We start from the raw sequence: 72,089 nt of genomic DNA, 5'->3' as shown, positions 1-72,089 counted from the left end.
TTTAACTCCACGGTTTGGTGGGGGAAGTGAAACAAAATTTGAAAAATAGGCCCCATGGAAAGGCTGCCAACTTTTGCATTATATTTTCCCTGCTCCACGTCCTGTGTTTCTGTACAAGAGTAATGACAAGTACAGACTACACTTCTTTAAAACTCTTTTTTGTTCCCTGACTTTTAGCTTTAGAGACTGCTTTGCAAGTCTCCTCACAGCTGCACTAGGATTAACAACTTTGTCTTTCAGTTAGTGTAGGCTTCAGGGTTCCTCAGTGTGGCTGAGAAAAGTCAGTGACATTGATGCTACTTTTTACATTACTTAGTGTACCCTAAACCACGTGAAAGTTGGCCTGCTTAGGCCCCAAATTCTGTAGGCCTACTTGAAATCAGTCTCCATTATGTATCCCAACTATTCAGACTTCCAAGAGTTATGTGTATGTTAAATTCAAATTTATTTGTTTCTTCCTCTCTTAAAATTCATTGATAACTTCAGGGATTCCTTTTGGGGTGGTCTCTTGCCAAGCTACATCTACAAGACAGGTCTCTATGAGGCCTTTACAGCAACCTAGTTGACTCACACCTAGTTTTAGATAAAAAATAAGAGGATTTTACTGTTTTGTTTTTTTGTTTTGTTTTGTTTTGTTTTGTTTGTTTGTTTGTTTTTGTTTTTTTTTTTTTTTTTTTTTTTTTTGCTCTACGTTTAGCTTTGTATTTTGCTAAACAAGTTTTCAAAATCCTGGAAAACAATTTTATTACTTTTTCTGAGGCATCATTAGGACCACATTGAAGTCCAAGAGAGATGGAAAACACTCTTCACTCAACATTTCTTCACTCAACCAATAAAAATTTCTTAAAAGACCGCCTATCGTGTACCTGGCCTTGATCTTGCAACCAGAGGCTCAAAAAACAAGGCATCATCTCTGACCCAAGATTTGCTCAAAGTCTGTTGTCTAGCACAAGCTCTAGTGGCTAGCTCAATGTATCTTGACTAACAGAGTAATGACCGGAGTTCATTTGGATAAGTGCCCTATACTGCAAAGTGAGCACACAGGAGAATGAGGTAAGCTACATTTTGAAAGATGAGGAGTTACTTAGAGAGAGAAGTAGTGACAGGGAAGAGGACCTCCAAGCAAAGGGGACAGCAATTTCAAAGACAGTCATAGAGACATGAAAGAGTATTATTCACTTGGAGTGTTGCCAATGTTTGAATGTGACTGCAGTGAAAAGATTTTGTAAGGTGGAATGGTGGAAAATGAGGGTAAAGAGGCAGGCAGGGATTTTGGATGCCAAAATCAGTAGTTTGGAGTTATCCTTAAGGCTAGAAGAAGTCATCAGAAAACTTTAATTAGGGAAGTAATTTGTATTTTAGAAATATCATTCTGAAAACATTGTGGAGGAAAGATCAGAGAGGGGCAACAATGCAGTGCAGAAACTTATGTGAGAGATGCTGAACTGCTGATCTAAGATAGCTGGCAAAGGCACATAGAGAAGAACATAGAATTTAGAATCAACAGTTGGATGTGGTTCATTACTGAATGTGGGAATGCAAGGAGATGTTGAAAATATAGGAAAATAAGTGGTAGGTGATATATTTACAACTTAGTAAGTCTGCATAGAAACAGAAAAAAGCAAGTAGAGAGTTTCACCAAACCAAATCAATGGGGAGATGAGGGGGAAAAAGAGGAGAGGAAAGATGGGCAAAAAATAGAGAGGTCAAGGGATGGAGATCTCAATAAGATCAAAGAACAGGTTTAGAGGGAGTAGGAGAATGAGAGAGCAGGATGACTAGGAGGTTGTAATCCAAAATTCATGTTTTAACTTATGCTGTCAGAGATAGAGTAGTTTCAGGTAAAGAATAAACCCAAACTGTATGTGTAGATGAGTGTGGCTACTACAGGGTAGAGAAGTTCACTAGAAATGAAAAGGTCAAACTGCTGGGTGGTTGATGTGGATATTGAAGTCATCTGAAAGATGGTAGGATGGAGCAGAGAGAAAGACCATGAGTCAGAGCATAAGCCAGATCCCCAAGCCTATGCGAAGTCAGAATAGCTAGGAGGTCAATGGATGCTAGTAGGAAGGAGGCATAGAAGATGACATAGTGGAATGGCTTAAACCTCAAAAGGGCAGATATTTTTTTGGCCTAGAAGCAACAGAGGATTGGGGAAAACCCAACTCTTTTCTGGCCCTAAGGTATTTGGCATATGAGAGAACAGAGTCTCCACTAGAGAGGACTTCAGGGTAAGCTATGTCTTCAGTGAATAACAAGGTTGCAATTAAGGCCTGAAGATTAAGGGATCATTCAAAGAAGATGGTGTAGTGGAGCTGTTTCTAGGTTTTCTATTCTGTTCCACTGATGTATTTAACTATCTTGGGCTAGGACTTCACTGTCTTAATTGCTATAGCCTTAAACTGATATTTGGCAGAGCAAATATCCTCACCACTTTCTTTAGGAGTATCTTGATTACTCTTGGACTTTTGCTTCTCTGTATAAATTTGCAAATTATATTGAAAAATTCTACAAAATAGAATCTGTTAGAATTTTTATTGTAATTACATGGAATTATCAATAAAGTGAAGGAATGCTGACATATTTATAATATTGAGCCTTTCAATCTATGAATATAGTATCTGTATTGAGTTCAGTCTTGTTTGCTGTCTCCCAATATGATTCTGTCATATTCTCTGTGAAAGTCTTACACATTTTAATTAGAGTTTTTTGTTGGTACTTCATATTTTTAATACCACTGTAAATGTTAGTTTTTAATTTCATTTTCTAACTATTCGTTTGAGACAGTGTTGCTGTCCTTTTTCTAACTTCTTGGAAAGAATACTTAGCTCATTAATTTTAAGGCTTTCTTCCTTTTCCTTTGATTCTTACTTTAACTGCATCCCACAAATTTTGTTACTTGCTATTTTCATAGTTTTTCAGTTCAAATTATTTTCAAGTACCCACTATGATTTATTCTTTTTATCTATAATTTATTTTAAGTTGACTCTTTTCAAACATGTAGAGATTTTTTCTAGTTGGCTATTTGTTATTGATTTCTAGCTGAATTCCACTCTGGTTAGTGTAGATGCTCTGTATGGTTTCAATCCTTTGCAATTTTTTAAGATTTTCTTTCTGGACATAATGTGGTCATTTAAAAAAATATTGTACATGTGCTGGAAAAAAGCTGTGCTTTTCAGTTGTTTGGCAGATATAGACATAGATGTACAGATAGATATAGATAATCTAGGCAGAGATAGGTAGATGTCGAGGTAGAGGTAGCATATATATATATATATATATATATGCATATAAAATCTTTATCAGATCAAGTTTGTTAATCACTTTTTTTTCAAATCTTCCATATACTTAGCTGATTTTTGTTCTGTTTGTTCTATCAATTACTGAGAGAAATGTGTTAAAATATCCAACTGTGGTTGCTTATTTCTCCCTATAGTTTGTCAATTTTTGCTCTTGTATTTTTACACCATGTCATTAGGTGACCAAGTTTTAAGACTGTCAGGAGAAACACACACATTAATAATCATATCCAGTGATTTTAACCGACCACTTTCAGAAATTGAGAGTTCAAACAAACAGAAATAAGCAGTGATATCAAAGACATAGTAATAAATCTGAGCGATTAGACAATATAAAACTCTATGCCCAACAAAAAATATTTATATTATTTAGAGGTGCACTGCTGATTTACAGAAATAGAATATGAATTTAGGAAAAGAGAAAAAAGCCTCAATAAACTCCAAAGGATCAATATCATACAAAATAAGCTCTCTGATCATAATGCTAACGCAGAAGTTAATAACACAAAGACAGCATTTGAAAACCAAAATGTACACTTCATTATCCTCAGCAAACTAACGCAGGAACAGAAAACCAAACACTGCATGTTCTCACTTATAAGCGGGAGCTGAATAATGAGAACGCACAGACACATGAGAGGGAAAAACACACACTGGGGACTGCTGAGAGGGCAGGGAAAGGGAGAGCATCAGTAAGAACAGCGAATGGGTACTGGGCCTAATACTTGGGTGATGGGTTAATCTGTGCAGCAAACCACCATGGCATACATTTACCTATGTAAAAAACCTGCACATGTACCCCAGAAATAAAAATAAAAGCTGATAAACAATAAATAAATAAAAACCAAAATGTCTGGAAATGAAATAGCATATTACTAAGTTTTGGATAGAAGGAATTAATAAATATTTAGACATTAATAGAAACACTGCGTTAGTACACCAAAAAGTTTAAAATATGTTTACCCTAAGACCCAGCAATACTACAGCTAGGCACTTAGACTCGAGAATCCCATGCACACATGCCTTGGGAGACACCGCCCAGAAGGCTCAGAGCTGCATTGCTTGTCATTGTCCCAAACTGGACACAATACAAATTCCAAAACTAGTTGAGTGGTTATACAACATGTGGCATATCCATCAGTGGGATACCGCACAGGAAAGAACATGAACAAAGTTGGCTACGTGCAACAAATTGGATGAATCTTGCAAACATAACACTGAGTCAAAGAATCCAGACACAAGAATATATACTACATGAGGCATGCATATAAAACACACACACACATTAACTGGGGGGCTTGTGTTGGGAAAAACCATGAAGGACTTGTGGGAGACTGGTCATATTTGTTTTTGATGTAGATAGTGGTTACATTAATGCCCACCTCATAATTATTCTTTAGGCCATATAGTTACATTCTATGCATTTTTCTGCAGGTGTGTTTTCTTTCACAAAAAATGTCTTGAATATTGTACAGTACTGTGATATTCCCACAGTTGAACCCCTCTATAGTGCTGAGATTGAAGGCTAACATGTTCCTCCATGCATTAGAGCAGGCTCTGGGTGTGTATGTGTGTGTTGATGGCTATAGGAGTATTTAAATTTGTCTGAAAAAAAGATGGTCTAAGGATTTCTCTGGTTTGTGATTGACTCCATCTTTAAAAGAACCACAGCTACAGTGTTGGCAGGTCCACCTTCATTTGTGACAGAAGGCCCATTCCAGAACTTTTTCACTGGACAAATTAGTTGTGGTCAATATCAGTGGTTCTCAAAACTTGGTGTACATAGAAATTACTTTATGGAAAAATTATTTTCAACAAGCACATGTAGAGATTCTAATACAGAGGATTCAGGAACATAGGGAATCAACATTGCAGCATCCAATATTTCATTCCATATGGCTGCATGAATAAAAATGTCTGATCACTGCAGCCCCAAACTAGATTTGGTCATGTGGACAAAAATACCAAGACAGTGGAACATTCCATTGTTAGATGGGCTCAGCCAAACCCTATCAGTGACCCCAGCAGTAGTCTCTGTGTGCAGACTCTGCCCGGAGGACAAGAGGCTGGAGACCAACACAAGCAACTGGAGGTTTGATGACAGAAAACTGAGGAAATTCCCATTTGGATTTTGCAGTTCTCTGTTTTCTCCATGAAGTAGGAGAGTAAGGTAATCTGCTGTGGGAAAAGGTTCTTAAGGACCATGTACAAGATAAACTATAATTGTGGAGAAAGGATGAGATAGCTAGCTGGGAAACAAAGTAGGAATGCTAAGCAGTGTGGAGGGTCTGGATAAGATTTGTGATTATGAATTTACAGTGCCACAGAGACTGTAACAGTGTCTGGCAGCAATGAGAAAACAACTTAAATCGCCTGAGGCCCAGGCAAGGGTGGGAGACAAGGCATTGGCAGTTGTCCTGGGTAGTTCAGTTGATGCCTACGGTCTGTGGCCTGGGAGCTGTTGGTAGTTGGGGCTGGAAGGCTGGATGTTGAATTCTACCCTAGTTTCAAAGCACTTCATAGTCTCCTGTTCACTGACGCTGTGGTTTCTGATTCTCTGTCTTCCTGGCCTAGTCCCTCTCCAGAGCATCCACATCATCTGATTCCTATAGGATAGTCCTTTCCTAGTCAGCTCCCTGGCCCTTATTGGACAGTAACTCATCTACCCACTTTCTTTGTAGTTAGGATCTGTGGCTTTTCCCTTCCCTGCACTCATCCCAGCATGCCTAGTGCAGGGTTGAATACACAAGAGAGGTTTGCAAATGATTTTTTGCAATGATAAGAACCCAAATGCCCTGTTTTATTACTTCCCAAACGACCAAACAAGACCAAGTACATGCTTTTTTGTAAAAAAATGCCAAATAAGCCACAGAGCAGGTCATGAACGAGCCTTCTAATTGGATGCCAATGATGTAACGGCACTCATTGCAGACGCAGGTCTGGCTGTTATTCACACTGCTTGCATATATAATTTTTGTTTCACAATTGCAAGAATATTCTTCAGAAAATGCCACCTGTCTCGGGTGGTTTGTGTTTTCAGTCTTTGGCACTTTGGCATCTAACCCTCCTTAAACATCCTGGTAGTGTTGAAAAATGTACAGTAGTTTCTATTTCTTCTTCCTCCTTCTGAATTCCTAGCTATATTTGCAAAGCATGTGGGATCTGCTTTTCCCTGGAACCCACCGAAAAGGTCAGACATGGCCTCTTCCTTCATGAAACTTGTATTCCAGATGATACACAAAAAATCAAGTAAACAAAATGATCCCAGAAAGTGATGCATGCTCTGCAGAAAATCAAGACAGTAATGTCAAAGAGAGTGAAACTGGTCTACCATGGATTAGAAAAAGATGACTGGCATGATGTAGAAAGCTGAGCCACACACTTATCTAGAGAGGAAGAGTATTCCAGGTACAGAGAAATATCAAATGCAAGACCCTGAGGTGGGGGTGTTATTGGTGTGTTTCAGGAACAGCTAGTAGCCAAGCAGAGCTTCCATGAAGTGAGCCAGAGAAGAATGAAAGGAAATTAAGAGCTTGACTTGTATTGCAAGTGGCACAGAAAGCCATTGGAGGGTTTTGAGCAAAGAAGTTAGGATACTTTTTTTAAACATTTCCTTTAGCTTTTGTGTAGAGAGTAAAGTGCAGAGTTCCCTTATGGAAAACAGAAACCATGTTAGCCCATTTAAGTAGAAAGGGGGAATTTGGTGCTCCCAAAATTGTTGAAGGAATCAAAAGAACAGATTCTAGATTGAATTTCCAAACCTGTTTCCCAGAATAACACCACATATAACTGGCACCATTGGGAGAATCAGGAAGCCACTGCCTTAGTAACTGGCCCCAGGACCTCACCACCTCTGCTAAGTTCATCACAAATCTTGGCTCTAAGACCATGCTGCCTCATTCTCCATCTACATAAGCTAGGTGGACACCCCATGACCTGCCTTTTGATGTCCACAAAACTAAGAACATTACCTTGGGATCTCTGTGACTGCTGATGCAGAAGAATCAAAAACTTCCAGCACCATGCTCCCTAACAGAAAACAGAAATCACAGAAGCAGAAGTATGGACTCTCTGCTTCACTCCCCCTTCCAAATCACATACAAGTTTGTCTACTTGGCAGAGGTTACATCACCTGTGGAATCCAGGCTGTTAGGGGGCATGGGAAATATAGTCTTTAGTTTTCCAACCTCTATCATTTAGTAAGGTCCACTACAATTGGGGTTGGAATGGAATGAAATGAGCTAATCTATGATACTTGCCACAGGAGACAAGATCAGAAGTAGGGGAGCCGGTTAGAAGCTACTATAGTTGTCCATCCACCTGAGAAATAATGTAACTGGACCAGAGTGAAAAAGTGAAGTTATAGAAAAGTGGTTGGATTTAATATTTTACTCTTAAGTAGGACTTGTTTATAAATTGAGGCAGAGTTGATGTTAAAAAAGTGTGAAAGAATAAAAATTAAAACTTCCAGTCACCCCTATTTTCCTTCCTGAGCCCTCAAGCCTGATTCAGAAGCCCCTCTAATGTATATCACAACATCATACTGTATTGGAATCCCTTGTTTCATTGTGTATATTTCTACTAAAATTTCACTTCCTCAGAAGCACAACATGTGACTGGTTGTGCAGGGCACAGTGCCTGAACATGGTACAATGTCAATAAATATTGTTCCAAGAATGGTTGAAGGAGATGAGTGAACTAGTGCCTACCAAAACTGACTGAAGAGTAAATACAAAATCTGAATAAACTGTAGCAAGTAAAGAGATTGAATCAGTAATCAAAACATCCCAACAAAGAAAACCCCAGGACCAACTGGCATGATTGGATAATTCTACAAATTATCTAAAAAGTTAATACCAATCTTTCTCAAACTCTTCCAAAAAATAGAAAAGTATGGAGAACCTTCTAACTCATTCATAAGGTCAGCATTACTCTGATGTCAAAGTCAGACAAGAAAAGAAAAATACAGGCCAATATATTTTATGAATATAAATGCAAAAATCTTCAACAAAATGCAAGCAAACTGAATCCAGCAGCATTTTAAGAGGAGTATACATTATGACTATGTGGAATTTATCCCAAGAATCCAAAAGTAGCTCAATATATGAAAATCAATCAATGCCATACAGTGCACTGATAGAATGAAGGTGGGAATAAACAGGTGATCATTTCAATTTATGCAAAAAATGAATTTTACAAAAGCCAACATTCTTTCATGATTATGAAAAACACTCAACATACCTGGAAATAGAAGGGAAGAAATTCCTCACAAAATAAGAGACATTTATGAAAATCCCACAGCTAACATCATATCAACAATGAAAACTGAAAAGTTTCTCCCTAAGGTTAAGACAATGATGCTGTCTTTTGTCATTTATATTCAGCATCATACTGCAAGTTCTAGCCAGATAAATTAGATATGATAAAACGAAAAAGGCATCCAAGTAGGAAAGGAAAAAGTAAAACACTCTATTCAGATCTGGAATGATCCTATATAGAGAATATCTGAAAGGATTCCCCAAAAAATATTTAATTGAATTGGGCAAATTTTCAGGATACAAAATAAGCACACAAAAATTAGTTATATTCCTATATACATTCATGCGCCATATGACAACATTTCAGTCAACAACAGACTGCATATAAGACCATGGTCCCATAAGATTATAATGGGAGCTAAAAAATTCCTATGGCCTAGTGAAGCCATAACCATCATAACATTACTCATGTGTTTGTGGTGATGCTAGTGTAACCAAACCTACTGCACTGTAAATCATATAAAAGTCTAGCACATACAATTACAAACAGTACATAATACTTGATAATGATAATAAATAACTGTGTTACTGGTTTATGTATTTACTAAACTATACTTTTTATCAGTAATTGAGAGTGAAGTCCTTCTACCTATTAAAGAAGTTAACTGTAAAACAGCCTCAGGTAGGTCTTTCAGTGGGTATTCTGGAAGAAGGCATTGTTATCATAGAAGATGACAGCTCCATGTGTGTTATTGCCCCTGGAGACCTTCCAGTGGGAAGTAGCATGCAATAATGTCCTATGCACACTACTGTGTAGGACACAATCACTCACCTTCACAGTCACCCACCACTCATTCACTGACTCACCCAGAGTAAATGCCAATTCTGCAAGTTCCATTCATGGTAAATGCCCTATACAGATATGCCATCTTTGCCTTTTATACCATATTTTTACTATATTTTTTCTATGTTTAGATATGTTGATATACACAAATATCATTGTGTTACAATTGCCTACAGGATTCAGTTCTATAACAAGTCATACAGGTTTGTCTATGTTGTGTGAGTATGCTTTGATATTTGTGCAATGACTAAGTCGCCTAATGATACATTTCTCAGAGTGGATCCCCATAATTAAGTGACGCATGACAGTACTAGCAACGAACAATCCTAAAAGCAAGTTAAGAAAACAATTCCATTTACAATATCATCAAAAATAATATAATACTTGGGAATAAACTTAACCAGTGTAGAGAAACACTTGTATACTGAAAACTATGCATTGATGAAAAACATTAAAGAAGAAACTGATCTATGGAAAGACATCCTGTGTTCATGGATTGGAAGATTCAATGTTGTTAAAATGTACATATTACCCAAAGTGATCTGCAGATTCAATGCTATTCACATCAAAATCCGAATGGCTTTCCCCCCCTACAAAAAAACTCTAAAATTCATACGGAACTAAAAAAGATCCAGAATAGCCAAAGCAGTTTTGAGAAGGAAAACAAAGCCAGAGACATCACACTTCTTGATTTAAAAATAAATTACAAAGCTAGGTAATCAAAACACCATGATATGTGCACTTAAAAATTTGTTAAAAGGGTAGATGTCACAGTAAGTGTTCTTACAACAAAAAAACAAACAGAACAGAACAAAAAAAAAGGCATCAGGAAACTTTTGGAGATGATGGATATATCTATTGCTTTGATTGTGGTGATGGTTTCAAGGGTATGTGCATATGTGTAAGCTCATCAAATTGTACTTATTAAGTATTTATGGAGTTTTGTAGATCACTTATACTTCAGTAAAGCTGTTCTTAAAAATACACAATGAGATACTACTTTACTCACTAGGATAGCTATAATTTTAAAAAATTGTAAAAGGCAAATGTCGGTAAAGATACAAAGAAATTGGACCTTGATATTTTACTGATGGGAATTTTAAATGGTGTAGTTTCTATGGGAAACACTTCAGTGGTTCTTCTACAAGTTAAGCATAGAATTACCATTTGACCTAGCAATTCTACTCCTAGGTATATACCCAAGGTAATTGAAAACAGATGTTATCACACGGTGTGTACACAATGAAGCGTATACTTGAGTTTTCGTAGTAACACTTTTCACAATATCCGCAAGGTGGAAACCACATAAATGTCCATCTACTGATGAATACATAAACAAGATGGGGCATATCTATATAATGGAATATCATTTAGCCTTAAAAAGAAATGCAGTACTGATACATGCTACAATATGGATGAATACGGAAAACATTAAACTAAGTATATGAAGCTAGTCACGAAAGGTTACATATTGCATGACTCCATTTATATGAAATATCCAGAATAGACAAATTCATAGAGACCAAAAGTAGTTCAGTGGTTGATAGGGCTAGGGGGAAGGGGGTGTGGGGTGACTGCTTAATGTGTAAAGGGTCTCCTTTGGGAGTGGTGAAAATGTTTTGAAGCTAAATGGAGGTGACAGTTGCACAACTCTGTGAAAACGCTAAAATACATTGAATTGTATGCTTTAATACAGTGAGTTGTGTGGTATGTCAATTATATCTTAATAAAGATGGTATTTTTAAGAGAAGAAAGAAAAAATGGATGGAGGGGTACTGTATCACCTTGAGTTCACCTATTTAGTAGCCTGGTGAATCTATACTAAGGGGCTCTTCTTCTCACTCATTGCCAGTGTCTCTGGATGTGAAACCCTTTGGGTAGTCAGAAACTGAAACCCCACTCCAAGTGAGGGGCATGATATCTAACCTTACTCAAGCCAAGAAACACTTTGCAGGACTGTATTTCTCCTTTTCTCTCTGGCAGGGTGGGGTGGTGTTTGGCCTCTTTAAGCACACTATACCTCACTATATCAAACTGGAAACATAAAGAAATCCTGTATCTTGCCCCGTGCTCCATTGTGAACCAGCACACATGTCCATATCGATATCCGAGATGAAGTTACTGACAGCAGGGTATAAACTCTGAAGCTGCTGCTGTAGAAATTTCCCTGACAGTGTGATTAGAAAGTAAAGGGAGTCATCATTTAGTTCAACATGGACTGAGAGCTTTGAATGAAACTCTGTTTGAGATATTTAAATTGTACAGTACCAACAAAACACGAAGCCAAGTCAAATCATTAGAAATTCCAAGATAAGATGACAAAGTGGTCCCACCTTGTTAGGGTTTTTGATGCCCCTACTGTATAAGCCAACAACTGTGCTCCATGTCCCCCAAAGAAAATCTATGCCAAGTGGTCCGTTGCTTTGTAAATTGCCACATCTAAATTAAGAAGGTGAATTAATTGTTTAAAAATGAATTGTGGCTCATTGAACTTAGTAGTTTGCGTATTACTTGGGGTTCTCAACTCTTCTTATAGTCTTGTCTGTGTAGGAAAAGGCCTCTATTCATTTCCTGGGCTTTAGGAGCTTCAGGCTGGGGCAGACACATTTGGGACACATCCCAAGCACTGACTCCCTCTGGCCTGCATTCTGCAACCTTTCTATACATGTGCCTCTGCCCCAGCCAGAATCACATAGCTTATCCCAGTAACTATGGGTAAGTCCAGCCTGCTCCAATGACCCACATTTTTTGTTCTCTTCATCCCATTTGTCTTACTGATTGACCAGAAAACAGCCACCTAACTCCAGAAGATTTCCCATTACTTGAGCATTGACCATGTGCTCAGCAATTTTAGGTACTCTCCATGTATTAATTCATTTTACACCATAAGGAATTCCTATTACTATACCCATTACAGGTGAAGAAACTGAGGCACAGAGAAGTTAGGTAATTTGCTTAAGATCACACAGAAAGTGAGTGTCAGAGCTGCGATTCAAACCCAGACAGTCGGGCTTCAGAGCTCAAGCTCTGACCCCCATCATGTCTTCTCCACTCCTGGCTGGAAAATGGAAGGATAATAGTACCCAGATTACAGCACTATTGTGATGATTAAATTATTATTATTGGTTTCTGGAGTAGGCTGGCCATTATCTGAGCAGTGGGCTGGAATAGTGAGTACATTTTGCAAATTAGGTGTCTGGAACAAGCATTTAGTTTAATAAATCTAAGTGAACCTAAAGTGAAGTACTGTATAAGGGGAGTTCTATAATAGTGCATTTCATTGGAAGAAGCTGTCTCAGTATATTTACATCTAATGGAACACAAGAAGGGTCATTTTGACTTTATTTCTAAAACTGACTCCCAAGTAGCATCTTCAATTCAAAATAAAGCTTTTCTGGTCATAATAACTTGTGGAACAATGTCATGCACTTGAATATGAGTGCACCCTGTTCTGAAAGCCCTTTGCCATACTTTAGTGGTGAAAGTGTTAGTAAACATCGCTTTGGTGGCTGTTCGTCCACTAGGGCATGTTGGCCCTTCACGCTCCACCTCAACTCATTAGGCATCATGTGGAAGAAATTTGTCTAGGGGAACGATTCACTATATAAGCAGTGCTCTTATAAACATCAGGAACATGGGAGCTGACAGAAGGACTGCAGCGAGTTCCTGTCACCTTCTTTTATGGAAATTCATGCTGCTCAAATAAATGCTATACTCACTTCTGGTTTCTATGCTAGCCCACTCTGTAAATTCAAGGGATTAGATGAATGCAATATGCCCATATCCTGAAGAGCAAACTAGAGAATGGCTCAATTCTTAAAAGCCCCATAATCCTCAAGAACAAACCAAAGGCTTAAGCTAGTCAAGCTCAGAAGCTAAGAAATGAATCAAATAAATAGTTTAAACACCTTTCCCTTGGGCTTGGCTTTTCTAAAGGAGAGAAAAGGGCACCAGGGGAGCAAATGTGGCTCCTTGTTGATTAATTAAGAGCACTTAGGCCACATTCAGCAGAATCAATCATTTGCAGCCTGAGTTTGTTTTCACTCAGACTTCTACATTGTCAATTAGTCCCTAAAATTACTTACGTGATTTGTGCTTTTAGGATGTCAGGTGTTAAAATTACTTTTCAGTACAACCCACAGAAATCCTGACTGGGTTTATTCATTTATTTCTTTAATGAGGTAGGGATTCAGGGGAGAAATCATGGTGGACAAAAAGAGTTTGTTTTCAAAATGAGGAGAGATATGGAGATAATGTAGCTACTGATGAGAGAAATGAAGCTCCCAGACTTTTAAGGGAAATAAGATGCACACATGGGACTCTAAAAAAAAGGCACCATGTGATCAGGGCACAAATAAAGCCACCCAGTCAAAACCATCACAGCTAGCTTTGGGGAAAAGGGTATCTGGTCTTGGATTTAAAAGATAGATTTAATTTTGGCAGACGAAGGAGACGAACTGAATAACTGCCAGGTGGGGGTCACTCAGAGAAAGGCCGGTAGCCCCTATGCACTGGAGCTGGGTGGGCATGACAGGAAGGAGGAAGAGGAAGGAGCTAAAACTGTAAGTTGGAATCAGAGTGGATTAAAGATAGGGTGAACACCAAAGGGGCAAACCAATTAAAAGACTATTATAAGAGTGCAAGACAGGGATGAAGGCCTGAGCTCGGGGTAGGAGCAGGGTGTGAGGAGGACACAGTAGGGAGAAGCATCACAGAGATAGTCTCAAAGGTCAAATTGAAAAATCAGTGGTAACGCCACACAGTAAAACCAACATAAGCAGCAAAAATTCTCACTGTACCACCTCCTGAAGCCTTTTCCCCAAATGGGAGTCAATTATGATTATACTGCAAAGGAGTAAATGAGAGATTAGCACGGGACGCCCCAGTTGACTGAATCAAAGAGTAAAATGGACATGCAGTCACTTCAGGGGCCTATTTGACTATGGAAGGGACATGTAGTGCTGAGGCAGCATGCCAGGTGTGGCAGCAGCAGGCAGCACAGCTGGCAGTGTGCTCTCAAATCAGCAACAGCACTGCTGCCCACACGACATCACCGCACAGACAATGCTGCCATGCACACACAAGCCTTTGGAAAAGACCCCATTGGCACATGAGTGCTCCACTATGAGTACAGTGGTTTCAGTAGTAACATTTGTATCTGCATTTCTATTCCTTGGGATTCTTAGGATTATAAAACTCAAGACTAGACTGGACCTCAATTTTCAACTGGTCCAACCATTAGAATCCTTTCCATGATGTTCCCACAAAATGGTAATGCAGTCTGTCCTTGAATATCTCCAGGAATGGGGAACGCATTCTATCTTTGGTTAGCCCTGCTATTGCTTCTCTTTTGTCCACTCTTCCCTAGCAATTACTGTGTCAGTAACTATTGAAGGCTCTTTGCCAACTTGATTGCACTTAATCCCCACAACATCAAATTTCACAGATGAGGAATCTGAGGATTAAGGAGAGAAAGTTACTTGTTACACAGCTGATGAGTGGCAGAGCTGGGACTTGAGCTGCTAAATTTGTCTGACTCTGGTGCTCCCTTCATTAGAACTAAATGTAAGCCAATCTGTCTCCTTATAAATCCCATCCACTACTACAGTTGCAGCATTTCTTCCAGGGAAGAGGATGCCCTCTTTGAGGTGCAATTAGAGACACAAATCTTGATCCCTTTCATCACCTAAACACTTGAGAAACACTGACAAGACTATCAAAATGAAAGGCAAAAAAGGCCACATATCAACACTTTCAGAAGGGTATCCTATTCCTGACTCCTCAATGTGGCTCTCAGGCTTCTGCTGTCCCAGTGGTCACCAATGAGCCTTCTAACCAATAAATATGGTGGCCACTTCCAAGTCTTCATTTTTCATGAGCTCCAGCTTATGGAAAATTTATTTTCATTTGTGGGATGCTTCATTCAACAAATATATTCTGAGAGCCTACCATAACCCAGACTCTGGACTGTGTTGTAGGCAGGCACAAGATGAACCAGAAATAGTCCCTGGACTAAAGGAGTGCCCAGTCAGTCTGTCGTGGAAGAGAGGTGAAAGGCAATAATGACAATACAGGAGTAAAATGCTGTTCTACAGGACTGTTGAAGGCTCCCTTATAGCATGAAGGAAGGAGTCACTATCTTTGCTTGGCCAGTTGGGAGAAAAGCTTCATCACAGCTGAACTGGGCCTTAAAGGGTGAGTAGAAATGTTCTGCGCAGGGAAAGTGATGATCATATATACAAATTCCTATGTAACATCATCACTTAGCTGCCTAACATCAAAGCAAACTTAAAATGTTCAAAATAAAATTATTGGCTATTCACGTACTTTAACTTCTTCCTCCCAGAGTCTTTCCCAATTCAATGAATGGCAAATCAGTTACCTCACCTAGTCAGGCCAAAACTCTTGGAATCCTTTGTAACTCCTCTCTTTCTTTCATATCCTCTGTCTGATCTGTCAGAAAATCCTTTCAACTCTGCCTTGAAAAGATATCCAGAATCTGACCACATCTCACATCTTCCACTGCTACTACCCTGGTCTGTTGAGCCCATCATCTGTCACCTGGGTTATTGCAGCAGCTTCCCAACTGCTCTCTGTGCTTCTGCCCTACCCCCACCCCAGGAGCCTATTCTCCAATCAGCAAAGAGCATGATCCCACTATCATGATATAAATATGCTCATGTCATTCCCATGTCCAAATCTGCCATCAGCTTCCTTTCTCACTCTGTGTAAAAGCCAAAGTTCTTATCACGGTTTACAAGTCACTACATGACCTAGCCCCCGTTTATACTTTGGCCTCATCTCCTATTTCATTTCTGCTTCACTCACTTGTGTTCCAGTCTCACTGGCCTCCTTATTATTCTTTGCATACACCAAAAAACTTCAGGCATTTCCCCTTCTTGTCCACTCTCCTGGAATCATTTTCCCCCAAATGTCTATACGGCTTTACACCCTGGTCTCTGCTCAAATATCACCTTCACAATGAGTTCTTCCTTGACCACCTTATCTAAAATAATATCTTTGCCCTCCAATCATTACTACCTCATTTGCCCAGCATTCTCTACCCTCCTTCCCTGATTTGCTTTTCTTTGTTGCACTTATCATCATCTAATAAACCAGATACTTTATTTATTTCAATTCTGTGTAATCTGCCTCCTGTTCCTATATAATATAAGCTCCACTATATCAAGGATTTCTTTTACTGTTTTATTTTCTACTTTTATATCCCCATTCTCAGAGTAGTACCTGGTACACAAAAGGTACACAGTAAACAGCTAATGAATGAATGAGTGATGACTTTCTGAATATGGGGGTGGAGAGATAGAAGGAAATGCTATAGATGTCTTATAGGTCCCAACCGGGTCCCAACTGAATATGAGACCACAGAGACTGAGAACACACCAAAAGGAGCATGTTTGCAGAGTAGTAGGAGGAGACTGGGATATTTTGGATTCGAGCTACCTGTGAAACATGCAGAAAGAGTTGCACATGGGACTTTAGAATAATGGTACAGGAACTGAGAGGAGTGCCAGAGTCTATTTATCAAGTTAGGCTAAGCTTTGCTGAAATCATAACTAAGTCCCTAAATCTTAGCCGCTTAGCATACCAAAGCTTGATTTCCAGGTCACACATGGTCAGATACAGGTCACATCCTCTATCGGAAGACTCAGGGTCTAGGTTCTCTCCATATTTGAGATTCCCACTTCCACATATGGCTTTCAGGGTCACCAGGGCAAGGAAAGAGAGAGCTTAAGGGTAGTAAACTGACTCTCAAATGCCTCATCCTGGGAATAGTCTGTGCCACTTATGTTTGCATTTCATTGTCTAACACCAGTTACATGGCCCCAACTAACTGAAAGGAGCCTGCAGATTGAAGTGAGTACTACTGACTCTGTCTCAGAGATCATGCAGAAAAGCACGGTTTTGAGCAATTTGGAGAAGTACAAGGGACTAGAGCTGCTGAAAGATTCAATGCCTTATTATGAATTATTGCTGTTACCACAAATGTAGAGTATACTGATGTCAAAAGACTATCTAAAAGAAAATCCTCTGGTCAGGTAGAACTTAACCTGAGGGAGGAGCAGAGAGCACATGGCTAAAGATACAAGAGTACATTAATTAGGGGCTAAGGGGGGTTATGTAACCCAAAATGATTTGAGGACAGGTGCAAGACTAGCAGGGTGTATTAGTTGGTTCTCACACTGTTAATACATACCCGAGACTGGGTAATTTATAAAGGAAAGAGGTTTGTTTAATTGACTCACAGTTCAGCATGGCTGGGGAGGCCTCAAGAAACTTACAATGATAGCTGAAGGGGAAGCAAACACATCCTTCTTCACATGGCGACAGCAAGGAGAAGTGCCAAACAAAAGAGGGAAAAGCCCCTTATAAAGTAATCCAATCTCATGAGAACTCATTCACTATCACGAGAACAGCATGAGGGTAACCGCCCCCATGATTCAATTACCTCCGACCAGGTTCCTCCCATGACACGTGGGGATTTATGGGAACTACAATTCAAGATGAGATTTGGGTGGGGACACAGCCAAACTATATCACAGGGGTAAGGGAGTCATGTAAGAAAGCAGTCTTTCTCACCAGGTGTACCACATGTGGCCACTCTGGCTGTGCCCTCCACAACTCCAGGAGATATCCGTTCACAATTTGTACAGGATCAATGTTTCTCACCCCTTGGGAACAGGGGCAGGGATGCACACAAGTTAGCCATCACCATCCTCACTGAGGGGCAGAGTAGCTGATGGCAGCAACGACCCCAGTGTAGAAATAAAGGTCTATCCATCTGTGCACTAAAACTTCCTCCTTCAAAAAAGTCTCTGCTCCCTGTGCTTATCCCCTTCTGTTTCAGTGAGCTTCTGAATAAGGTGTTTTGCTGTTGTTGTTGGATTCAGGGAAACAATTACTTAATAGATAAATGGAAAGGTTTGTTCCACAATTAGACCAGGGGAGCTTAGGCCTTCTAGTAGCTCTATCTGGTAGTGACTGCAGCCTTTCCAGATGGAGAAAGGAGAAATCTGACTGGATAAGGGAGGTGAGGTACCAAAGCTAGGAAGTTGTGATGGAAAGGGAGCCCCTTTTGTCTGGATTGTCCCATTAACAAGTAGGCATTATTATCACCCCCATATTCCAGATGATAGAGTTGAGCTTCAGAGGCTGAGACACATGCCTATGTATAATAGCTGGTGACAGAGCTCCAATCTAGATCTTCAAGTTCATAATCAAATGCCCTTTTAATACACTATGATACAACCTGTCTTTGGGAGTAAAACTCTAGAGTTAGTGGAGTATTCTCACTGCTTCTGCCCTTTCATAGTTAGGGAGGGAGATGCTTTTAGAAGATGCTATACCTAATGCAGTACCCATTTCTGCAGGCTTGGGGGGAGAGAGGGAGCTGTGACCTACATAAACTGTGAATTCCCAGAAAAAGTGAAGAGAAAATATGGAAACTCAGAACCAAAAATTCAACACCCCCTCCCTTTGTGACAGTTAGTCAAAAGTGAGGGTCACATACTGAATGCTACAAGTGAAGGTAGGTCTGTGTCTTCACTGTCAGACAGCATTCTGATTGATTTAAGGTTAGGCAATAGAGAAGGCTTTCCTGCCCTCCCACTCTCCACTCTTGGACAAAGGGATTTCTGTGGTGGTGGTGGTGGTGGTCGTGGTGGTGGTGGTGGAAGAGTCCTTAAGGGTACATAAAAATGCTTGTCCTTCAAGTAGAATAAATGCATGAAGGATTTTGAGCCAAACACAGGAGCTCTAATGCAACTTCCCATATGGAGCAGAATTTCCTCTATTCTACCCATGACAAGAGGCCATTCATTCAGTCTTTGTATAAACAGCTCTAGTAACAGATAAGGAGCCCACACTCTCAAAAGACAGCCTATTTCATTTTTAGCTCAGTGTATTATAATATAAACCCCTGCAGGAATGTTACTCTGCTCCAGCATGAGATAGCCCAAGGAGCAAGTGCATATAGTGAAGCCCAAGTGTAGCAAGACACCCTGAGAACCACAGAACTGTTCATTTTGTATATTTTTCCTTAGAAATAGTGAATGATGGGGGCAGGGTAAGCAGAAGGGAACTTTTCTACAAACATTCACTTTTATTCTGATTTCTCTTAAGAAGCCATATATAAGCACATTTCTCCAGCCTTAGACCTCAGCAGCAACTAGCATTTTACACCCATGGAAAATATTTGCCTCTTTGATGGCCCATGATATGACGGACACACACTGTTAGAACAATGGCCTTCCAAACATGACAACTAGGGAGAGCTCATGGGTGTCAGGTTATTCTAACAAGTGCCTTTTTCAACTTGGAAAAAAAATGAGTAAAAGCATTCTAAAGTCCAGGGTCTAACTTCCATCCCCTAGTCTCAGTCTCTCCTGTTCTTGCTCTAGGTCATGAACTCATTATTTTTAATTGGACCAGTAGTATAGCCTTCTTTGTTTCCGGCTTTCTTTATGGCTTTCTGGCTTTCTTTTCACTATGACGTGTCTAGGAGTAGATTTCTTTTTATTTATCTTGCCTATGATTTATTGGGCTTTTTGAATCTGTGAATTCAAATTTACAGCCATCATCTTCAATTGGGACTTCAATTAAATATATGGCAGACCTTCTCACTCTATTAATTGAGTCTCTCATCCTCCCTTTTTTATTTTTCCAAATAATTGGTTTCTCCAGACAGAACTCTGGGCAATTTCTTATGACCTATCTTCCAATTCAATAATTCTCTTTTTAGTTGTGTTTAGCCTTCTCTTAAACCTATTCATTAAATTCTCAAGTTTCATTGTTATAGTTTTTAGTATAACTAGTTATAGTTTCATTTTTGCCTTGATTTTTTTCAAAATAGCTCTATTAGTCTTTATGATTTTCTGTTCCTTACAGATATTTTCAAACTTAATTTTGATTTTTTGGAATAAAGTGAACCATAGTTATTGTAGTCTTTGTCACGTAATTCTGATATCTGAAGTCTTTGAGAGTTTGTTTTTGTTGTTTATTCTTTTCTACTGGCTGTCATGGTCTATGTTTTTCCTTTTATGCCAAGTTATCTTTGACTATATGCTGGCATATTTTTGAAAAATTATTGTACAAATGATTCTAAGCCCAAAATGATAATACCTTCCAGTAGAGAGTCTTTTCATTTGCTGGGGGTATTTTCAAATGCCTGAGGATACTACTTGTCCAAGGCCATTTTAACCCAAGATCACGGCTTTAGGTTCCTTGGACTGCCCACATGATGAGCATCTAGGTTTACAAGACCACACAAGGGCTGGTTACTTATGGGTCGCCATTAACCCAAAGGAGTAGCCACTCAAGGTTTCAGCTGAGAATGGCAAGAATGCTAATCAAATCCCATACTTCCTTGGACCTTGAGCTTTCACTTTTTTCCTTATGATGCCACCAAAACTGCAGCTCCATTTCATAACTCTCTTCCAGATTCAGTAGAAGCCATCAGGACAAAAGAGGATTCTAGTGCTGGACTTTCCTCCCTGGGTTCTTGTCTTCTTCTGGATTTTAGCCTCAGTATCTCTCAGTTCTTTATAACAATTATTTCTTTCTACATTCAGCCAGTTTGTTTCATTGTCCTCACTAGAACAGTTAGTCCAAGCTACCTAGCTGGCTATTATCAGAGAGATGTGTGCTCTTCTTGCCCCCAGTCCCTCTTCCTCCCAGTGTTTCCTTCAGTGCCAAGGTGCCACTCTGATTGTGTCATTCCCTTGCACAAATCCTTCAAAAGATTACTGTTGACTCTAAAATAAAATACAATTTTTTATTTTGGAAAATTAGGACCCAGATACTTTCTCTTGCCTCATTCATTACACAAGAATTTATTGTGCACTGAGTGTGTGTTGCTTACAAAGTCAAGTTCTACCTAATCTCTCACCTCTTACCTATTTCACCTGTTTTCTTACCTCCAAACTTACTCTACCCTCCAGCCAAACTGGAATATTCACTGTCGTGGGCAGAGCTGGGTCAGAACACAGATGGGCTAACTTCCAGATGAGTGTTCTTTGCCCTACACCATTATCCTATATTCAGGCTTAAGCTTATTCAATCTAGATCTTTATGGATATTATAATAAATTAACTAGACAAACACTTAATAAGTACAAATTATAATGACATTTTTGTATTTCTTGTTGCATTTTGCCTATCCTTTTCTTGTGAGTCAGAAATTTCAATGAAGCATTACCTCTAGGGAGACCCAAAGTAGGGGAGGGCCTTCTGGGATGTAAGTTCTGAAAGAGAATTCATCGTTGCCATCAACTTTTTGTCGATCTTCATAGTCACAAGGGTATCTAAGAACAAAATTTCAGGCTTCAGGCTTCAGGCTTGTTTCCTCTGAGAAGTGAGGGACCAGGTGGAATTTGATTCCTCGGTGCTGGGAACATCCCACATTCAAACAAATCTACTCCCACCTGCTGGTGGTTGCTTGAACTTCCAGTCAAAGCTGACTTAGACTGAAAATGCACTCTTCTCGAAGTAAGCAAACCTGGAAATACGGATTTTAGTTTTGGCCTCCGCTACTGTGTGACATTGGGCCAATCCCTTTTTCTTCTCTGGGCTTCAGTTTCCCTACATTACAACCAAGGTGGTTGGACAAAATGCCCCGGAATGGCCCTTACATTTTTGGCAAACAAGGATTTTCTCTACAACGACATCTGTGTGACCAGAGGTCATGGGGCAGGACTGATAGCAGTAGGGGTGGGTTTAATCTGCTCTTATATGTGATCCTGACAAATGGGTCCCACCATCCTTTTTCTTACTGCAATGGACAGGGAAAGAGGGGAGATGGGAAAGAAAGGTGAAGGTAGGAAACTATGAGCGACATTTTTAATAAAAGCACGGTTCTAAAATGATTTTAAATGGGGAGTGGTGAAAGAGTTAAACCCTCAGCTGTGCAAAATCGCTTGGCCTACCAGGTTAAGTCATGCTTTGCTGGGCACAAGCAATCTCAACTCATTTCATCAAATACTGAGGGGGAAAAAACGGGGAGATGTTTTGTTTCTCAGTGAATGTTCAGTTAACCAAAAGTAAACCTGAAATCCATTTTGATTGCAACTCTTCTCAATGGTATGATGTGGGAGGTGGCATGCTGGTGAACATGGCAGCTCTATTTGTTGATTACCCATTTGACCTATGGGCTCTGGTGAGGTCACTTTCTAAGCTTTCTGAACTTGCTTTGTCATGGGCTAGGAAGGACATAGGAAATTGGGTGGAGGCATTTCTTATCCTCCACGATTTTTCTGTCCCAGAGGGGCAGTGTCTGAGGTAGTGGAAAGAATAAGAGCCCTCTAGTCAAGATGCCAGGCTTTTCCATATGATGGAGTCAGAATGCAGGAACATGAGCATACCCTGGTCTCCAGTGCCTAACTCCCTTGAACACCCCCAAACACTGACCTTGGCCTTCTTTTCCCCTTCTGGTGTCAGCCCTGAACCATCATTCTGCATCCCCTAGCTGATGAGACACGACCACATCTCAGAGAGACCCCAGTTGGTGAGCCCTTCCAGTTCCCTGAGTCGTTTTCCTGAGTACCCAAAGTTGGGGTGAAGAGCACTCTAGGAAATTTAAGTCTTAAGCAACTCTTGGGCTCCTGTAGCCCAGTGTCCGTTCTGATGGAGGAGCATTCCTATGTGGCCGGAGCCCTGTAACAAAACCCATTAGGATCCCCCTTGACCTCACTCAGAGGCAAGGCACGCGGGGTTACTGGAGGCTCAAGGGTACTGAGTGACCAGTCGTTGGGTACTTCCTGATCCCCCAAATTGTCCAAGTCTTTCAGAATGCAGATTCAGCTATGACAGTCAAATTACCATACTCCCTTCACGATAAAATACAACTCTCGCGCACAGGCTCTTTCTTCCAAGAAAAACACACATTTCACATTTTGCAGAGAAGAGAGAGGACCCAGTGCCCCTTGAGGCGGATTCCCCGCCCAACCCCCGAGGAGCCAGCCCTCCTCCCCCTCCCCCAGCCCGGCCCCGCCCTGTCTGTGTCTGGAGATGGCCGGGGAAAGACTGCAGAAGCCTGAAGGGGCGGGGGCCGGGAGGCGCGCAAACTGCGGGCGGAGGCAGGAGCGCGCGCCTTTTTGTGCGGCTCCTAGCACCTGTCCGATTGGCTGGGTCTGCGCCGCCGTCGGAGTGGGCGGAGCCAGCAGCGAGCTGGGATCTGCGCCCAGTCGCAGCCAGGAGTGGCAGCAGACGGAGCGCACCTCGCAGCTGCCGGGCGCGCCCTGGGGGGAGCTGCGTCCGGCAGAGCTGCTGGGTGGTTGCTTTTCCCGGGCTCTCACCTCCGGTATCCGGGCCTACCCCCGCAACCCCTACTTCCCTTGCCCTCGCTGCTCTCTCCTTAGAGGCGACTCTGGGGAAGGGCCAGCAATCCCGCCTTCCCCGGCCCCAGTAGTGATCCACTCCCCACCCCACCTCTGTCGCTTTTCGAGGCCCCATCTCCCGCGCCTTTAGGCGCCCAGAACGCCCCAGCCATGGGCATCCGAGGCATGCTGCGAGCCGCAGCGATCCTGCTGCTCATCAGGACCTGGCTCGCGGAGGGCAACTACCCCAGTCCCATCCCGAAATTCCACTTCGAGTTCTCCTCCGCTGTGCCCGAAGTCGTCCTGAACCTCTTCAACTGGTAAGCGGGAACCGCCAGGCTAGGCATGGCGGGGACGGGAATGGAGACGGGCAGATGACCTCTGGCCTCTTGGACGGAGCGGGCTGAGGGGGACTTGGACCCGGGCTCGCTGAGCCCTGGCGCCCGGGCCCTGCCTATTGGCCCCTAGAAGGGGTGAGGTGGGAGTGGGGTGTTGAAATGGAGCCCTGTGCTTCCGCCCACCTGTTACTGCGGAACTTGACTGAGCCCTGCGTGTGCCCAAACCGCAGCCCGAGGGGTGGGGGCGGGAGTTGCCCTCGTCCCAGGATCTGTCCATCCATCCCCAAGGATTTAAGGTTCCCGGCAGCTTTCCCCAGCTTTGGCACCTGTGGGATTGGGGAGAAGGGTACAGGATGATGGGCAATTCACAAAACATAGACAGGAGAGACACCTGTTTGAGTCTACATTTTAGTCCATTCCCTGAGGCGCGCGCGCGTGCATGCATGTGTTGAGCGGGTGAGGGACTCTTTCCAATGCGGCAGATAGAAATGATTAACTCAAACCCATCGGAGCCCAGACAGTGCGATCGTGTCTGAATAACCACGAATCGTGTGGTCTGGGATGGGTATGCTTTTGTACTTAGTCGTGTGAAAATATTTGAAGATTCCGGTTTTTTTCTCATTTTGATTTCAAGTTTGTTTGGGTGTGCGAATATCTGAAGCCTTTACATGTAAATCACACAGAAATGTGTATTTGGGGTGGCCACAGATCCTGAGCTTTGGCACATGGGTAATGTGTGCTTGGAAACAGGTGGGAATGCATTGCTTTAATTTGGGAATAATTCATGTACACATTTTGGAATGTTGCAAAATGAAATTTTTGATTAAAGATGATTAGGAGTAATTTTTAACAATGTTTAAATGGCAAGCCAGAAATTAACATGTACTCATAAAAGGCGGGGGGGGGGGGGGTGTTAGTTTGGCAAGGTTCCAGCAAACAGCCCTGCAGTGCCCTCAACCCAACATACCATACTGCGCCAGTGAACATGCACACATGCGCGCGCGCACACGCACACACACACACACACACACATTTGCAGGGGCTGACGTTCCCTGGGCAATGCGTCAAAGATTCGAAGAGTCACAGTGATGCCGGGGCCTGTTCTGATTCACAAGCCCTGTTGGGGAAGGAGCCCTGTTGAAGGTCTAGGTGAATTGGGTGAGCATATCAGAGATCTCTGGAAAGGTCAGCTCTCCACAGAGCTGGGGTGGGTCCACTTACCTATGCTCACCCAAGACACCTCCAGGGTGGAAGCACATGCTTAGCAAGAGAGATACCTGCTCCCAGAATAGATGTCTTTCCGAGGAGAGCTCTGAGCCCCAAGAATCTGAAATGGTTTGGTTGGATGAGGGTCATAAATCTCAGCTACACCAGCAAGGCTCTCTCTGTGTGTCTTATGCCATATGCCAAGTCTGGAAAACAGAGGCATACAGAAACAAGGTTGACATAAAAGTGACTAAAAAAATGCCCAGCCCTAGCCCAGGTAAGGGAAAATGTGACTTTGAGCTCATCTTATGAGGGCACTGAGAGTGAAAGATGACTTTTCCTGGGGCAAGCAGGTGCCCCTGGAGGGAGGACCCCCACCAACCTAGAAAACAGCGCCCAGGCTGATTGCAAGATGGGGCTCTTGAGGGGGCTGAGGTAATGCATTTTTCTGAGGGCTTTCATCTGCCCACTCTTCTTCGTCTCCCCTTCTCCTACCGCCTCCTCTCTTCAACCCCCACAAGTCCTGCCTGGTAACAGGGATCCAGTCTCTGAGCCCCACCCTCTGGATTAAAGCTGGGAAGATAGGGGGGAAGAGGAGTCTGCGTCACCACTGCGCTTCTGGCTGACTCACCATGGGGAGGGAGGGGAGCAGGGAGAGAGAGTGTGTACACATATGACTGGACATGTCTGCGTATGTGCTGGAGAAGAGAAGGCCCTAGCAAGGCAACCACTGGCAAGTCGGCCCCAAATCGACCAGCATTTACTTATGACTTCTCTGTTTCAGCAAAGATTGTGCAAATGAAGCTGTGGTTCAACAGATTTTGGACAGGGTGCTGTCAAGATACGATGTCCGCCTGAGACCGAATTTTGGAGGTAAGCCATATCCAGACATAAGAGAACTTGGGTTAGGTGTCCTAAAGCTGAGACACAGCAAGCCAGCCCTGCCCTGTAAGCTGACCAGTGGTACCCTGTGGGCTCTACACCTGTGCCTCTCCAGACCCCACCTTCCTGACTCTGCAGAGACCAGCAAGGAAGCACCCCCAGGCCTTCTGCACCCTGTAATATCTCTCACTTCTCTGCCTTCAGATACATGAGGGCCTTCTACCTCCTCCACACTCCCCTTACAATGGTGTGGCTGACAAAGAGCTAAGTACAGAAATGGGTGTACAGGATGCAGCGTGCCGTGTTTCTCAGGCTAGAGTTTTCTGCTCCAGCTCCTGGGAGGACATATGTTCTTCTACTTGAGCACATTCTTCACACCCTGGGCACTTGTCCCATTCAGCCAGTTCAAAACTGAGAGCATGGTCTTTTCTGTCTAGTGTACTTAACTCACCCAGGCACTGGACACTTCCACCTCAGCTCCCTCATTCCCAGTCTATTCAATACACCGCAGTCAGTGTGGTCGTTATAAACCCAGATAGATCACCTCAGGAACTTTTAATGGTTTTATCTAACTACCAAATAAAATCCAAACTCCTCAGCCTACTACTCAGATCTCTGGTGCTGAAATTAAAAGTGACAAAGAAACTGACACACAACCCCCCAGGAAAATCATACATCAGTTCCTCCCCCATTTTCGTAATTAGCCTCCCATTTAAAAAGGGCGACTAGCTTGGACCACACAACTTTAAGCGACAGGCAACCTACCCTGACCCCGCATAGCAAAGGCAGCATTCCGTAGCCCAGGGGACACCTAGAAAACCTAGATCAAGGACAAACAAAAGAAACGGTACATTAAAAAGAGGTTAGTTACATTCCAGCTCAAAGGAAGCTCCCACTCTAAAGGGTTAATGAAAGCTAATGATCTGCATTTATGCATATGAATAGAGGTCTTCCAAATACACTCTGTCTCCACCCTAAGAAAACACAGCTGAGAGGATTCGGCCCTTGGGTAGACCAGTTTGGCCTGGGGAGCGCCACCGGGAAAACCAAGGTGGTAGCCCTGGGCCCTCAGCTTTGGAGGTGGGACCCTGAACTGGTGCTTCCCCCTTTGCTCCCTTGCTCCCTCCAGAGTCTGAGAGCAGAAGGCACAGCCCGAGGGATTAAAGCTGAGAGCATACTGGGAAGCTAGGATAGAAGGGCCAGAAGGCAGGCTCTTTCATTGCAAAAACAGCAGCGTGTCTTCTGGGTGGGTCCCGGAGGGATAAAGGTCTGGCCATATGGGAATCCAGGTGTTAGAGTACAGGCAGCACGTCCTTGTATGGCAGCGACTTTGGGATCTTTTGGATTAGTTGCACCAAGCACCAATGGGTGACATGGGAATAGCTACTTCGTTTTTTTGTCTTGCCTTCTCACGTTTCTCAGCAGAGGCTGACCAACAACCATTTGAGTACACCAACCACATTCTCCCCACTGTTTCAGGGCCAGGTTGCCATCTCTGCAGGCATCCAGGGCCAGGGGGAGGGAACAGGGGCAAGAATCAATCTCTGGGGAGGGTTACCCTAAGCTTTGTGGATGTGCACACCTGCAGCGTGTGAGAAAAACTGGATCCCTGGCTTGATTTAGCCAAACAGATGAAGGTAGGAGGGCAAGGACAACTCAGGACCTTCTAGCATTTAAACAGAAGGGGGCACCACAGGCTTTAGGTCTGAGGCTGTTGCATGGTGGGTGTGGGAGGAGAGACCAGTTGATGGGATAGCTGGGCCAAGGCAGTCAGCGTTTGGGGACTCCAGGGCTCCCCCACTAGACACAGAGTCAAATTCCCCTGTGTCAGAGGTGGAGTAGAGTTTTAGGGCATACCTCCCCTCACTTCCACACATATACCCCACATGCAGAGGCCTCACTTAACTGTGGTCCAGTTCAAACAACAGCCTTATTCCTTCCTGGCATATGGAGGACAATGAGAAGAGGAGGAGGATGAAAAGGAGGAGGAGGATCCAGAGAAGATTAACAAAGCCAATTCCTTCTGGGCAAGAGAACTGGGACTGTGCATTGTGGCAAAAGACCGCCCTTGAGGGCTTCACCTAGCTTAGCACCTGGCATGATTTAGGCACCCCATGTTGTGAAGGAGTGAAGGAGATATTTTCATCATTCCTTCATTCATCTGCTAGGTAGGAAGAGGAGTTGAGGCAGCAAAGGTTCCAGGAGAAAGGGAGGTGATTACTCCCACCACTTTTCCTGCCTTCCTGAGGGGGCAGGGTGGGACAGTGATGTACTGGGGCCACCATCCTAGACATGGTATTTGGACTCCTTATCAGGACGTTTCTCATCCCCCACCCCCACCCCCACCTCTTTATCCGTTTAAGGATATGACATTTCTCATGCCCCCCACCCCCATTATCCATTTAAGGATATGGGATTCCTCATCTAAATTCTCATCCTGACCACTACTAGCACAAAAGGTTCCCCTTTAAGGGGATAACTTAGAAGAATGTCCCCTTCCTCTGAGCTGCATCCCTGTGCTAGGACTCATGGCTTGGTGAGGGGAATGTGAACTGCATTTCAGCTCCCGCTTTCCTTTCAACTAGGAGTCCTAGTTGAACTAGGTTTCTGGCCTAGCCCTTCGGGGTTGTCAGCATTCCACCATAAGGAAAGGAGTTGCCTGAATCATGCGGAATGGTCTAGAGAAGTCTAACACTGAGGTGTAGCTGGCTGCCTGGCCCCTCTGGAGCTTGTTGCCTGCTTAACACAGCTTCCCTTCTCTAAAGGCACGTGGGGAGCCCAAAAGGCAGTCATCAAGAACTGTGTTTCTCGGAACTCCTGTCACCACATAACACTTTTCTGGGGCTTGTTCACAACAGGCCTGGATGCTGGAGTCTGGGCTGTACCCTAACACAGAGGCTCATTTATTTCACGGCTGCCATTCAGATGCTTATTCCCAATAGAGCTTTCCTTTGTGAAGCTTTGGGTTTGGAATAACACATTTCTCTCTTTGCAGCTCAGCTTCTGGGCAATCAGCCTGCAGTAAAACCAGCAGGCTGAATTGCAAGCATCATGCATGTTTCCCTAGCAGCAGTGTGATGTAATACATGGAGACTTAAGGGCTTTGCTGTGGGACTGGCTGTAGAAAGCTTTGAGCTGAGAAGCGAACAATAAAAATGCATTTGCCCACAGTGCCTTACAGTTTACTACATATTTTCACATCCATGAACACATGTGAGTCCTGCAAGTGGACAGTGCTAACACCGGGGTGTGAAAAAAGCTAGGAGGCAGAAGTACACTAACACAGACATTCACACACTGTCACACTCACACATTAACACACACAATTACCCTCTCCTGTGCACTCACCCATTCATGTGAACACGCTCACAAATTCATTCTCACACATAGACACACCCACTGAGCATGATCACACGTTCCCTTTTACTCACATATTAGCATGCTCACATACACCAAACACACAAGCCCACATACACACATGATCATATGCATGCATTCACTCAAACTCAGACATGCTCACAAACACATGCACATTTATTCACATTAACACACTTACATGCACACACATTCACTCACATAAACATGCTCACACATCCAAACACCTTCACGAATTTATTCACACACTTTAACATGCTCACACACACACTCACACATTTACTACACACATTATATACAATACCACACTCAAATTCACTCACACATTAACACATACACACAAACATGCTCCCACATCTACATACACATATGAATATACTCACATTCACCCACACACAAATATGCCCACTCACAAATTCACTCAAAAACACGACACATACAAACATCCTCACATGCAAACACATGCTCACACATACACACATAAACATAATCACACCTTCATTCATGCAAGAGCATGCCCACATACATGAAAGCACTCGCATATTCACTCACACACGTGAACGTGTTCACAATATACTCACAGATTCACTCACCTGAAAATACGCACATCTGTATTGATAGGTGCATGGACATTAACATGCTTACACACACACTCTTGCATTCACCCACACATGAGCATTCTCACATACACGAACATGCTAATATAGTCTTCCATATACGTGACTATGCCAGTACAGGTGGACACATCACTCAATACACAAACATTCTCATGTACACTTATGTCAACACACTAGTTCACAAACATGAACATGTGCATGCGTTCACTCACACATGGACATACTCACAAATACACAAACACATGAACAGGCTCACATATCCTAATACATGCACACACTCACACATTCACTCACACTTCCACACAAACACATACTTATGGACATGCTCATAGGTTCAGTCCCACAAAACCACCCTCACATATTCACACACAGACATCCTCACATAAACTCATATGTATATGTTCACACATTCACTCTCACACACAGACAAGCTCACAGACACGCATGGTCATACCCTCACTTGCACATGAACACAATCATACACTCCCACACGACAACACACCTACACATATTCACATGCTCACAGATTTACTTCCATACAACACACTCAAGAGCACAAACATGCTCACACATTCACTTACACACAAACATGCTTACACACACTGGCACATTCACCTGCACATGAACACACAAATTCACTCACATGCACGAACATACTGATATACACAGCTCACACAGTCACACACACGTACTCCCACAAACACGCTCACACATTCACTCACACACACAAACATGTGCACACACAACCATGAATCTTGGCCCCTGCTTTGGGGCTCATTGCTTTTCAGTTTTTATCAGGAAAACGTTTCGAAGGAGTGCTTCATCCCCTTACGTTCTCTTTCTTTTGCCCTGACCCCTTCCTTTGCACGTATCGTGGGCCAGGCCTCGCTCTAACCATGAGATCAGCGCTATCACTATCCCCATGTTACCCACGAGGAGACTAAGACTCAGCAGGGTCAGGCGACTTACTCAGGATCACACAACTAACAAGTGTCAAAGAAGGTTCAAACCCAGGCAGTCTGGCTCCCAAGTTTATGCTCTTAACCTTTATTCTACCTTTCATATAATTGCGTCTTTCTGTCTTCTAGGTGCCCCCGTGCCTGTGAGAATATCTATTTATGTCACCAGCATTGAACAGATCTCAGAAATGAATATGGTAAGTGTGTTAGTTCCAGCCATGGGGTTGGGAACAGAGGACATGGAACAAGGAGCAGGCTCATAATCCAAGTCCAGTTCTTCTGACCTGTGACAGAACTCACATAAAGGAACAAGGTTGGTTTGGGACACTGCAGCCACTCAGAATAAAAACTACATTAATTCAACCCCTCCACAACACCACATCCAGAAACTCGGTTCCAGATGGATTATAGACTTAAAAGTGAAAGGCTTATGAAGCTTTTAAGATAGTGTAGAACACTGGCTTTGTGTCTTGCAGTAGGATTTCTTTGAAAAGACACAGAAAACACAGACCACACAAAATAAATCTAGTAATTTCAACTACATTGAAATTCTGTGTAACCAAATTTATGGAACTCCTGTTTTACAAAACAAACAAAACCATTATAACAAGTGTGAAAGGATCAATCACAGTGGACTAAGATACATGCAGCATGAAGAACTGATATTCAAAATATGCATCATTTTGTGAATTAATGAGAATATTTTTAAACCAATAGAAAAATTATCAGAAAATGTGAACAAGCATATCACTTCTGTGAAGAAAATTAAACAGCAGGTAAATATATGAAACATATGAAAAGATGCTTAGCCTTGTTAGTCGTGCAAAATAAAACCACAGTGAGAACCCACTACATACCAGATTAGCAATAGTCAAAAGTTAGACAATACCAATGTTGATGAAGCAGAAGCATTGGGAACCCTCTGCAGCTTTCTGGCTCTTGGCTCTCGGCAGGGATGTAAAGTGGAACTTCTACTTCATCATTTTTATTTCATCACGCTTTTGGTATGCATATTCACATGATAATCTGTGTGGTACATTCATATATTATCCAGAAAATCAAGTGAACAAATTATAATTACACATGTCCACCTGAGTGAATCTCACAGATAATATTGAGTGAAAAAAGCAAATGATGAATACATACAGTATTATTTCATTCAGATAAAATTTTAAAAACAGGTCCAACTAAGCAATATGTTTTCCAGCAATACATAGACAATAAAACTCTAACACAAAGCAAGGGAATTATCATAAAATCTAGGATAATGGCTGCTGCTGGGGATGTGAGGGAAATATATTCTAGAAGAGATACATTGGGGTTTGAAAGTTATTGGTAATATTCTGTTTCTTAACCTGGATTTTAATTACACAAGATACATTTTATTATTTCTTTAAACATCTGTATGTTTCATGCACTTGTATATAGTTATGATATACTTCATACACTTGCATACACACGTGCATGCACACATACACACATACCCTACACACACCAAGGACGGAGCGCTGGACAACCAAACTTACAACTGGGGTTTACATTTATCTTCCCAGGACTACACGATCACGATGTTTTTTCATCAGACTTGGAAAGATTCACGCTTAGCATACTATGAGACCACCCTGAACTTGACCCTGGACTATCGGATGCATGAGAAGTTGTGGGTCCCTGACTGCTACTTTCTGAATAGCAAGGATGCTTTCGTGCATGATGTGACTGTGGAAAATCGCGTGTTTCAGCTTCACCCAGATGGAACGGTGCGGTATGGCATCCGGTGAGTCCCCTAGGGGTCTGGGGATGTCCCAGCAGACTTCCTTCTTCCTATGGAATGTTCTACAAACACACTCTAAGGGACACACAAAGGCACCCACTGCTTTCCAAACCCGTCTTGAACTTCCCCCTTCACTTGTTCGACCTAGTAGCCAAAGTGGAAATTTCAGTTTCGCATAGACACCCTTAGCTGTTCTGTCCCCACACCTTGGTTTCTGCTGTTCCTTCTGTCTGGATTGGTCAGTCCTTTCCCCCTTTCCATGAATTGAAACCTTGCCCACCCTGAAATCCCTAACTCAAATGCCCCCTTGGTCAAGAAGTCCTCCTTGATTCCCTCAACTAAAAGACTTCTTCCTCCACCTTAGTGTTGCATGCATTCTGTTCTTTATCTTTGTCTTTTCTCTCCTACGCAGTGAGGGAGGGAGAAGATGAATGCTGAAGTCCATGCAGTGAATGAGGGGGCCTGCTTTCTGCCATCAGTCATATTTGCATCATGCAGGGCCCCCAGGAGTGCGGAGGGGCAGAGTGTGTGTGGCATGGGTCTCTGGTCTATGGCTCTCCATACACACAGAACAATTGCAAGGTGAAACTCCTCACTAGTCTAGTTATAGCATAGGAGACAGTCACCAGGGTTCTCAAAGTGGCATCTCTTACAAACCGTCTCCAAAGACATATGCAAGAGATCAGTTTAGCTCAGAAAATGTGTCTGAGAAGTAGCTACCAAGGTTCGGCTCTTACGGTTTTTACAGATCTAATCTGGGTTTCTCTTTCTCTGTGGAGCTCTTGCTCCATTCTTTTCTTTTTCCATCCACTTTCCCACAGACCCAGGCTCTGGAATCAGAAAATAACAAGACTCACAGGGAACAGGTCACTGGTCACACTTGTTCTACTTAAAGGAAGAATGAGCTGAATAATGCTACATGGAGGATTCATAGAAGGGAGAAAAACACACATGCACTCACACGTGCACGCATACACCATATCCAGTGTACAAAATGGAAATTATTTCAAGGAAGCAATTGAAAGGGACTCAGCTGGGGTTAGCAGATGAGAAGGGCAGAATAAGGGTTGGGGCAGAACCTCCCAGCTGAGGCTGTAGAGAGCTTGTGTTTTATCTTCTCTCCCACTGGACACTTCTACTTTCTCAGAACCTCTGAGACCCCCTCAGGTTCTTCTTCTTCTTCTTCTTCTTCTTTTTTTGAGATGGAGTCTTGCTCTGTTGCCCAGGCTGGAGTGCAGTGGCATGATGTCGGCTCACTGCAACATCCGCCTCCTGGGTTCAAGCAATTCTCTTGCTTCAGCCTCCCCAGTAGCTGAGAATACAGGTGACTGCCACCACACCCGGCTATTTTTTTGTATTTTTAGTAGAGACGGGGCTTCACTGTGTTAGCCAGGATGGTCTCCATCTCCTGACCTGATCTGCCTGCCTTGGCCTCCCAAAGTGCTGGGGTTACAGGCGTGAGCCACTGCGCCTGGCCAGATTCTTCTTATGGATGCTCCCACCACGTTGCAACTTAAAGCTCCTGCCCACTTCATGTACTGTCAACAGTGCCATGGCCCACCACAGATATGTTTATCCCTTCTGTCCATTTCATACCTGCTGACATTTTGCTAGTCCCCAATACCCACATAGGCCTGCACCTCTGGCTTGTGTACAGATGTGGCCAGAGGCAGGCCTGGATTGAGGCTCCCAAATGTACATGCACACTTGAGACCAGCACTTCACATTGCATCTGGAGTCTCAGCTGATTTGGTGTAGCACAGTTTTCTCTTGCTAACCTCACTCCTTCTGTAGGAAGCACCCCCTTCCGTCTCTGCATTCAGTTTCCTCCAGGGCCCTTCCCATCTGACACCCTGCAGTTTTCTGACGTGCCAGCCATACATGTGTTCTCTGTTTATGTGCTGCCAGGTCTCTTGGTTACTTCGTCACATACAAATTTCCTCTGTCCTTTCTACACATGGGTCAGTCCTCAGGGTAACTCTTCCCTCCCCACCCCTGCAGTTTCCTCAGCAATGGTTGTTTGCCTAGGCTTGACTCACTTTCTCCTTCCTTTTTGTTTTCCTTTGCAGACTCACCACTACAGCAGCCTGTTCCCTGGATCTGCATAAATTCCCTATGGACAAGCAGGCCTGCAACCTGGTGGTGGAGAGCTGTACGTATGTCTCCTATGGCCCCCTCTTCCCTACTTGGGGCTGTGGTGATCAGGGAAGCAGAGGCTAAATTGACAGTAAAAGGAACAGTGTATCTCCTGTGCTCCCTCCCTCCCTCCATTCTCTCTCCCAAAATAAATAGATGATAGAGGATAGATAGATGATAGAAATAAGAGAGAAAGATGGTAGAGAGATAGATAGGTGATAGATGATTTATTGATGGATAGATGTATAAATATGGCATCTGGGACTAGGTGGTCTTTAGAGCATAAACGGTCCTCTGGGAAAATGTCACCTTCCTATTGGGAAAGTGTGTGCAAGTTAGTGGGTAGGAGCTTGTAGCATGTCTTTTTTCTTTCTTTCTAAGAATCTGAGACTACCTCTGTTTCTCTCCTTCCCAGATGGTTACACAATTGAAGACATCATATTATTCTGGGATGACAATGAGAACGCCATCCACATGACTGAGGAGCTGCATATCCCTCAGTTCACTTTCCTGGGGAGGACGATTACTAGCAAGGAGGTGTATTTCTACACAGGTGGGTCTGACCCATTCCTTCTCTCCTGTCTCATGTCTCCTCCATAAACTCCTAGTGGCCTCTGATTTTGGCTCCTAATCTCTGATGCCTCCTTTTCCATTTCCTACTGCTTCCAGGCCCCCTTAATAAAGCCCCAATGGCTCATCCACTGCCAATGAGGAATGGCTGTGGAAGCACTTAGCCAGGCTCACAACACTCCGCAGGTGTAAAAGATTCATGCTCCTCTCAGGGCTGGTCTTTCACCCTCCATCTGCTTGCACTTTGGGAACATCTCTTGCCTCACCCATTCCAAAACTTCACCTAACATGGAGCAAGCGAGAAAGGAAGGTGGAGAGAGCAGATTTGCTATGCTCATGCGCCTACTGAGATATGCCATTGTCACTGACCTGCTGGTGCAACAAACAGAACCAGATCCGCGGTCTGCCCAAGCTGGATGCCTCTGGATGGAGTATTACAAGCTGAACTGCCCATTGCTCTCCCCTCCTCCCCTCCTTCTCCATCCTGTACGTCTCCACCCTGCAAATGCCCCTCAGCCCTGCTACCCTAATTCCAGCGTGTCTCCTTGCCAGGTTCCTACATACGCCTGATACTGAAGTTCCAGGTTCAGAGGGAAGTTAACAGCTACCTTGTGCAAGTCTACTGGCCTACTGTCCTCACCACTATTACCTCTTGGATATCATTTTGGATGAACTATGATTCCTCTGCAGCCAGGGTGACAATTGGTAGGTTCTGTCTCTGTCCCTGGACGGAATTTGCGTCATTTGGCTCAGGAAAAAAGTTGAGAGTAAGGAAAAAGTACCTGGAACAGTGTGTGACTACACAGGCAAGGAAATAAGGATTTTTCCAATAGACATTTGTACCTACGTACAGGTGCACAGCCAATCCCCAATAGAGAGACCAACATTAGAGACAGATGTGAAAAAAAAATCAAGGTTGCAATCTTGGCCTGTTGAGCCCCGAGTACCAGAATTCATTATTTCTTGAATCCATAAGTAAATGGACAAGTCATAAGTTTAGATCATAGGGGCCATTAAAAGCGGGCTAAATCACAGGATGTCTGAAAGAGGAGCTGAGGAGATGAGGAGAGCAGCAGAAAGACAGCCTGGTCAGGATTAGGAAGACCTTGTACTTTATGTCTAAGCATGGGGAGTCATGAAAAATTTTTGAGCAGTACCAAGAAGAGACCTAAGAGATCAACTCCCTGGTTTGTCTGGCCCCACCTAGCAGAATGTCAGTGTGTCCCAGATCCAGGTCTGGTTTCTCCTTCACCATCTGTGGGCAGACTCCTCAGCCTCCCTCTTTAGGAGTACATTCTGGACTAAAGCTTTGCATTTGTGTGATAGTTTAGGGCTCAGAAAACCTTCCCAATAACTAAAGAAAGGCAAAAGGGAAAGCAGCCATCATAGGACAAGGTGGGGCTGAAGATGTCAATTGCTATGAAGCCATGGCTGGAGGTTTGAGACTTGACCCTAAGAGCAATAGGAAGTCACTGAACCATTGAAGCATAGGCTGAGTTTAAAGATGGGGGAAAAGGAATAAAGAGAGAGCTGAAGGCCTTTGCTGTGGGCCCTCCTCATCCCAAATACGATGTTTGGCTGTGGGCCCAATAGGTTGCCAAGAATGTTAGCCATCAGAGGAGACTAAGCCTGTACTGTGTTGCTTACAGGCCTAACTTCAATGCTCATCCTGACCACCATCGACTCACATCTGCGGGATAAGCTCCCCAACATTTCCTGTATCAAGGCCATTGATATCTATATCCTCGTGTGCTTGTTCTTTGTGTTCCTGTCCTTGCTGGAGTATGTCTACATCAACTATCTTTTCTACAGTCGAGGACCTCGGCGCCAGCCTAGGCGACGCAGGAGACCCCGAAGAGTCATTGCCCGCTACCGCTACCAGCAAGTGGTGGTGGGAAATGTGCAGGTTTGACTTTTTGACTGACAATCAGCTTTCCCTGAGCACCTCTTGAGCCCAGGCTTAGCGCTTTTGACCCTTTTGCATTTCTTAGCTTTTTAAATATGCACACACACACATGGGCACACATGCAAAACACACACACACACACAGAGCACACACAACATATAAAAAGTAGTACTATTTCCCATCACTCCTTTATAGATGATCATTGTCCAAGGTCACAAGGCAAGTAAGTGGCAGAGCTAAATTTCTCCAGACCTTTGGTCTGAATTTGATCCACTTTGCATGCTTCCAGAGCAGGCAATGAAGCTGGAAGGGAAGATGGGCACAGGGAGGCTGAAAGGAAGACAGTCACCGGAGAGGCTGGCCTACCTACCCCTCCTTCCTTGGCACTTCAGACTCCCAAGGCAATGCTGAGGCTTTTGCTGTGGGCAGTATGTTAATGCCCAGCTACCTCCCTCCTTCGCAGAAAGCCCGGTCCTGCCTACCTGAGCAGGCATCCACCCACCACACAGCACTCCTGAGGGAGCAGCTGCCCCCAGCGAGACACTGGCTTGGCAGCCTCCATAGCCTTCCCTTGCATGCTAACAGCTGATTGGTTCTGTTCCTCACCCCTTGAACACCAGAGACCCCAAGAGGAGCTGGCTCTATCTGTCAAAGAGATCAGCAGTAACATTGCAAGTGCTGATGAGGGAAGTCCCTTCCCTCCTCCCTCCCCCCAGTGCATATCCATCTAGGCGATATGAAACTGATGAGCCTATCCATTATCTCCTCAAAGGATGGCCTGATTAACGTGGAAGACGGAGTCAGCTCTCTCCCCATCACCCCAGCGCAGGCCCCCCTGGCAAGCCTGGAAAGCCTCGGTTCTTTGACGTCCACCTCCGAGCAGGCCCAGCTGGCCACCTCGGAAAGCCTCAGCCCACTCACTTCTCTCTCAGGCCAGGCCCCCCTGGCCACTGGAGAAAGCCTGAGTGATCTCCCCTCCACCTCAGAGCAGGCCCGGCACAGCTATGGTGTTCGCTTTAATGGTTTCCAGGCTGATGACAGTATTATTCCTACCGAAATCCGCAACCGTGCCGAAGCCCATGGCCGTGGTGTTACCCATGACCATGAAGATTCCGATGAGAGCTTGAGCTCAGATGAGCACCATGGTCATGGCCCCAGTGGGAAGCCCATGCTTCACGATGGCAAGAAGGGTGTGCAAGAAGCAGGCTGGGACCTTGATGACAACAGTGTCAAGAGCGGCTGCCTTGCCGTTGAGGAGCAACTCAAGTGTGATACTAACAGTACCTGGGTCCTTAATGAGGATGAGCTCATGGCCCATGGCCATGAGAAGGACAATAGCTCAGAGTCTGAGGATAGTTGCCCCCCAAGCCCTGGGTGCTCCTTCACTGAAGGGTTCTCCTTTGATCTCTTTAACCCTGACTACGTCCCTAAGGTTGACAAGTGGTCCCGGTTCCTCTTCCCTCTGGCCTTTGGGTTATTCAACATTGTTTACTGGGTATACCATATGTATTAGTCCCCCAGTGCTCCAGAAGGGCAGGAGCACTGTGCTGTGCTCATTTCACAGTTTCTTTTGGGTTTTTCCCTCTTTCCTTTGTTCCTTTTATTTTGTGATTATTTGGGCAATCCAATGAGTTCATACTTCTCTTTATAAACATGAGGTGGGGAGTAATTGGAAAGAACATGTTCTAGCTGGAAGGGAAGGGATTGAGTAGGAGTTGGAGGTAAACAGCACATGGATTTCCTTTCCAGCTAGAAGACTCTCACCTTTTCAAAGACTTGTAACAAGAAATAAGCATAGAAAAGCCCCTGGAAGTGTTTAGAGGACAGAGAAGAGCCAGGTTGGGGAATGGGGCAAGGATCTGGGCCTTGCCCACAAACGTTTCTGGGGGCTTTTCTGTCCCCACTGAGGTGTCAACATTTCTTTTTCATTACATTTTTTCTTCTTTTTTTGTTTCCTCCTAGGGATTATGGATCTTGCTCACCCTCTGCTTAGGGCTTTATAAAAGAACGTCAAGCTGGGTTGGGCTGGGGTTCACAGCTAAAGGGCTAACCATGGCTTGGAAGTTCAGGGAACTGCCTGTAGGAAACTTAGGGAGCATTTGTAAGTGCCTTTCCCCTACTGTATTTGCTGCATTTGAGTGTGGTGTTTAGATGCAAGGGTGGGAGGGGAATGTGGGTGGGTGGGGCTGCAGAGTGAGACATCAGGATGAGAGAGCACATACCCAGCTTGTGGGGTTGGCAGAGGGTAGGGGATGATGTCAGGTTGGAAGTTACACAGTTGAGCTGGCCTCTTCGGAGGGATTGGAACTTGTCTTGCCTATATTTCTGCTTCAGAATGCTTGACAATAGAGATTCAATACATCTGTCTAAGTGAGGAGTTAGCTTTCTATCAGTTGCTGAGTTGATCACCAGTTACAGCACTTGGTGAATAAACACTAAGGTTAGGATAATTCACACTTGCTCTTTTACCATCTGATCTAGACTAGCAGATGACTATTGTAAATCTATATACTAATCCTTTCTATTTGTCTAGTGCACAGTAAGTGTCAACAAGCTCCCTGACCCATTACATCACTGAAGCCTCACAGGAGCCCTGTAAGCCAGGGAAGGCAAAGCACATTGTCCCCAGTGTTCCAAGGAAAATGAATGGAGCTTATGCCACATGCTTAAGGATGTGCAGCCAGTGAGTGGTAGATCCACCCCACTTGCTCTTTCTTGTCTTTTTTCTCCTGACTCTCAACTGAGGAATTCCCTTTTCTTCCCTCCCCAAGGAGGGTGCTCCAGAGAGCCCCCACCACATCCTACAGCACCTGGGGCATCTCTGCAGGAATAGGCTGGTGACAAGCCAATGAACGTGATGTGAGCAGGTGGAGAACACACTCTGCCCACTGAGCAAGGCCCCTAACGGAAGTAGGACTGGCCAGCATTCCAACTTGCCAAGCAGCTCCACCTCACTGATGGAGGTTGTGAGGGAGTGAACTTCGCTGAGCACTCAACATATGCCGCCTCTTCCTCCCTTTGCAGTCTCTCCCTCAGTCCCTTAGCCCTCTACCCACTCACCCTTTTAACTGTGCTTCTGTGTTTGTGTTTCTGTATATACCTGGGTGTATGCATATGCATCAGGGTGGGTGTGTATACATATACAACCATTTGAGAAGCTGTACAGTCCTGTGTCTAGTGGTGTAAATCTACATTGGTGTGTATAGAATTGTATCTACATGTGGATGCATGCCTGTGTGTGTACATCCCTGTAAAAGTGTGGCTTATGTATGTGTGTGTGTGCTTGTGTACACTGGGTCTATGCTGAGTGCATGTATATAAGGGCATGTCTGCATATCTATGTTTATCTGATTTGGATGGGTGTGAAAGGAAATACCCCTGAAAGCATATGTATTCCCTGTTGGTGACCCTTCTAGAATCACTAGAATTCCCTTGGCCTGCTCCCATACGGTGGAGGGGCCCTATTTGGCCGGGCTGCTTTACTGACTGTTTCTTTCCAACTTCCTGTTCCAGGGAGCAGCATCTCCCGGTTCCCTTCCACTCTTTGCCCTGTCCCTCCATCCATCTGTGCTGTCTCCTAGATAGAAGACTGAGGAAGTGAATGTAGTCCTAAGAAGTGGTAAGCTAGTGCCTTGAGGTAGGAAGTGGTCAATCCATGGAAGAAGCTGCAAGTACTGAGCATTTCACTTTGTCCTAGAAGAACATGTTTAGGGGTAACAGGCTGGGGAGTGAGGCTGAAAGAGGCATTGAGAATAGACACTTGCACAGTCACACACACATACACACACACAAATCTTGTATGACATTTGAAAACAAGAAAGTTACCACTGGAAGAGCTAAAATTGCCTCTTTATTTTTGGATACCCCATATAGAGATTCAGGTTGAGGGGAGAGCAGTGACCTCATGTCTGAAGCTCCCAACATGGCTATTAACAAGCTGGCTTCTTGGAGCCTAAGCCTTGGTTGGTTGACGTGGATTTGGGTCTCCAGGACCCTGGAGATGCTTTCATCCTTGTGGCAGCAAGCAGTTCATTTGGGATAAAGCCATAAAGGGAGATTGGAGCAGTGGGAAGAAAAGGAGGGTTTTAAGATTTGTCTGGAAGCAATGCACATGAAGGCTTCACAGCACAGAGGAAGGGCAGCGAGGCCAGTTGTAAATATCTCTATAGATCCGTAGAGCTAGATATAATATTATACCTTAAAAAGAATATCTTGCCCTAACGTGCTGCAATGAGAGCAGTTGAACTCTACTGCGACTCATACTCTGTAGGTTAAGTGTCAAAATGAGGTGGAGATTTGGCAGTGACACCCTTTCAGGAACATGAACCTTCTGAGTTTGCTATGGATTTGGTCATTTTAGCCTGCACATTGCCAGATCTCCCCTCGTTGAGTCTTGTATGTGGTCTGTCGTCTGCGTCATTTGAGTCCTCAGCTGTCCCCAACCCCTTCCCAGCCCCACCCCAGCCTGCAGTCACCCACCCCCCATCCAGCTGGCTGCCTCCATCCCCTCCCTCTCGTCACCTCACACCAAGTAACTCTGGAAATGCAGAATGCTTGGTAGTTTGGAGCTTGGGCAGCATCTGGGATGCAGCAACCCCTATTTTACTCTTCTACCCACCTTCCATTTCTTTCCTTCTCATCGACTCCCCGCCCCCGAGGATTCCTTCTTTGCCACTATCATGGGAAGGATACCCCTGTCTGTCTTCTGAAGTGTCATTTTGTTGTAGGGAATTTCCTACCAAGTTCTTGCCAGTTCCATCTGCCGCTGTTAGGTGCCTTTGCACAGGTCATGGATGATCTGGTGGGTCTTAATAGAGCTTGTCAAATGTATTCTTACAATTCATGTCATCTTGTTAATAGCAGGGCTGCAAAGTCTTTGCATATTTAGAGCTGAGCTTTGCTGAGACTATGGCCATTCCTAATGAGGTTTCCTCATTCCATATATATAATAGCTAACCCTTAAAGCTATTAACTAATGAATGCATTTATTAAACTATCCACTCGCATGGTACCCTGCTGTGGTGATGAGCAGTAACTTTCTAGCGATTCCATAGCCCAACATCAAAGGAAATCGTGACTCGTCCTACTAAAAGTGTAGTGTGTTTGTGTTTGTTGTGTAGTGTCCTGTGATCAATATAAAATCTATATTATCAGTGTTGGGTTTTCAGGGGAGGGTGTTAAAGTTTCTCTTTGATAAATTATGAAATAGCCCAGTTGTTCAGCGTCACTTCTATTGACTCAATTTGTGTGAGACTTTGCACTCATTATCTTGCCGGACGGACTGCATGCCCAGGATCAGTAATCATCAGCAGAGCTAAAGGTGCCCGAATTTAGCACAACTGGCTGTGGTGCCTGACATAGGGCAGTACTGGGGGATTCTTCAGAGGTCAGCCAAGTCAGTAACATTCTGTGAAGCAGATTAAATACAGTAAAATCAAACACATGCAGGTCTTCAGAAGTGATGCTGGGCCCAGGCAGTGAAAACCAAGAAAAGAGGAGAAGGACCAAGACCTGGGTGTTCTGGATGACCTGACCGAAAAAGGGGCACAAAGCAGCAGAGCTTCACGAGGTGACTAGGTGGCTTCTTTGTCCTCATTAAATGTACATCTTTGCATGAAAAAGACCTTGACTGGTCCGGACTTTAACAAAGTAAAATATGAAGAAACATAAAATTATGCTTCTGAAAAATATACTGAAATAAAATTTTGTAAATAGCTAAAAGAGAAAAATAAATATAATAGCAAGTACTCTACCAGGTCATTGTGTTTCTTCTCTGTTGGATTAGAAGATATTGCACAGGACAGCTGTCTGGGCCCAGGAAACCTCTGGCTTCCATCACTCACTTCCCATGGCCTTCCCACAGCTTTGCACATCGACTTCCTCATACCCCGGGACAGTGGAAACCATAGTTTTCAAGCTGAGGGGAATTAGCAACAACACAGTTTAAATTAGTTTTGATTTTTGCAGAAGCCATTCTTAATCTTTTAAAGCAAAACTTTTAAAACAGAACAGGCCACTGTGGTGTCAAAATACAAGGTGGAAGTTTAGTTCAATTTTACAGGGGGAGAGCCCCGACTTGAGCCCATAAGTCAAGGCTGCAGTGAGCCATAATCGTGCCACTGCACTCCAGCCTGGGAAATAGAGCAAGACTGTCTCAAAACAAAACAAAAGGGTTGGGGGAAAGAACCTAAAAGAAGTGATATCTTCCAAGGTAGTGTTCTCAAAGAGAAACAAAAGGGAGTAGAACTACGCCAGCTTCTTGGGAAGTCTCCCTCCAGTATCACTCTGGGTTGGGAAAGGAGGTTAAAGATTTATTGGAGATTATGGACCCCAGCTCTCCACCCACCAACTCCTCCCCACCCGCTTCTCTCAGAAGCACTCTGTATGCCCTTGGACAAGACTTTGTTCATTTGGGAGCCTCTTCTAGTCCTGTCTCTCCCTGGCCCCTGACCAGCTAGCTAGCCCATTCTGACCCCAGGCCAGGTGCTCAAAGCTGTACCCATTAAGGGAAGATTTTCCCTTGCTACTCTCTTCCCAGACCACTCCCAGGTGTGCCTGACATGCAGTGGCATCCATTTTCAGCTTGTACGCACAGACTGAACCAGCTCATATATAAACCAGCTAGGGCCCTTTCCCTCCTACAGCTGGTCATAAAGGGCTCCCCCATGTGGCCACAGGTACAAAGTGGGGAAGGAGCACTGGTACAACTGTGATAAGTGGCGTAGGGGTCAAAGCCATCTGCTCATGCAGTTACTTGTGCTTTCTGGTCCTGCACAGGCTGGGAACAGGCCAGCACTGTCATCCCTGCTCCTCTCAGCCACTGGATGGGAGCAGCCCCGGGGAAAGCATGGCCTTCACACAAGTACAGTTGTAGCTGATAAGTAACAACGCCTACAACAGCAGATTCTCTTACTGGAGAGGTGAAAGGCACACCTCCATGGCCACCACACAAACACACCTTTCTATTGCTACTGTTGGTCTGCCTCTTAAAGCATAACATTTTTCACCTAATCAAAAACCCTCTTGTTACTCTAGTTTGGTATGGGCCAGGCCTGGAGAAATCCCACCCTGATACACTCTCCATGGAGAAGTATGTAAATCCTTTCGTGAAGAAAGTGAAATCTCCACCTTCTTCTCCAATAAATAAAAATGACTGCCCCATCACACCACCAGACAATGGCTAACTACATGGAAATACCCAATTTAGTATCAGATAATGAGTCAGGACAGGTTAGGTGCTGCTATTGTGACAATCCCAAAATCCCAGTGACTTGACCCCCAAAAAATGTTTATTTCCTTCTCACATTGTGCATCTAATGCCGGTCATCAGGGGAGCTTCTGCTCATGGTAGCAACTCAGGGACAAGCTGACAGAGGTTTCATTGTGTGCTTCTACAATCTTTGTAGTAAGGGGAAGGGAAAATAGTGGGGCTCACACTAGTAATTAAATGCTGCAGCCAGAAAGGACATACCTCACTTAAACTCACGACTCATTAGCTAGAACCAATACCATAGCCTAACCCGACTATAGGGAGCCAGGACATTCAGTTTGCTGTGTACACAGGAGGGGTGAACCATATATTATTGAATTGTACTAGTGGCAACCATAGGTGTTTTCCCTTGATCTTTGAAAGGATGTTACTTTCTCATTTCCTCACTTAAAAGTACTCATGCCCTCCCTTTGTAGTAGTCTTCTCATCTTAAGCCAGTAACATATGCAAAAATTCTAAAATACTGCCATTCATCAGTGAGAGTGTCTACTACAGGTAGTATTCAGAAGCAGCTCCAGGCAGACAGTCATTCTCCTCATCCTTTCCCCCCAGAAAAAGGAAAAACAGCACCTTTGCTATTTCTGACAGGCCACACTACCAAAATCCCAGAGGACATGGGGGCCAGGAGCTGAAACTTGGTCCCCAACTGTCTACAGGTTTAGGAGCAGACCTTTCTTGTGTAAGCTTTCTACCTTCACCTCTGAGGTTTGGAAGCAATAAGAAACATATACATATACATATACATATACATATACATATACATATATGATAGGTATGAGAGGGATGAAAAAAGATTATTAGGGAAATTGGCTCATGCAATTATGGAGGCTGAGAAGTCCCACAAAATACCATCTGCAAACTGGAGAGCCAGAGAAGCCAGCAGTGTGGCTCAGTGTAAGTCCAGTGAAGGCCTCAGAACCAGGGAAGCCAATAGATGTAACTCTCAATCCCAGGCTAAAGTCCCAAGAACCTGGAAGGATGATGGTGCGAGTCCCAGAGTCCAAAGGCCAGAGAACCTGGAGTTGATGTCCAAGAGCAGAAGAAGATGGATGTCGCAGCTCCAGAAGAGAGAGAGTGCAAATTTGCCTTTCCTCTACCTTCTTGTTCAATCTGGGTCTCAGCCAATTGAATGGCGTCACCCACGTTGAGAGAGGGCAGATCTTCCTTATTCAGGCCATTGATTCAAATGCCAGTCACTTCCAGAAACACCCTCATAGACACACTCAGAAAGAATACTTTATCAGCTATCTGGACAATAGCCCAGTCAACTTGATACCTGAAATTAACTATCACAGGCTGTATACCCCATTCTGGCTATAAGAAAGGCTAACTGCAGCAGAGACACTAAAGCCAAAGCTGAGGAAGAAAAAATCCTCAACAGCTGAGTTGGTCCTGGACACAGTGAATCTGCAGATGACCCAAACCTTCAGTGAACTCTTTCATGAAAACACAAGTCAACCTCTTTTGGAATCTCAGGGTTCCTGAATTCTGATGAGGGTCCTGTCAAGAGTGAGGGCAGCTAAGAGGAAGTATGTGGAACAGAGGTGGGGCAGGTGTTGATTCGGGTGGGTGTTGATCATGGGTGGATGAGATTAACAAGATGGCACACTTCATTCTACATAACCCCCACAGCAATCACCCTGGGGCTCATTTTGAATGACCCCATTCTCATATAGAGGCTGATTGTCAGCCTGAAGTGTTTCCTACCAGTTGCTGCAAATCCCAGTTTGATGGTGGAAGGTCTTCATTAACACACTGAAAGGCACTGTTAAGAAAATGAAAAGGCAAGCACAGACTGGGAGAAAATATTTGCAAAACACATATCTGATACAGGACTTGTATCCAAAATATACAAAGTACTCATAATTCAATAATAAGAAAACAAACAAACCAATTAAAAATGGGCAAAAGATATGAAAAGATAGCTTATCACAGAAAATTACAGATGGCAAATAAGCATATGAAAAGATAAGCATCATTTATAATTAGGGAAATCCATATTTAAATAACAATGAGATATCATTGCATCATATTGGGATGCCTAAAATACAAAACACTGACAATACCAATTACTGGTTAGGATGTTGAGCAACAGAAATTCCCATTAACTGATGGTAGGAATACAAAATAGTACACTTGTTTGGAGGACACTTCAGCAGTTTCTTACAAAGCTAAACATAGCCTTATCATATGATGCAACAATCATAGATTTTGATATTTTATCTTATTTAGTAGAAAACTTATCTCTACACAAAACTCCATACAAATGTTATAGCAGCTTTATCCATAATTTCCCAAAGCTGGAAGCAACCAAGATGCCCCTCAATAGGTGAATGGATAAACAAACTCTAGTACATTCAAACCTCAGAATAAAAATACCATTCAGCAATAAAAATGAGCGATGAAGCCATGAAAAAAACATAGAGGAACTTTAAATGCATATTGCTAAGTGAAAAAAGCCAGTTTGAAAAGGCCATACAACATATGATTCCAACTACCTGACATGCTAGAGAAAGCAAAATTATTGATATAAAAGGATCAGTGCTTGCTAGGGATTCAGGGAGAAGGAGTGAGCATAAATAGGTGAAGCACAAGAAATTCATTAAGACAATGAAACTGTTCCATATGGTACTGGAATGGTGAGTAAATGACGTTGGACATTTTTTAAAAACCATGAAAATATACAACACAAAGTAAGCCTTAAAGTAAGCAATAGACTTTAGTTAATAATAATTTATCAACGTTGGTTCATTAATTGTAACAAATTTACCATACTGACGCAAAAAGCTAATAATAAGCAAAATTGTGTAAGAGGATGAGGCTATTGGGAACTCTCAGTACTGTCCAATTTCCTATAAATTAGAACTGTTCTATAATGTCTATTAATTAAAAATATAAAATATGCAACTAACATACAACCCAGATTTCATACTTGGGTATTTATCCTGGAGAAATGAAAATGTATGATCACACTGAAAGCTGTACGTGAATGTCCATAGTAGCTTTATTTATAATACCCAAATGCTGAAAACAACCCAAATGTCCTTCAATGGGGTAATGTCTAAACAAACTATGGTAGATCTGTACATAGGATACTACTTAGCAATGAAAAGGAAGAAACTATTGATATATGCAACAGCTCAAGGGAATTATGTTGTCTTCATTCAGGCTGCTGTAACAAAATACCTTAAAGTGGGTAATTTATAAATATTAGAAATTTATTTGTCATAGTTCTGGAGGCTGGGAAGTCCAAAATCAAGGTGCCAGCACATTCAGTGTCTGGTGGGGGCTCTCTGCTTTATAAACAGCACTTCTTGCAGTGTCCTCACATGGTGAAAGGGGCAAACAGCTCCCTCGAACCTCTTGAACTAATTCCATTTATGTGGTATCCACCCTCATGACTTAATCTCCTTCTAAAAGGTCCCACCTCTTAATATTATCACATTGTCAATTAAGTTTCAACACATGAATTTTGTGAGGACACATTCAGATCACAGTGTATGCTAAGTGAAAAAAGCTAAAAATCACAATGGGATACTACCATTCACCTATCAGATTGGCTGATATGGAAAAGACTGACAATACCAAGTACTGGTGATAATTTGGCAGTTTCTTAAAATGTTAAACATGCACCTATCATGTCATGCAAGTATACCACTTCTAGGTAATTATATAAAACTTCCCCAAATGTTTAAGAATCTATTGTAACAGAAGGAAGATGCATGGTTTCTTGGAAATGGAGGTTCAGGGAGGGGGCTCCTACAGGAGAAGTTATGATGGGTAGAAGAAAACTTTTGAGAGTGATGCATCTGTTTACTCTCTTTATCGTGGTGATGGTTTTCTGGGGTATACATGTGTCAAAGCTTATCACATTTACATATAATGCAGGTTTTTATGTCAAATATCTTTTAATAAAGCCTTTTTTCTTATTCTTCAACTTTTATTTTAGATTCAAGGGGTACATGTGCGGTTTGTTACCTGGTTACATTGCCTGATGCTGAGGTTTGGGGTACAAATGATCCTGTCATCCAGGTGCTAAGCACAGAACCCAACAGTTAGTTTTTCAACCCTTGCTCCCCTCCCTCCCCAATCCAGTAGTCCCCAGTGTGTATTTGGTTTCTGGTTTCTGTGTTAATTCACTTAGGATAATGGCCTCCACCTGCAACCAGGTTGCTGCAAATTGCAGCACATGATTTTGTTCTTTCTTATGAATGCATAGTATTCCATGGTGTATATGTACGTTTTCCTTATCCAATCCACCATTGATGGACAGCTAGGGTGATTCCATGTCTTTGCTATTATGAATTAGTGCTGCAATGAACATGCTAGTGCATGTGCCTTTTTGGTACAAAAATTTGTTTTCTTTTGGATATATGCCAAGTAATGGGATTGCTGGAACAAATGGTAGTTCTGTTTTGCGATATTTGAGAAACCGCTGAAGTACCTTCCACAGTGGCTGAACTAATTTACATTCCCACCAATAGTGTATAAGCATTCCCTTTTTTCTGCAGCCTCACCAACATCTGTTGTTTTTGACTTTTCAAGAATAGCCATTCTTACTGGTGTGAGATGATATCTCATTGTGGTTTTGATTTGCATTTATCTGATGATTAGTGATGCTGAACATTTTCACAATGGTTTGCTGCTTGTATGCAATCTTTTGAGAAGTGTCTCTTTGTGTCTTTTGCTCAGTTTTTAAATGGGGTTATGGGTTATTTTTCCTTGTTGAATTGTTTAAGTTCCTTATAGATTCTAGATATTAGATCTTTGTTAGATGCATACTTTTCAACTATTTCCCCCATTCTCTGTTGATACTTTATCTTGCTGTGCAGAAGTGTTTTTAGTTTAATTAGATCTGACTTGTCAATTTTTATTTTTGCTGCAATTGCTTTTGAGGACTTTGTCATAAATTATTTCCCAAGGCCCATGTCCAGAATAGTGTTTCCTGAGATTTTCTTCTAGGATTCTGATATGATTTGGGTCTGTGTTCCTACCCAAATCTCATGTCGAATTGTAATCCCCAGGGTTGGAAGAGGGGCCTGGTGGGAGGGAATTGTATCATGGGGGTGGATTTCTCCCCAATGTTCTCATAATAATGAGTGAGATCTCACAAGATCTGATTGCTTATAAAAGTATGTAGCACTTCCCCCCTCTTTCTCTTCCTCCTGCTCCAGCCATGTAAGACGTGCCTCCTTCCTCTGCCTTCTGCCATGATTGTAAGTTTCCTGAGGCCTCCCTAGTCATGCTTCCTGTACAGTCTGCCAAACTGTGAGTCAATTAAAGCTCTTTTCCTTTTCAATTACTCAGTCTCAGGTAGATCTTTATAGCAACGCGAGAACAGACTAATACAGATCCTTACAGTTTGAGGTCTTACATTTAAATCTCTATCTTGAGTTAATTTTTGTATATGGTGAAAGGGGTCCAGTTTCATTCTTTTGCATATGGTTAGCCAGCTATCCCACCACCATTTATTAAATAGGGAGTCCTTTCCTTACTTATTTTTGTTGACGTTGTCAAGGATTAGATGGCTGTAGGTGTGTGGCTTTATTTCTGGGTTCTCTATTATGTTCCATTGGCCTATGTGTCTGTTTTTCTACCAGTACCATGCTGTTTCAGTTACTGTAGCTTTATACTATAGTTTGAAGTCAGGTAATGTGATGCCTCCATCTTTGTTCTTTTTGCTTATGACGACTTTGGCAGTTCAGGCTATTTTTTGCTTCTATGTGAATTTTAGAATAGTTTTTTCCAATTCTGTGAAAAATAACATTGGTAGTTTGATAAGAATAGCATTGAATCTGTAGATTGTTTCAGGCAATATAGTCATTTTAACAATATTGATTCTTTCAATCTATGAGCATGAAATATTTTTCCATTTATTTGTGTCATCTATGATTTCTTTTAGCAGTGTTTTATAGTTCTCCTTGTAGAGATCTTTCACTTCCTTGGTTAGATATATTCCTAGCTATTCCACCTTTCTGTGGTATTGTAAATGTGGCTGCATTCTTGATTTGGCTCTCAGCTTGAACGTTATTGGTGTATAGAAATGCTACTGATTTTTGTATATTGATTTTGTATCCTGAAAGTTTGCTCAAGTTGTTTATCAATTCCAGAAGCTTTTTGATGGAATCTTTAGGGTTTTCTAGGTAGAGAAGCCTACTGTTTACAAGAGCTGTTTTTCAAAAATTATATTTTCTGCAGGAACAAAACAGGTTTTGAAAAGAATAAAAATAAAAGACTTGGGAAGGGAGAGTATTTAATCACTGGAATTATTTTAAAATCCTGGGATATGGTGTTAATTAAAAATCGAGACTTTTTTAATGGGTTTATTGCTATTTAAAAATACTCTGTATGGATTCAACTGCCTTCAGGAAGATGGAGTAGAGGTACTTTTCTCTGTTTAATGTGGTAGACATAACTAAACAGCCTGGACATTGGCTATACTACAAGCACAAGAAGAGTCTGAATAGTGGAAGGAAGAAAGAAAACTCTCTAGTGACCTTGGGACGAAAAGAGTGGCATGGTGGGGCACTGCCTGGGCTTCCTTTTGCCTCATATATTCCAGACTTGGAGATAAGGAAGCAACAAACCCAGAAATGCCAATAGGCACAGACAAGAAAAACCCCAACAAAAGCTTGCTCTCTCCGGCCAAAGGACCAGGAAAGGGGTAACCCATTAAGGCAGAAAACGTTCAGACATTTACTGCTCTACTCCAGCCAGACAACACAGAAAAAACATGTGGCTCCACCCCAAACAGACAGCAAAGATCAAGTAGTGAGCCCGGATATCTAACCTTATCAGGCTATACCAAAGGATTTGAAACCCCACTCGAATGCACCCCACCAGAGATGATGACAGAGAAGACTCAGTAGGGGCCTGGGAGTTTGATTCCCTACCAGTTGGTAAGGAGGCCTAGCAGAGACTAAGGATTTCAATATGGCATAGAAATTGTGCAACCACCCCAACCACCATGATGTCAGTGCTCCACATGGAGAGCAGTAATGAGGCAGTCCTATCCCTCCAGGAAGGAGATATTCAGGGGAAGTCTAGTAGGGAGTTGGAACTGCCACCATTTCCCAATAGTAACAAAGACAACCTCCCTGGGTGTCAGTGGAGGCCAAGCTAGGAACTCATCTGGCAGTGATGAAGCAGTGGCCTCCTTCTCCTGCTAGAGCAGTGTCAGAGGAAGTTAGTTAAAATAGAAGGTTTGAACAAGATTCAGTCTTATGGCACAATACTAATATGCCCAGGATACAATTAAAATAAAATAAAACCTCATCATGCCAAGAATCAGGAAAATCTCAACTTAAATGAGAATAGACAATCAAGACAGGCTAATACCAAGAGGACGCAGATGTTGGACTTACTCTCCGAAAAGTATTAGAAAAAAATCATCATAAAAATGTTTCAATGAATAATTACAAACACACTTAAAACACAGGAAAACAGAAAGTCTCAGCAAGAAATAGGAGATATAAAAAAAAATGGAAACTTTAGAACTAAAAAATACAATAACTGAAATTAAAACCTTAACTGATGTATTCAACAGCAGAATGGAGAGGACAGAAGGGAAATCAGTGAACTGAAGACAGAGTAGTAAAAATGATCCAGTCTGAACAACAGAGTTAAAAATAGAAGGAAAACATAAACAAAGCTGCAGGGACCAATAGGATTGTGCCAAAAGATCTGCTATTTCTATCATCAAAGTCCCAGAAGGAGAGGAGAAAGAGACTAAGTCTGCAAATGTATTAAAATGACACCTTTTGTAAGGGGATAACAATTCAAATGACAGAGGATTTCTATGTAGAAAACACAGAGGCTAGAAAAAGTGGTACAAGATCTTTCAAGCGCAGAAAATGATCTCAACATACCAACTGAAATACAGAGAATAGAATAGTGAATTCAAAAAATTACCCAATTATATGGTATCTGTAAGAAACTCACTCAAATATAATGATATAAGTAGGTTGAAAATAAACGTGAATGTTGATAGAACCTTTATTTGTAATAGTCAAAAAATTGAAACAAATAAAAATATCCTTCAATAAATAAATGGTTAAACAACCTGTGATACATACAACTCCGCAATAGAAATGAGAAAACTACTGAAAGGTGCAACAACAACTTATATGGACCTCAAGGGCATTATGCTCATTGAAAAAATCCAGTATTGAAATTCTGTTTCATACTGTGTGGCTCCATGTATATAACATTCCTGATATAACAGTTATAAATATGGACAGAGGACTATTGGTTTCCAGGAATTGGGGAATGTGGAAGGGGGGCGAAGAGTGAGTGTGATTATAAAGGGCAGCACAGAGAAGTTAGTGTAGATGGTATAGTTCTGTATCTTAATTTTATCATGATCTGTACTTTGACTGGGGTGGTAGTTGCGCAAATCTATACTTCTGATAAATTGGCAACAAATACATTGTATCAGTTTCCTGATTTTGAGGTAGTAATCCTTGGCTGAAATTGGATGGTTACTTAGAACTTCTCTACTATCACTGTAGCTTCCTTGAATCTATAATTATTTCAACATAAAACATTTTTAAAGTGTATGCAGGCCTCCATTTTTGACAAAGTATTTAAAAAGATATTCTGAATAACCCCCATTATGAAAACAACTAAAGTGCTGAGTAAATACCTCAAATCTTTTTAAATACCTAACTGTTTGGCATTGAAATATGGAATTTACCGGAGCCATGTATGAAATGATAGTGGGAATCCTGGGAGGTGAGAGAGTACCAAAGTCAGCTTTAATCCTTGGGTTTCTGGAAAATCTCAGAAGAAGTGTGCTTCTATTGTGATGGGTACGTGAAGTACAAAGTACAGGAGATGAAGCCTATAGCCTTCCCAAGGAGGGAAGTCTAATGGGAGATTAATAGCAAGTATAATAGAAGATCATCTGCTTGGAAACTTGCTACAGTAGCAGATGGATGAGATGACAAAGGAATTCACTTGTCATGGCCTTTGTACTGGGTAGAGGAAAAAAAACAGCGCCCTGAAAAATTATAATATTTGTACATCATATATTTTATGACACACTAGTATCAAGAGTATATAAATAACTCTTACAACTCAAAAATAAAAAGACAGATATCCTAATTTTAAAATGGGCAGAAGATTTCAATAGACATTTCTCCAAAGAACATATATGAATGACCAATAAGCATAATAAAAGAAGCCCGATCTTATTAGGCATTAGGGAAATACAAATCAAAACCACAGTGAGATACCACTTCACATCCACTAGGAAGGCTGGAATCTAAAAGACAGATAATAACAAGTGTTGGTGAGGATGTGGAGAAACTGAAATCATCATACATTGCTAGGATTGTAACATGGTGCAGCCACTTTGGAACGGTTTAGCAGTTGTTCAAAAGTGTAAAAATGGAGTCATCATTTGACCCAGCAATTCCACTTGTTGGTATATACCCAAGAAAAATGAAAACATATGTCCACACAAAAATCTGTACAAAAATGTTTATAGCAGCACTATTCACAATATCCCAAAGGTAGCAACAACTTACATGTCGATCAGTGGAAGACTAGATAAACAAAATGTGGCATATTCATACAATGGAATATTATTTGGCCCTAAAAAGAATGCTGCAACATAGATGAAGCTTGAAAACATTATGCTATGTAAAAAACGCCCCACATTCCCCACATTGCACAGATGGGAAAATTGAGACTCAGGGAAGAGATGGCACTTGCTACTTAGTAAGTTAGTGCAGAGCAGGGACTGGAATGTGAATCTCCTCACCCCTGTCCCAGGCTCTTACCACTGTACAACTTGTCATCCACATTCCTATTTCCTTCTCCTTTCCCTTCCTTTCCTTTCCCTCCTCTCCAAAGCAGACCCTATCTTCTCACATATTTGCTTCAGCATTCTTTAAAAAAAAAAAAAAATTCTGGGTATATACCCAAAGGATTACAAATCATGCTGCTATAAAGACACATGCACATGTATGTTTATTGCAGCACTACTCACAATAGCAAAGACTTGGAATCAACCCAGATGTCCATCAGTGACAGACTGGATTAAGAAAATGTGGCACATATACACCATGGAATACTATGCAGCCATAAAAAAGGATGAGTTCGTGTCCTTTGTAGGGACATGGATGCAGCTGGAAACCATCATTCTCAGCAAACAATCGCAAGAACAGAAAACCAAACACCGCATGGTCTCACTCATAGGTGGGAACTGAACAATGAGATCACTTGGACACAGGAAGGGGAACATCACACACCGGGGCCTATTGTGGGGAGGGGGGAGGGAGGAGGGATGGCATTAGGAGATATACCTAATGTAAATGACGAGTTAATGGGTGCAGCACACCAACATGGCACATGTATACATATGTAACAAACCTGCACATTGTGCACATGTACCCTAGAACTTAAAGTGTAAAAATAAATAAATAAAAATAAAATAAAATAAATCCCCCCCCAAAAAAAATTCTTCCTTTTCTCTCTCCCTCAACTTGCACACAACTGTCCTTAGTCTCCTCTCTGATACAAAGAACTTTCTCTCGCCCTCCTTCCAACTTCCTTTTTTTAAAAAAAACCAGGCTTCTATTTTCTCAAAGAGTGGTTTAAAGCTAGTTCTCTATAGTAGACTGTAATCAGGGTCATACTTTCCCTTCAATCCAACATCATTCCTCAAAGTACTGGACACAGCTTCTGGGGTTTGTGTATGAGCATGCCAGGCTGTGAAGAGTGCACATCTGAGGGCAGAGGGGGAGGGGAAGGTTGTCCCACAGGAGTGGAAGTGTAAGCAGGTTGGGCAATTGCCATTCCATGAAGGTCTGAGGCCCTAGCTATGGTTTCTTAATCTTCTCCTTTCCTCCTCTCCTCAGTACCACTGAGTATCTTTATATTTGAAATGGGCAGTATGTATTTAAATAATTCTGTCTGGAACTTGTACCAAAAACTGCTGTTTTTTCCCCTTATTATCTTATATTATTTTCCCTTATTATTATTATTATTTCCCTTATATTATTTTCCCCTTATTATCTTGTATCTGCAGCCTCTGTTTCTGATTATTTAGAAGGTGATTCACATCTAGCTGTTGGAATGAAGAAGAGAAGAGGCCTTCTAGAGCAAGCCATGTGAGTAGGGGGAGTGGAGAAACTCATCCATGAGAACCTGAGTCATGTTTAGCCACCATGTTGATAGTCCCAGGGAGGCAAGTGGGGCCCTAGGGAGTGGTGGGTGCTCTGTGGGATGATATTGTCCCAACAGTAGCATTTTCCACAGCTTGTCTGGGAGGGTGGCCTCTTCAGGGAACCAGGTCTGGGCTGGCCATCCAGTTCTGACTTTCCTGCTGACTCGCTGCTTTTCTGAGATCCTCACTTTTCCTTTCACAGTATCTCCAGAACACTAACAAATCAAATTCCTGTATTTCAAACAAAATCACAGCAGACAAATAACTCCAGGAGTTCTCTCCTATAGACGAAGTGATTGCTCCTCCTTTCTGTCTTTCCCCAGTATTTCTATACAGCTGGTCTGTTTCTATAGTCTTGGTAGATAGCCTAGAGATCATGTCTTCTCTTCCCTCCTCCCGTCTCTTTTCACTTTTTTCTTCCAACACTTTCACCTGGAGGGCGACCAGAGTGAAGGCTATGGCTGCAGTAGGTCCAGGATGGATGGGAGTGGAATCTTCCAGGGACCTTGCCTTAGTCAAGGGCCAGGGCTGTGCCTGCCTCTTCCCACCTTTACCAGGTTTCTTGGGCACCAGTCAGAGTCCAGCACATTGTCGTCACTGTGCACAACTGTCCTTGGTCTCCTCTTTGATGCAAAGAACATATAAGGATTCTAATCTCAACCTTCCGGGGACTAAGGTCTCAGGCCGAGTGGGGGGCCCTGGCTGGCCAGCTCATGGCTGTTTCAGTGGGTGAGGCACTTGGCATCTGGAATAACCTATGGCAGTAGGAGTACAGCCTTGAGAAGGCATGGGGCTCATTTGCTGGCTAGGCACCCATGAGCCTTTTCATACCCAGCAGCCTGGGAGGAAACCAGGGAAATCCCTAAGGAAACTACAAGAACTTCAGGGAGGTGACATGGTCAACATACAAAAATGAAGTGTTATTACACATAACTACAAGTAAAAAACAGGGAATCAAAAGTTTAAAATACCATTTTAATAGCTCCAAACATGTAATATGTATATAAAAATCTTAAAAATTATGCATAGGATCTATATGCCAAAAATAACAAAACACTGATTAAATAACTCAAATATGACCTAATTCATTCATTCATTCATTAATAGAGACAGATACCGTGTTAGTGGACTGGTAGACCCAACCTAGTAAAGATGTCAATTCTCACTCAATTGATCTATATATTCAAAGATAGATCCATCAAAATTGCAGCAAGATTTTTGTAAATATAAATAGGCTGATTCCAAAAGTTCATGGAAGGGAAAAGGAACTAGAATACCTAAAACAATTATAATATGCTGTTAAACACAGACGCAAAAGTCCTCAACAAAATACTAGCAAACTGAATTCAACAGCATATTAACAGAATTATGCACCATGATCAAGTGGAATTTATCCTGGGGATGCAAAAGCTCCTTGATATTGTTCCTGGCAATGACTTTATGACTGTGACTCCAAAAACTCAGGCAACAAAAGCAAAAATAAACACATGGAGTTCAATCAAACTGGAAAAGTTTCTGCACAGCAAAGGAAACAATCAATGAGATGGAAAGGCAACCTACGGAATTGGAGGAAATACTTGCAAACCATATGTCTGATAGAGAGCTAATATCCAAAATATATAAGGAACTCATATAATTCAACAGTAAAAAAAAATTAAAATAGGCAAAATATCTGAATGGACATTTCTCTAAAGAAGGCCAAGAGGTATATAAAAAGTGATCAACATCACTAATCATCGGGGAAATGAAAATCAAAACCACAATGAGGTATCATCTTACCTCTTAGAATAGCTATTATCAAAAAGTCAAATGATAAGCTTTGGTAAGGATGGGGATGAAAGAACACCCTTGTATATTGGTTGCTGGGAGTCTCTATTGGCACCGACATTATGGAAAACAGTATGGAAGTTTTTCAGAAAATGAAAAATAACCCCCGTGATCCACCAATCCCAGTTCTGGGTAAATATCCAAAGAAATTAAAATTGGGATCTCAGAGAGACATCTGCACTCCCATGTTCATTGCAGCATTATTCACAGTAGCAAAGGTATGGAAACAACCTACATGTCCATCAGTGGATGGATGGATGAATAAAGAAACTGTTACTATTCAGACATAAAAAAATGAAATCCTGTCATGTGCAGCAATATGGATGAAACTGGAGGATATTATACTAAGTAAAATAAATAAGGCACAAAAGGACAAATACTGCATGATCTCATTTACATGGGGAATCTAAATAAATCAACCTCATAGAAACAGAGAGTAGAAAAGTGGTTGTCAAGGGCTGGGAGTTGGTGGAAATGGAGGAATCCTGGTCAATGGCTACAAAATTTCAGTCATAAGATGAGTAAGTTCTGGAGATCTGATATACAGCATGGTTACTATAGTTAATAATAACGTATTATATGTACTTGAAATTTGCTAAGAGAGTAGATCTTAAGTGTATTCACCACATGTAAAAAGTGATTATATAGGCATTTTTATTTGTCAAAAAGTTATAAAAAGCATAATAAATTTGGAAGTTTGGAAGAATTACACCCCCTGATTTTACGATAAGCCTACAGTAATCAAGACCTTGTGATGTTGGTTAAGGGGTGGACACAGATCAATGAAACTGAGTAGAGAGCCCAGAAGTACACCCACATAAGTATGGCCTGTAGAGTTTTACCAAGACCTAAAGCAATTCAATTGACACATGTTGGTCGTTTCAGTAAATGGTATTGGAACAATTAGATATCCAGCTGTAAAAAGTGTATCATAGACCTAAGGGTTAAATGAAAAAGAACAACACTTTTAAAGAAAGCATTGCAGAAAATCTCATGACCTGGACTAGGCAAAGAGGTCTTGAACATGACAACAACAGTAGGATTCATAGAGGAAACAAATAAATTAGAATTTCTCAAAATTAAACACTTTCGCTCTTAGAAAGACAATAAAAAGTTAAAAAGTCAACAACGGAGGAGAAGTAAATATTTGCAAATCGTATATCCAACAAAGGATTTGTATCTAGAATACATAATGAGCTCTCAAAACTTAACAATTAAAAAACACGTGACCCAGTTTTTTTGTTGCTGCTTGTTGTTTTTGAGACAGAGTCTCATTCTTTTTTTTTTTTTAGACGATGTCTTGCTCTGTCACCCAGGCTGGAGTGGTGCGATCTCAGCTCACTGCAACCTCCACCTCCCGGGTTCAAGCAATTCTCCTGCCTCAGCCTCCTGAGTACAGGTGTCTGCCACCATGCCCGGCTAATTTTTGTATTATTTTAGTAGAGACGGGGTTTCACCATATTGGTCGGGTTGGTCTCAGATTCCTGACCTCATGATCCACCCACCTCAGCTTCCCAAAGTGCTGGGATTACAGGCATAAGCCACCGTGCCCAGCCTAACTCAGTTTTGATAAGGGGAAAAATACCTCAATCAGTACTTCCCCAAAGTGGGCATATGATGTAAAATAAGCACATAAAAAATTGTTTTACATCATTAGCCATCAGAAAAACGCAAACTAAAATCAAAATGAGATAACACTACACATATTGGAAAATGATTAAAATTTAAAAATTGACATTACTAAGTGCTAGCAAGGATAAAGAACAACTTGAAACTCATACATTACTGTGGGAATGTAAAATGTTATAGTCATTGCAGAAGATGATTTGGTAATTTTCCAAAAACATACACTTACCATATGACTCAGCAATGCCACTCCTGGGAGAAATAACAATGTTTGTTCACACAAAAGCCTACACCTGAATTTTTATAACAGTTCTATTCATATTTGCACAAAATCTGCAAACAACCCAAATATACTTCCATGGGTGTTGGCTAAACAAACTGTGCTGCATCATACAATGCTATACTACTTAGCAAAAAAAAAGAAAGAAAAAAGAAAAAGAAAAAAAAGAAAGATACATACAACTTGGATCAAACTCAAAGGCACTTTTGCTGACAAGTGTACTCATAATAAAATAGCAAGAAAATCCTCTTGATTATTACAGTCCTCATTTCTATCACGGGTCACATCATGGTAGCTGGTTTTCATAAGCATCATCTTCTGCTGCCCATTTTGTATCTCTTTTGCCTTCAGCAAGCACCTCAGCTGATCGTGGTTCTGTACCTAGCAGGGGGTTCCCTTTTCTCCACATCCTCGCCAGCATTTATTACTGTCTGTCTTTTGGATAAAAGTCATTTTAACTGGGGTGAGATGATATGTCACTGTAGTTTTGACTTGTATTTCTCCGATGATCAATGATGTTGGACACCTTTTCATATCTTATTTGACATCTGTATGTCTTCTTTGGAGAAACGTCTATTCAGATCTTTAGCCCATTTTTAAATTGAATTGTTAGATTTTTTTTCTTATAGAGTTGTTTGAGCTCCTTATATATTCTGGTTACGAATCCCTTCTCAGATGAGTAGTTTGCAAATAGTTTCTCCCATTCTGTGGGGTTGTCCCTTGACTTTGGTGATTGTTTCCTTTGATGTGCAGAAGCTTTTTAACTTGATGTGATTCCATTTGCCCGTTTTTACTTTGGTTGCCTGTACTGGTGGGGTATTACTCAAGAAATCATTGCCCACACCAATGTCCTGGAGAGTTTTCCAAATGTTTTCTTTTAGTAGTTTCAAAGTTTGAGGTCTTAGATTTAAGTCTTTAATCCATTTTGATTTGACTTTTATATGCGGTGAGAGATAAGGGTCTAGTTTCATTCTTCTGCATACGGATATCCAGTTATCCCAGCACCATTTATAGAAGAGATTATCCTTTCCCCAGTGTATCTTCTTGACACCTTTGTCAAAAACGAGTTCACTGTAGATGCATGGATTTGTTCCTGGGTTCTCTATTCTCTTCCATTGGTCTATGTGTCTGTGTTTATGGCAGTACCAAGCTGTTTTTGTTACTATTGCTTTGTAGTATAATTTGAAGTCAGGTAATGTGATTCCTCCAGTTTTGTTGTCTTTGCTCAGGATAGCTTTGCCTATTCTGGGTCTTTTGCAGTGCCATGTAAATTTTACCAATTTTTTTCTATTTGGGCAAAGAATATCATGGATATTTTCATAGGGATTGTGTTGAATCTGTAGATTACTTTAAGGAGTATGTATATTTGACAATATTGACTCTTCCAATCCATGAACACGGAGTATCTTTCCATATTTTTGTGTCCTCTTCAATTTCTTTCACTAATATTTTCTAGTTTTCATTGTAGAGATCTTTCACTTCTATAGGTAAGCTAATTCCTAGGTATTTAATTTTATTTCTAGCAATTATAAATGGGATTGCTTTCTTGATTTGTTTTACAGATTGTTCACCACTGGCATATAAAAATGCTAATTTTTGTATGCTGATTAGCATCTGGCAACTTTACTGAATGTTTTTCAGCTCTAATAATTTTTTTGGAGAAGTCTTTAGGTTTTTCCAAATACAAGAACATATCATCTGCAAACAAGGATAATTTGAATTCTTCCTTTCCAGTTTGGATGCCCTTTCTTTCTTTCTCTTGTCTGACTGCAATAGCTAGGAATTCCAGTACTATGTTAAATAAAAATTATGAAAGTGGGCATCCTTGTCATATTCCAGAGCTTAGAGGAAAAACTTTCAGTTTTTCCCCATTCAGTCTGATACTAGCTGTGCATCTGTCATATATGGCTTTTATTGTATTGAGGTACGTTCCTTCTATACTCAGTTTTTGGAGGGATTTTATCATGAAAGATGTTACATTTTATTGAATGCTTTTTCAGTATCAATTGAAATGATCATATGGTTTTTGTCCTTCATTCTGTTGATATGATGTATCACATTGATTGATTTGTGTATGTTGAATCATACTGGCATCCCTGGGATAAATCCCACTTGGTCATGGTACCTAAGCTGCAATATAAAATCCCCTTTACTCTTCTCTCTGCTTTTCTCAAGCAGAAAGAGTCTCTCCCTGTAGCCACTACAGCTGGGAAATTGCTGGGTCACACCTGAAGCCAGCACATCTCTGAGTGTCACCCAAGGTCCATAGCAAATACTGTCTGGGTACCCCTGCTGACTATTCAAGGCCCAAGGGATATTTAGTCAGCGGGTGATGAATCCTGTCAGGACTGGTTCCTTTGCTTCAAGGCAGTGGGTTCCCTTCTAGCTCAAGAGGTGTCTAGAAATGTCATCTGTTAGCTAGGGTCTGGAATGGGGTCCTCAGGACTCTGCCTGGTGCCCTATCCCGCTGTGGCTGAACTAGTATCCAAGTTGCAAGGGAAAGTCCTCTTTACTCTTCCCTCTCCTCTCTTGAGTTTCCTGTACCTGCAAGCTGTACTGCCTGCGGCTGGGGGAGGGGTGGTGCGAGCACCCGCTTGGCCACCCCGGTTGTTGTCTCACTAGGTTACATGCCTCCCAAGTCCACTGGCTCTGAGCTTAGCCCAGCACCAGGACTTGCTCAAGAACTGTAATCCTTGTGGCCTAGACTGCCTTTCATTTAGCACCACGGACCATTTTAGTCCACAGTGACGAGGCTTGAGGAACTCAGGTTCTGACCGCTGGTTAGGGCTTGTCCAAATGCTCCCTCTGTGGGTACTGGCTGATTTATGCCTGGTGTTGCTTTCTGCTGTGACAGGGCAGTAGTCAGTGCCAACACAAAGTCCCACAATCACTGCCCTCTCTCTCCCTTAAACACACAGAGATTCTCTTTCTGTGCCACACAGCCACTGCTGGGAGATGGGGTAGGGGTGGTGTTAGCAATTCAAGACTGTCTTTCCTACCCTCTTCAGTGCCCCTTTCATTGGTATGAAGTTAAAACCAGGTACTATGATCACTCACCTGATTTTTCATTCTCATTAAAATGTTCTTTGTGTGGACAGTTGTTCAATTTGATCTTCCTGCAGGGAGGACAATTGGTGGAGGCTTCTGTTTGGCCATCTTGTTCTGCCTGCAAGCCAAGAGTATTATTTAACATTAGAAAGAAATTCAATTGTAATTATGTACATACAAGATAGAGTAGAAAAACATTTGGTCATTTCGATGAGTACAGAAAAAGCCTCTGAAAGAAATACTATGCGATTTTAAATTAACAACTTTTAGCAAACTAAGATGAAGAGGAACTTCCATTTCCTAAAATTGGCAGCAACCATATTTAAATACGAACTGTTAGAAGAAGCATTCACATTCATGTCAGGCACAAGTCATTGACATATGCTGTCATGGCTACCGTCCATAGCTGCAGTGGGTAACAAAAATGCAAAAGAGTCAGAGCTATGGATATCAAAATGAAAAAGAGGTATGAAGATTGAAAAGAAACACAGTATTTGTTGAGAATATGATTATCGATCAAGAAAATTCAAAGGAAAAGACACATGGAATATTCAAATAATTAAGAGGATTCAGAAAACAGCAAATGGTAGATCACTATAGCAAAATCAAGAGGATTACCACACAAAAGCAACTTAGAACATATAAAACAGAAAATATAGCATTCAAAAAAGCAATAAAATCCGAAATTAAACAGAAGCCTAACAAAAATATATGAGATATTAACGGAGGCAACTGTATAAGTTTACTGATAGATTCTGGAAAAAAATTTCCAAGTAAATGGAGGAGTATCCCATATTCGTTGATGGAAAACAGAATATTGCAAGGATGTCAATTCTGCTTAAATTATGTACAGATCTAGTGCCTCACCTGTAGCTGTCAAAATAACAATCAAGTTCAGGCTGCTGTGTTCTGTTCCCAAAATCAATTCTGAAAAACTATACAATGGGAAAAGAAAAAAAAAAAAAAGTATTAGCAATAAAATCTAAACAACAAAACAGAGAAATCCCTGGGGAGACTAAGACTTTCTTGAACTGGTACTTGTGTTTGGGGCATGCGGTAGTGGCAGAGAAGTTGGGGAGGTCTGTAGCCTGTGCTGACAGCACACTACGGAATGGGTAGAAAAAAAATTTTAAACTCCCACCCCATTATTATTGCCTAATATGAGGCAGCATCTCACAATGTGATGCCGGTAGCCCTGGGGTAATATCAGGACACCAGGAATCTTGGTGTGATTGAGACACGATGGCTCCAGAGTTCTGTTAATACCCACTCGAAACCATCTTAGTAGGTGAGGCCTGGCCTTCCAAAAATATAATTTAAATAGAATATAAAGAATGAACTAGAAATGGAATAGCGTGAGTGAATCATACATAGTATGAGTAGATATTGTTTAATAAAATAAGTATATGTAACATATATTTACACATCTGTAAAGATATATACATGTGAATACATAAAATTATTCATATATAATAGACATATATACATACATAGGAGTTTATGTATCTAAACATAAGCGTAGTCTACATATATGACATATAATGTACACATACAATTAGCAGAAATGTAAAATTTATTTCTCACTGTATGAATGCGGATTAAAATATGCAAGTCACTAAACTGTACAATGAAATGTCAGATAAATTCAAAATGCAGGACTCCTCAATTCTCTTGCTGCTGCTCAGCCTCTTCAGTGTAAAAATAAACCCTTTAGGACAAAAGGTTTGACAAGTCGACTTCTGGCTGGGGAGGAGCCCCCGTGGGAAGGTGTCTATCTTCTCTCAGAGGTCACTACAATCACAGGTGCTGCAGCTCCCCAGGGAGCACCTGGCCTGGGACCCGCAGCCATTCTCTGCAAGGGGTACAGCTGGGCAGATACTCAAGAGGTGAAAGAAACTGAGCATCCTCCACCCATCACTTCATCAAAGAGTCAGGAGCCAGGAGGAGGGCCCTCCTGAGTGAGGATTGGGGGTCCACTCACCCCACATAGAGGGGCCACAGAATCCAGTTCAGCCCCTCCTGTCAGCCTTGGAAGACCCTGGCAATGTTGTCGCCCCGACCATATCCCTCCCTCCACTGCCACCTCAGGGGACTTGGAGTCAGTGCTTTGGTCTGAGGGGAGCAGACACCATCCGCACAGGATGGGATCCAGGCTCTGCCAGGCATCAAGGTCAGGACCCTGAGGATGACTGAGAGTCCCCACCCCCTTGACCTCGACCCCCACCTCCACCCTCACGACCCCCACCCCCATTTCCACCCCCACTCATAGCAGAATCCGGTACAACACCTGCAGTCAACCCGAGGAAGCCCCAGGCTTGGTGGCCGGCTGCGACGCCTAGGGGTCAGAGAAGCGAGGGTCTCGGTCTGAGGGGTGGCTTGAGATCGGCAGAGGGAAGTGGACCCAGGCTCTGTGAGGAGGCAAGGTGAGAGGGTGAGGGAGGACTGAGGACGCCTCCACCTCAGACAGAGGGCCCCAAATCAGTCAGTGTCGCCCCTGCTGCCAGCCCTGCACCACCTGGGGGCGTACTTCTCAGTCTGGGTCACCCCCCGGCACCCTGCCAACCCCTGCCGCTTATGCCACAGGGGACTCTGGAGTCAGAGCTTGGTGTGATCAAAGCAGGGGTGGTTAGGAGAGGGCAGGGCCCAGGCTCTGCCAGGCTTCAAGGTGAGGACCCTGAGGAACGACTGAGGGCCCTCCTCATCGCCAGGCCCACCGTCACCGCCAGGACCTACAGCCTCAGGATCCCCACCCCTATCCCCATCATCACCCCCATCCTCGCCCCCACCCCTCCTCCATTCCCATTCCCATTCCCATTCCCATTCCCATTCCCATTCCCATTCCCACCCCGACAGAATCAGGTTTTGCCCCTGCTGTCAACGCAGGAAAGCCCCAGATGCCCGGATGTGACGCCACTGATTTGCGCCTCAGGGATCAGAGGGAAGCAAGGGCCTGGTTTTGAGGGGCGGCCTAAGATCGGCGGAGGAAAGCGGGCCCAGGCTTTGTGTGAAGGAAAGGTGAGGCGCTGAGGGAGAACTCGGGACGCCACGTTGCAAGCCAAGATAGAGGATCCTAAATAATCCAGCACCAGCACTGCTGCCAACCCAGGACCACCCCGGGGGCGGACTTCTCAGGCTGGGCCTCCCCCAGCTCTCTGCCGCTTAAACCTCAGGGGACTCTGGAGTCAGAGGTTGGTGTGACCAGGGCAGGGCTGCCTAGGAGAGGGCAGCAGCCAGGCTCTGCCAGCCATCACATTCAGGACCCTCAGAGAGGGTTGAGGGCTCCACAGAGCGGGGCTCTGTCCTTGCTGTCACCCCTGGGAATTTGCGGGCATGGTGGCCAGGCATGTGGATCCTGGCATCTGAATCCAGGGCTGACGGAGGGAAGGGGCTTCATGTCATGAGCACGGCTCGTGGGGAGCAGAGGGAGGGCCCAGACCCTGCTGGGAGACAAGGGAGACCTGAGAGAGGCCTGAGGGCACCCAGGACCTCAGGACAGGGGGCCCACCCTCCCCCTGTTTGAGACTGAGGTGCCTCCTCATTTGGCTTTGGGAATCTGAGGGATGAAGACTCAGCTCAGCAGGCTGGGGTGGGGCCCAAGCCTGCCAGGAGTCAAGGGCAGGAAGAAGAGGGAGGACTGACGGGAACTTGCAGTCCAAATCAGTGGGGACCTCGACCCTGGGAGGTCCCAGGCACAGTGGCCACATGTGGCCTGAACTCGCTGTGCCTTTGGGGTGTCAGGGAGGAGAGGGCTGTGGTTTGGAGAGTGGGGCCTCAGGTCAGCAGAGAGAGGAGTTCCAGAGCTCTGAAGGATGACTCAGAAGACCCTTCTTCCCAGACTTAGGAAACCTGCCCCTACTGTCAGTCCTGGGAGGCCTCGGCAGGACTGTGGGGAAGGGATGCTGTCCCACCACTTTCTCCCTGAGGGTATCAGGAACATGGTGGCCTTGGCATACAGTTCAGCAGAAGGGAAAGAGCGGGGCCCTGTCGGGATTCAATCTGAATACCTGGAAGACACCCAGACAGTGGAGGCCCCCCCCGAAACCTGCACCTTCTGTCAGCTTTGGGAATCCCACGCAGGGGTGACGGTGTGGTGCCCTCTCACCTCTACCTCCCAGGTCTCAGTGAGGTGGGGGCCTTGGTCTGAGGGGCGTCCTCAGCTCAGCAGAGGTAGCCACACCTGGTCAGCACAGGGTAGAGTCCAGGGTCTTCCAGGAGTGATTGGGAGGAAGTTTGGTAAGGACTGAAGATAAGAAGTTACCTCCACATCATAAAGAAGAAGGGAACTTGCAGAGCCGCCCAGCTTCCCCTGTTCTCAGCCCTGGGAGGCCCCAGGCAGGGATGGCACGTGGCATGCCTTCATTTCTGCCATGTGGTTGGAGGCGGGAGGTCTCAGGGAGGTGAGGACTTTGGTCCCAGTGACACTGACGGGCCAGTAGAGGGAGCCACACCACGTCAGCAGAGGGAGGAGTCCAAGGATCTGCAGGACCCAAGGTGTGCACCTTTCATGAGGACTGGAGGTTCCCCATCCCAGAAAGAAGAGACCCCGCAGAGTCTGCTGTCCTTGTTCTTGGCTCTGGGGGGACCTGATCCACGGTAGCCCTAAGTGGCAATCTCACTTGTGCCATGGGCAGGAAGTTAGAGAACCCTCAGGGAGATGTGTAAAGGGGAGATGTCTGCTCACCTCACGGGGCTGAGGGTTGAGGAACGGCAGGTCCCGGCAGGAGTAAAGGTGAATAACCCACAGGAGGACTTTGGAACTTCCACCCTATAGAACAAAAGGGGGCAGCCCCTGGTGTCAGCCCTGAACACCCCATGGAAGGTTGATGGGATGTGAGTCCTCCTCACTTCGGCTTTGGGATCTCAGGGAAGTGAGGACCTTGGTCTCAGTGGGTTACACAGGCCAACACAGGGACCCCCATCTGATTGACAGACAGAGTGGACCCAGGATCTGCTAAGACCCTAGGTGAGGAACCTGAGGGAGGATGAAGGGTACCCCTGGACCAGAAGGCAGATGGAGGCCCCAGAGAAATCTGCCTTGCCCCTGTTGTTTCCCCAGAGAGCATGGTCAGACCTGTCAGTTGAGGCCTCCTCTCTTATACCAGGATCAGTGGTCTCAGGGAGGGGGACACCTTGGTTGGAGGGGCTGCATTTAGGTCAGAGGGAGGGTCCCAGGCTCAGCCAGCAGTCAAGCTGAGGACTAAGTGGACCCCACACAGAGAATGCAAATGACCCAGCCCTGCCCTGCCTTTTCTGTCAGGCATGGGAAACTGCAGGGAACAGTGGGTGGATGGAATCCCCTCACTTCCTTTACTGGTGTATCTTGGAGATAGAGCTTTGATTTAAGGTGGTGGCCTCAGGTCAACAGGAAGAGTCCCGGGATCTGCAGGCATCAAGATGTGGACCAAGCAGGTTCCTCATCTCAGGACATACAGACCCACCTGAATATGGCCACCTCTTACTGTCCTTGCTGTGAAGCCTTGAGCAGGTGTGGCCAGATGTGGGTCCCCTCATGCCCTTCTGTTCCATATCAGGGATATGAGCTCTCGATCTGAGATTTTCTCAGGCCAGCAAAGGGGCAGGATTCAGGCCCTGCTAGGAGAAATGTGAAGGCCCTGGGTGAGCATAGAAGGGACCATCTATGCAAATGAGTGGGGGAACTGACAGAGTCCAGCCCACCCTCCTGACAGTGCTGGGGGACTGAGGCAGTGCTTGCAGCCTGCACCCTGAGGACCCCTTGATTCCTCTTCTAGGAGCTCCAGGAACTTGGAGGTGAGGCTTTAGTCTGAGTCAGTGTCCTCAAGTCACAGAGCAGAGGAGACCCAGGCAGTGTCAGCAGTCAAGTTGAGGTGTTCACCCTAAATGTATACCAAGGGTCCCACCCACCCATAATGGATGGGACTCCAAAGCGCCCAGCCCCACCGGCCCTACCATCAGTCTTGGAGCCTTGGTCTCTGCTGGCTGGCTGTAACCTCAGGAGCTGTCTCATTTCTCTTCAGATTCTCAGGGGACAGGCTGACCAGGAGGACAGGAACCCAAGGAGGCCCTAGAGGAGCACTGAAGGAGAAAATCCATAAATAGGCGTTTGTTAGAGCCTCCAAGGTTTGGTTCTTAGCTGAGGTCTCTCACACGCTCCCTCTCTTCCCAGACCTGTGGATCCCCATTACCCAGCTCCTGCCCACACTCCCGTCTGCTGCCCTGACCAGAGTCATCATGCCTCTTGGGCAGAGGAGTCAGCACTACATGCCTGAGGAAGGCCGTGAGGCCCAAGGAGAGACCCCTGGCCTGGTGGGTGGGCAGGATCCTGTGCCTGAGGAGGAGGAGGCTGCCTCTTCCTCCTCTAGTCCGATCATGGGCACCCTGGAGTTGTGTGCTCCTGGGGCACTGAGTCCTCCCCAGAGTATGCAGGGAGCCTCCTCCTCCCCCACTACCATCGATAACACTCTAGGGAGCCAATCTGATGAGGGCTCCAGCAACCAAGAAAAGAAGGAGCCAATCACCTTGCCCAGCCCAAGCGTCATGGAGTCCTTGCTCTGAGAAGCACTCTGACAAGGTGTCTGATTTAGTTAGTGTCCTGCTCCACAAGTTTCAAATTAAGGAGTCAATCACAAAGCCAGAAATGGTGGATAGTGTCATCAAAAATTACAAAGACTACTTTCCTTTCATTTTCAAGGAATCCTCCGAGTACATGCAGCTGATCTTTGGCATTGACGTGAAGGGAGTGGTCCCCCCCGGTCATTCCTATGTCCTTGTCACCTCCCTGGGCCTCTCCTATGATGGCATGCTGGTTGATGACCTGAGCAAGCCCAAGACGGACCTCCTAGTAATTGTCCTGTGTGTGATCTACATGGAGGGCAACTGTGCCCCAGAGGAGGTTATGTGGGAAGCCCTGAATGTGATAGAGGTGTATGCTGGGTGGGAGCACTTCATCTATGGGGAGCCCAGGAAGCTGCTCACCCAGGATTGGGTGCAGGAAAATTACCTGGAGTACTGGCAGGTGCCCAGAAGTGATCCTGCATGCTATGAGTTCCTGTGGGGTCCAAGGGCCCATGCTGAAACCAGCAAGAAGAAAGTCTTGGAGTACGTGACCAAGATCAGTGGAAGAGAACTCACTTCATACCCATTCCTGTATGAAGAGGATTTGAGAGAGGAGGAAGAGAGAGTTTCAGCAGGAGGTGCAGCCAGGGTCAGTGAAGGGTGAGGGGTATATACTAGTGCACGTTCCAGGGCCACATCCAGCAGCTTCTCCACTCAGTGTGACACGAGGCCCATTCTTCACTCTAAAGAGAGCAGTTGGTGTTCTCACTAGTGAAAGGCACGGTGGGTGGAAGGGAACACATTGTATAATGTCTTTGTGTTCTGTTCTATTTGGATGACTTAGAATTCGACCTTTGTTTCCTTTTGGTAATTTTCAAGTATTGTTCCTCTTAGTAGAAGAAATAACTAGCTTCAGCATCTCAGTGTATTAATGATATTGGTTGCACATGTATTTTTGCTAATCCATTTCAAGAGTAAGAGTTTGCTATTTTGTAAAACATATTGGGAAGCCCTTCATCTTGTTTTGTGGTTTGGAACAAGATGCCATGGCATTGGAATAGGTGTTTCCTTGGAAAGTGAAATAAATTAGCAAAAAAATTGATGGTGTCACGAAATAGAGAAATAAAAGGAAAAGATAGGCTGCTTTGCCTATGGAGTAGCCATTCTTTTCTTTACTTTCTTAATAAACTTGCTCTCACTTTACTCTATGGATTCACCTCGAATTCTTTCTTGCATGAGCTCCAAGAACCCTCTCTTGGAGTCTGGATTGGGACCCCGTTCAAGTAACATCTTTCTGGTGAACCCTGATGGGACAAAACCCCCGACCCAAAGGAAATAGACAGCTGCACTGACTGGCAGACTTAGGAGTCAGGAAAACTTTTCTTTTGGGCTATTGACAGCTTTCAACAATTCAGTAAAGTATACTTCGTGAAAAAAATTCAGAGCATATTTGTTTCTCTCTACCTAATTTCTCTAGAATGTGGAAATTACCTGTGAATATTCTTAACCTGTAGCAATATAGTTATTTGCATAAGTACAATAAGGATCTGTTTTCTTTTGCAACCAGACACAATTCGAGAAACTGGTTATTTTACCAAGGCTTTGACTGGAATGGTGTTCTTTTCTTTAAGGAATCAAACTTGACTTATAGAGCCAATAAAAACCCCTTGGGAAAACTAGCCTCATAACTTGTCTACACAGTCCCTGTGCAGGGTTTCTGACCTGTGGTAAATAAAGAACGTCATTATCTGACACGCCCAGGAGCCCCAAATTATCTTGGGACCTCAAGAGGAGAGGATTTCACCCAACTCACGGGTATTTGATGCCACCAACCCCTGGATGGAGTCAGCTTTTAAAAGGTCTTATCTGAGATTCCTTCTATGGAAGAGAGCTCCATCAAAGCCATTTATTTTTAATTTTTGTATTGATTGATTGATTGATTGATTGATTGATTGAGATGGAGTTTCCCTCTTGTTGCCGAGGCTGGAGTGCAGGGACGGGGGTCAATCTTGGCTCACTGCAACCTCCACCACTTGGGTTCAAGCGATTCTCTTGCCTCAGCCTCCCGAGTAGCTTGGATTACACGCACCCACCAGCACACCTGGCTAATTATATATACATATATATATTTAGTAGAGATGGAGTTTCAACATGTTGGCCTGGCTGGTCTTGAACTCCTGACCTCAGGTGATCCGCCTGCCTCAGCCTCCCAAAGTGCTGGGATTACAGGTGTGAGCCACTATGCCAGGCCCATCAAAGTCAATTTTAAAAGAGCTTATGTGAGACTGGGCATGGTGGCTCATGCTTGCAGTCCCAGCACTTTGGGAGGCCGAGGCAGGAGGATTGCTTGAGGCCAGGAGTTCAAGATCAGCCTGGGCAACATTGGGAGACTGACTCTATTAAAAAACAAAATATAAATAAAAATATAAAGAGCGTATGTGAAAAATAATTATTCTTGCTGCACTTTATACAAATGATCAGGCCAAGTATGATAAAACAAATCAGTCTTACCACGATTTGTCTTTAGTAAAAGTGGGAGACTGGTGAGAGAAAAAACATTATGGTGCAAAAACTATGGTACCCCTGTTATTAGATTCTAGTTTCATTAGTTGTTTTCAAGTTTTCTGCAATTTAGACTCACTTTTCTTATTCCTGTGAACTAATCAGTGATCTCTGACTGCTATTTAGAAGAAACAAGAGGGATAGGTAATGTAAAAATCTGGATCAATATTCTAGTTCTGGGCACATATTGAAATCAGATAATGACCCCATATCTGCCTGGTTCTAACAGTTGCCCAGTTCAAGGAAAGCCTTCTTATTTAGTTTACTTGAGATAATTTT

General features: G+C 43.3%; 1 protein-coding gene across 1 annotated transcript; it reads left to right on the top strand.

The window, feature by feature from the left end:
* Positions 1-23,596: 23,596 nt before the first annotated feature.
* On the top strand, positions 23,597-43,242 carry GABRQ (gamma-aminobutyric acid type A receptor subunit theta). The gene is made up of 9 exons (XM_007993010.3): positions 23,597-24,050; positions 26,059-26,147; positions 31,237-31,304; positions 32,661-32,881; positions 34,948-35,030; positions 35,430-35,567; positions 36,137-36,289; positions 37,234-37,490; positions 38,263-43,242. Exons 1-9 carry the CDS (start codon positions 23,902-23,904, stop codon positions 39,001-39,003), a joined length of 1,899 nt encoding a protein of 632 aa, XP_007991201.2. The 5' UTR covers positions 23,597-23,901; the 3' UTR covers positions 39,004-43,242.
* The last annotated feature ends 28,847 nt before the right edge of the window (positions 43,243-72,089 follow it).

This window comes from Chlorocebus sabaeus, chromosome X, assembly GCF_047675955.1.
Source record: "Chlorocebus sabaeus isolate Y175 chromosome X, mChlSab1.0.hap1, whole genome shotgun sequence".
Lineage (NCBI taxonomy): Eukaryota > Metazoa > Chordata > Mammalia > Primates > Cercopithecidae > Chlorocebus > Chlorocebus sabaeus.
The sequence above is the reverse complement of the archived record's forward strand: the minus strand, read 5'-3'. Positions and strand labels throughout refer to the sequence as shown.

Coding starts and splice junctions, on each gene's coding strand:
- GABRQ (XM_007993010.3), top strand. CDS start 23,902: ATGGGCATCCGAGGCATGCTGCGAGCCGCAGCGATCCTGCTGCTCATC. Junction 24,051..26,058: donor GTCCTGAACCTCTTCAACTG/GTAAGCGGGAAC, acceptor TCTCTGTTTCAG/CAAAGATTGTGCAAATGAAG. Junction 37,491..38,262: donor TGGTGGTGGGAAATGTGCAG/GTTTGACTTTTT, acceptor ATCTCCTCAAAG/GATGGCCTGATTAACGTGGA.